At 35.8% G+C, this 72,089-nt stretch overlaps 1 protein-coding gene across 1 annotated transcript; it reads right to left on the bottom strand.

Moving 5' to 3' along the window:
* Positions 1-47,070: 47,070 nt before the first annotated feature.
* On the bottom strand, positions 47,071-48,864 carry LOC149163923 (heavy metal-associated isoprenylated plant protein 20-like). The gene is made up of 3 exons (XM_089430839.1): positions 48,629-48,864; positions 48,453-48,528; positions 47,071-47,523 (listed from the first exon to the last, which is right to left on the bottom strand). Exons 1-3 carry the CDS (start codon positions 48,698-48,700, stop codon positions 47,231-47,233), a joined length of 441 nt encoding a protein of 146 aa, XP_089286965.1. The 5' UTR covers positions 48,701-48,864; the 3' UTR covers positions 47,071-47,230.
* Between the last annotated feature and the right edge of the window lie 23,225 nt (positions 48,865-72,089).

Genomic DNA, 72,089 nt, shown 5'->3' with positions numbered 1-72,089 from the left:
TTGACAGACTTACCAAGTATGCACACTTTTGTGCATTATCACATCCATTTAAAGCCAGTACAGTTTCTACTGCATTTATGGAAACAGTTCAAAAGCTACATGGAAACCCAAAGATTATTGTAAGTGACAGAGATCCCATTTTCACTGGAAATTTTTGGACAGAATTATTTTCTTGTCTGGGTACTCAGTTAGCTCATAGCTCATCTTATCATCCTCAATCTGATGGGCAAACTGAGATAGTAAACAAATGTTTGGAAGGATATCTTCGTTGCTTTGTATCTGATAAACAGACACAATGGGTCAAATGGTTGCCTCTGGCTGAATGGTGGTATAACACTTCCTTCCATACAGCAACAAAAATGACCCCATTTATGGCACTTTATGGGTACCAACCACCATCAATCACATCATATTTAAGAGAAAATTCTAAGGTTCAAGCAGTGGAACATCACATCGAACATCAACAACAAGTCCTCCAACTCTTAAAGGATAACCTCGTGTTGGCACAAAATAGAATGAAACAACAGGCAGATCAACATCGCAGTGAAAGAAGTTTTGATGTAGGTGATTGGGTATTCCTACGGCTACAACCATATAAGAAAATGTCCCTAAAGCAAGCTAAGAAGGATAATAAATTATCACCAAAGTATTATGGTCCGTACAAGGTGTTGGAAAAGATTGGTACTATGGCATACAAATTGGAGCTTCCTGCAGCTTCTCGATTGCACCCAGTTTTCCATGTTTCATGTTTAAAGAAGGTTATAGGCGACAAGCTCCCAGTTCAAACAATATTGCCAGAACTTGACGAGGAAGGAAAAATTATATTGGAACCGGAAGCAGTCACAGAAACAAGAACTCGACAGCTACGAAATCGATCAATTTCAGAGTATCTTATCAAGTGGAAGAACTTATCCGCTGAAGATTCCACATGGGAGGATGAGAATTTTATGCAGAAGTATCCAGAACTACTCAAGCGTTGAGGACAACACTTTTTGAAGGAGAGGGGCATGTTGGGTCCCTATAATACTAGTGATTACCCCATTACTATTGTAGTTATACCCCTTATTTATATTGTTGTGCCCCTATTACCCCCATATTATTATTTTTGTGCCCCATAGAATCCCTCTATTGTTATTTTTGTGGCTTTATATTATTATTGTTAGGTCGGCTGGATTATATTGTGACTCCTTAGACTCCTATATATAGAAAGGAGGTTTTGTCATTTGTATCATCCAAGAATTGTTCATTTATGTAATGTAAAGGAGGTTGCCCCCTCGAAGAGGCTGAATTCTAAGGCGTTGATCTATCTTTTCTATCTTTTCTTGAGCTGGTTTCATAACAGGCCAACTGCAGAGGCATTGTCAACCCTGTAATGGAATATTTAAGCAGAGGCATTGTCAACCTTGTAATGGGCATCTAAGTAAGTATTCTTGCCAAAGAAGGGACATTTCCAACTCTGTAATGGGCATCTAAGTAGGGTTATTCTTATTTTGGATTATGTTTTGAAGAATTTGTTACTAAAAGCAAAAAGTTGTCTTGAACTTTACTATTCCAGAGGATATCATCAATTGTACTAAATTGCTTAATTAAATTGGGAATATGAGAGTCAACATTAGCTTTTCTAAATCACTTCAGTGAGTCAACATTAGCTTTGCTAAATCACTTAAGCCCTTAAGCCCTTGGGTCACAATTAAAAAAGAAATTTATTTATCAAATTGTTCCATAGGATGTCATCAATGGTTGAATCAAATTGGGAATCTATGAGTCAACATCAGCTTTGATAAATCTCTTAAACCCCTTGAGTCACAATTAAATGGAATTTATTTATTTGTCAACATTAGATTTGTTGTGAAGCAGAGGCTACAACATCCAAATATTCATCTAGTTCACATCTCGGTTGCAACTTTTCCCAGTTGATGGCTTCCAAGAGGGCACTACCAATCAGCATTAATGTATAAATTGACTTCCAAAACCATTTAGGCTCTTGAATCTATTACGAGTGTTATTTTATCTTTCTTGACTTTTAATTTGCCATTGCTTGTTCTAATTTTAATTCGGCATGGCTTGTTCGATTACCAATCGACATTAATGTATAAATTGACTTCCAAACCCATTTAGGCTCTTGGATCTATTACCAGTATTATTTTATCTTTCTTGACTTTTAATTTTCCATGGCTTGTTCTACTTTTAAGTTTTATGATAATTAGACATTAGAAAATGATGTAGTGACTTACCACACTAAGGCAGACAACCATGCCATCCATATGTTGGACGTTAGGGAATTAGTTAGAGAGTTACAACATTAAGATAGATAGTCATTTCATCACTATGATTTGGATTATCCATTGGCATTGTGACTTAGATTCAAAAATAAATATATTTTTGCCACTCATAGTGCACATTTTTTCCCACCAGTGGACATTATTGTTATATAAATTAGATTAAGTTGAAAAATCCAAACAAATTCTTTACATTAAATCTATTAATGTAGTTTTTTTTTCCAGTCCTATCACCTATTTTTGCTTACCAATGTAGATTAGAGTTTAGTGCGTAAACTAAATTGACTTCCAAACCCATTTAGGCTCTTAGATATTTTACTAGTCCTCTTTTGTCTTTCTCGAGTTTTAATTCTTCTTGGCTAGTTCTACTGTTATGATAATTGGAAGTTAGGGAACAAGTTAAAAAGTTACAGAATTATGACAGATAGCCATCCCATCCATATGGATTGCACATTAGGCAATGGCTTAGCAAGTTACAGTGATAATATGGATTTCCACTGATGATGAATCTTGTTTATGAAGTCCTAGAAGGCAGGTTTAGCAGAGGGGAGTTTTCCTTCATCATCAAATCTGTGGCAATTTTCTCTATAACAATAGTGTCAATTCTTATCCCTTCATTTGCAGATTTTTTGTCGCTGATTGGGAGCAGTATTGGTTGTATTTTAGGGTTTGTATTTCCTACTCTGTTTCATTTGCATGCTTGTTGGCATGATTTATCTCTGATATGGATCCTTGTTGATGCCTTGCTCATTGTATTCAACATTTTCTTTGGCATTGGTGGGTCATTTTCATCTATTACTCAAATCTGTACCAAATAAACATTCTTGTAAGTGGCCAGGGCAGACATTCCAAGGCATGTCAAGAACATGAAAGCCTAATAAGCATGGAGTTATATTTGAGCCTTGAGCTTCACAGGCTCAAAACCAAAATTAATGTAAAGATGTAATATTATCAACTGCCAAAATCAAAAGTGCAGTGCTTGTATTTATCAAATGGCTTGTGTTGCTATCAATGTAATTACAGCATTCAACATGGATTTATGGTTTTTAATATGGATTGTAAGTGTTTTTATTGGATATCATTCAGTGCTATCATTTTATGATACTGATCTTATTGAAGTTGCAGGTAGAAGCACATAGTTTGTTGGCTAAGGCTTCAATAAACAGGAAAGATACTTTTAATGATAAAAGAACAGTTGCAGTCTCTTCAAATATTATGATCATAGCAAGGGCAGGACTAGTAATTTATTTATTTGGTTTCTTTCTGTATATGTATTCCTTAACCAATGATCATCTCTTCTTATATTTGCTACTGCCTAAGGAATTATAAAAATATAGGGACTCAAATTTTGTAATCCAATAGATAGACATGAGTGACACTAGCTTCAAACAATAAAGAACTGATAAATAAACCATATGCTGTAAGTTGTATCCAGGAAGCAATGGTATGATGTCTATCAATGAACTTCAACAATGGTCCATGCCTATGATGGGAGAGAGCAGACTTATTAGAGGAGTGTCAATATGCAAAAAAGGCAAATGAATAAGGGTACCTCAAGTCCTTTGTTTGAGTTAATTGTTTAACCATCTTAACTAGAGGCATGCTTAATGGATTTCTCTATGAAGACAACTAGATTTAAAAGTTCATTTCTCTAACAATATTTGAATAAGAATTGTATTTGTTCAATCTAAGATTTATAGCCATTACAATAGAAGTTATGGTCACCTAGCCTACAAATTTTTCTAAGTATCACTGCTAAGAATATTTTGAGATGCCATGGATCTTCAAGAAAATTTGTGGAAGTTGATGGTTGTTCATAGGGATTGTAGAATACAAGTTTCAATTGGAACTACCCAACCAAAAGTACTAAAGTTAACCCTTCCCACCAATTTCCAACGATGACTACCATCATTAATATCATTAGTGTGGGCTTGGGTGAGATTACACTTTTTCCTGCTAGTCTTTAAAGTCATTTCAGTGGTAGATGATGAGTCCAAATATCTAGGATAGATATATGTACATATGCATGTACCTTTTTTCTTACAGTCTCTAAGTAGAGTTTTAGATCCATAGATCTTGATACAAAGTAAATAGCTAGTTCCTTCACCTCATAGAATAAACATACATATCCTTATTACAAGTGACGATGCTAAGAATTCCAAACAGAATATCAGTTGGACTTTTAGTACCTCAGAATGTGTCCAGCAAAGTATCATAAATGGCAACATCAAGAAGAGAAGATCTGGGGGCAAGTGGATATTTGAGCAGTGGTCACTCTCCCAAACTGGGTATATTATACATAGCCAAGACAAGAAAGAGGAGTAGATCAGGAACGAAAAATGGGTCTCCTGGTTAGGTTTTTGGAAACATAGCCAGCATTTGTAAAGGAGAGAGTGGGGAACACATGAAGCTTGTGACCAATATTTTCATCACATAGATGAGTTTATTAGCAAGTTCCCGGTCATGTGACCCTACCGGTGACACCAACAACCAATGCCTACAAACATGGGCCTGCACTGGATTGGAGGCCTAGATTCCCAAATAATTATAATCCTCTATCAGTCCACAAGTGTAAGGTTTGTCTGTAACCTCAATCCCCTTGTGCCATCAATCATTTGTTTGAAGAACTAAATTTTTGCAAGGTTGAAAAACAAATCTATTAAGGGAAATTGTGTTTTGGATTTGCAAATGGTTAGCAGAGGCATTGTCAACCCTGTACTGGGCATCTAAGTAGATATCGTAACAGTGAAGGTATTGCCAAAGCAGAGGCATTGTCAACCCTGTAATGGGAATCTAAGTTGGTATGGTAATAGTGAAGGCCTTGCCAAAGCAGAGACATTGTCAACATTGTAATGGACAATTGTAGAGGCATTGTCAACCCTGTAATGGACAACTGCAGAGGCATTGTAAACCCTGTAATGGGAAGGTTTAAGCAGAGGCATTGTCAACCTTATAATGGGCATATAAGTAAGTATTCTTGCCAAAGTAGGGACATTTCCAACTCTGTAATGGGAATATAAATAGGGTTATTCTTATTTTGGATTATGTTTTGAAGAGTTTGCTGCTGAAACCAAAAAGTTGTCTTGAACTTTACTATTCCAGAGGATATCATCAATTGTACTAAATTGTTGAATTAAATTGGGAATATGAGAGTCAACATTAGCTTTTCTAAATCACTTCAGCGAGTCAACATTAGCTTTGCTAATTCACTTAAGCCCTTAAGCCCTTGGGTCACAATTAAAAAAGAAAATTATTTATAAAACCGTGCTAGAGGATATCATCAATGGTGGACTCAAATCAAAAATCTATGAGTCAACATCAGCTTTGATAAATCTCTTAAACCCCTTGAGTCATAATTAAATGGAATTTATTTATTTGTCAACATTAGCTTTGTTGCGAAGCAGAGGTTGTAACATCCAAATATTCATCTAGTTCACATCTCGGCTGCAACTTTTCCCATTTGACGGCTTCCAAGAGGGCACTACCAATCGGAATTAATGTATAAATTGACTTCCAAACCCATTTAGGCTCTTGGATCTATTACCAGTGTTATTTTATCTTTCTTGACTTTTAATTCACCATGGCTTGTTCTACTTTTAAGTTTTATGATAATTAGACGTTAGGAAATGATGTAGTGACTTACAACACTAAGACAAACAACCATGCCATCCATATGTTGGACGTTAGGGAATTAGTTAGAGAGTTACAACATTAAGACAAATAGTCATTTCATCACTATGGTTTGGATTATCCATTGGCATTGTGACTCAGATTCAAAAATAAATATATTTTTGCCACTCACACTGCCCATTTTTTCCCACCAGTGGACATTATTGTTATATAAATTAGATTAAGTTGAAAAATCCAAACAAATTTCTTTACATTAAATCTATTCATGTAGTGTTTTTTTCCATTCCTATCACCTATTTTTGCTTACCGGTGTAGATTAGAGTTTAGTGCATACACTAAATTGACTTCCAAACCCAATTAGGCTCTTAGATATTTTACTATTCCTCTTTTGTCTTTCTCGAGTTTTAATTCTTCTTCGCTAGTTCTACTGTTATGATAATTGGAAGTTAGGGAACAAGTTAAAAAGTTACAACATTATGACAGATAGCCATCCCATCCATATGGATTGTACATTAGGAAATGGGTTAGTGAGTTACAGTGTTAATATGGATTTCCACTGATGATGAATCTTGTTTATGAAGTCCTAGAAGGCAGGTTTAGTAGAGGGGAGTTTTCCTTCATCATCAGATCTGTGGCGATTTTCTCTATAAAAATAGTGTCAATTCTTATCCCTTCATTTACAGATTTTTTGTTGTTGATTGGGGGAAGTATTGGTTTTATTTTAGGGTTTGTCTTTCTTGCTCTATTTCATTTGCATGTTTGTTGGCATGATTCATCTCTGATATGGATCCTTGTTGATGCCTTGCTCATTGTATTTGGCATTGTCTTTAGCATTGGTGGGTCATTTTCCTCTATTACTCAAATATGTACCAAATAAACATTCTTGTAAGTGGTCAGGGCAGACATTCCAAGGCATGTCAAGAACATGAAAGCCTAATAAGTATGGAGTTATATTTGAGCCTTGAGCTTCACAAGCTCAAAACCAAAATTAATGTAAATATGTAATATTATCAACTACCAAAATCAAAGGTGCATTTATTGTATTTATCAAATGGCTTGTGTTGCTATGAATGTAATTACAAAATTCAACATGGATTTATGGTTTTTAATATGGAATGTAAGCGTTTTTATTGGATATCATTCATTCCTATCATTTTATGATATTGATCTTATTGAAGTTGCAGATAGAAGCACATAGTTTTTTGGCTAAAGCTTCAGTAAATGGGAAAGATACTTTTAATGATAAAAGAACAGTTGCAGTATCTTCAAATATTATGATCATAGCAAGGGCAAGACTTGTAATTTATTTATTTGGTTTCTTTGTGTATATGTATTCCTTAACCAATGATCATCTCTTCTTATATCTTCTACTGCCTAAGGAATTATAAAAATATAGGGACTCAGATTGTGTAGTCCAATAGATAGACATGAGTGACACTAGCTTCAGACAATAAAGAACTGATAAATAAACCATATGCTGTCAGTTGTAGCTAGGAAGCAATGGTATGATGTCTATCAATGAACTTCAACAATGGTCCATGCCTATGATGGGAGAGAGTAGACTTATTAGAGGAGTGTCATTCTGCAAAAAAGGCAAATGAATCAGGGTACCTCAAGTCCTTTGTTTGAGTTAATTGTTTAACCATCTTAACTAGAGGCATGCTTAATGGATTTCTCTATGAAGACAACTGGATTTAAAATTTCATTTCTCTAACAGTATTTGAATAAGAAGTGTATTTGTTCAATCTAAGATTTATAGCCATTGCAACAGAATTTATGGTCACTTAGCCTGTAGATTTTTCTGAGTATCACTGCTAAGAATATTTTGAGATGCCATGGACCTTCAAGAAAAGTTGTGGAAGTTGATGGTTGTTCATAGGGATTGTAGAATGCAAGTTTCAATTGGAACTACCCAACCGAAACTACTAAAGCTATCCCTTCCCACCAATTGCCAATGATGACTACCATCATTAATATCATTAGTGTGGGCTTGGGTGAGATTACACTTTTTCCTACTGGTCTTTAAAGTCATTTTAGTGGTAGATGATGAGTCCAAATATCTAGGATAGATATATGTACATATGCATGTACCTTTTTTCTTACAGTCTCTAAGTAGAGTTTCAGATCCATAGATCTTGATACAAAGTAAATAGCTAGTTCCTTCACCTCATAGAATAAACATGCATATCCTTATTACAAGCGGTGATGCTAAGAATTTTGAGTAGAATATAAAATGGACTTTTAGTACCTCAGAATGTGTCCAACAAAGTATCATGAATGGCAACATCAAGCAGAGAAGATCTAGGGGCAAGTGGATATTTGAGCAGTGGCCACTCTCCGAAACTGGTTATATTATACATAGCCAAGATAAGAAAGAGGAGTAGATCAGGAATGGAAAATGGATCTCCTAGTTAGGTTTTTGGCAACATATCCAGCATTTGTAAAGGAGAGAGTGGGGAACACACGAAGCTTGTGACTAATCTTTTCATCACATAAATGAGTTTATTAGCAAGTTCCCAGTCATGTGACCCTATCGGTGACACCAATGAACAATGCATGCAAACATGGGCCTAATGATTATCTTATTAATACATTCATGCTTGTTCTTAGCTCTGGAAACAGATCATAGCCTCTAGATGCCACATTGATACTTGTAGGCCTGAAAGCATTATCAATAGAGACCTATACAATTAGTAAAGTGAGAGGAGTTTCACAGGTCTCAGGAACTTCAGCCAATATGTTTTGATTAGGTTCCATTCCCACCTGTTGTTAGATGACCTTGAGGTAGCCATCTGATTACTTAGAGATAGGGGTTAAACTTATGGCACTAGGAGATCATTACCCATGTGCACAAATTTGAGCTCAAATCCACTCTCCATTGAAATGTGATTCCTTGGTAAACTAGTAAGAGTTTGTCTTAACTACCCCAAGTTCTATTTTCAGCTTTTTGGTGCCTGCAACAATCTCATCTACCTATTTTGGTGCAACTCCATTGAAATGTGATTCCATGGTAATCTGGTAAGAGTTTGTCTTAACTACCCCAAGTTCTAATTTTAGCCTTTTGGTGCCTGCAACAATCTCATCTACCTAGTTTGGTGCTTGCACCTCTTTCAAATACCAGAGGTACGCCCTAGGAGTTTTGATGAGTTTTGATCTAGATGTGGTGAAATTATATTTTATATCGTGTACCCACATATCACCACAACTCATTCAACATTAAAAAATTACTCTCGAGCCCAACTGTAGGTAGAGAAATTCTATCTTATATCATGCACCCACATATCACAACAACTCATTCAATATGAAATAGGCCACCCACCAAGGATCTGCTCTTAAAGAACTCTGTTTCAATCAAAACATTAACCAAATCATTTACTTGATTAAAGTATAGAGACACCTGGTTTTCCTGAATTCCAAGCTCTAGATATTAATTATTTTCACATTCTCCCAATTTCTCGCCAGAATTCACCCCAAGCAAATTCTCCACAATGGGAAATCGCCCAAATTCCATTCGCGATGCTTCCTCAAACTTTCTAAGCCTCAAATTCGATAATCTTGGGCAGTTCTGAGTCATTTGACTGTAGAAAAAACCCATTTTACAAGGCTCCAAGCTATTTCAGAAAAACCTAGATGGCTGATGGAAAGACTTGAATGGCTGAAGAGACTCGCTTGTTTCACGCTGAAAGGACTCTCTGCAGAAGGGAATCACCACGATTGGAGAAACCAAAAATCCAATATCTTGAATGAATTAAACTTGCGATCACATGGTTGTGCCCTCCCTTCTCCTCCTCTTCTCCTCCTTACCAGATAAATCTTGAAACTTGAGGGAAATAAATGAGGGAAAAAACAATTTTGATATTTGAAAGATAGAAATCCCATGAAACATTAAATGAAATGCATGTGTTTTTCACGTGGAATTAAATTTAAATGAAATGTGTAAATTTTTTTTTTTTGGTTAATAGGGCTTTATTAATCGTTAAAAATCCATTGGTTCTTCATGTCACCAAATACGAGGGGATTTCCGTTCGGTATTTATGTCATCAAATACGAGGGGATTTCGATTGATTGATATTAAAAATGTGAATTAGGGTGAAATCAAAATAAGATTTGTGTAGTTAAAATGTGTATTAATGTAGCAATGTTAGGGTAATAATTAATTTTAATGAAATGTTTGGTTTAGCATAGATAAATAATTTTGAGAGATTTTCTATGATGTAGGGAGTTAATTTGGGAAAGGCGATAGATTGAATTTCACATGATTTAGAATATTGATATCTTTTTTCCATAAACATTAGGGGTTGAAAAATAACATAGGTTCTATAACTATGTTTGTTCCAACTTAGCTATATTTTGAACCAAAAAATTGTTGTTGACCTCATGGATATGATAGAAATTTGGTGGCTTGTAGGGTAGTCTTGTCATGAAATAAATAGAGGTACTAGGTAGGTAGGAAGAATCATTTTGGTGGAACTTGGCCATAAAAGGGACATCTATCTTTGAATAGTTTTAAGAGAAAATACATGGTGGATTATGATTGTAAGGACATCACATTAGAATCTAGGCTAGTGTGTACACACTAACCAAAGGGTGATTAGTCAAACCCACAAAATTATTTTAGGTGCCTCTAGAGAAGTAGCTCTCACTGGCTAGGTATGGGCAATGAAGATAGAGTAAGATAAGAATTTAGCCACTACTATTTCCTATAATTTTGATCCTTTTTTCTAGCATCACCCTTCTTAAGGTAGTTGTACATTTAGATTAATTGAGAAGAAAAATGTGAAATTAAGATATCGTTTGATGGATCCTTTTAGTTAATAATTACTATTGGAAGGAGATACCAAACATATTTTTTGAAGAGTATCTAGTATTGTGGCTAATCTGAGGGTTATGAGTGCCTTAAATTTGTATACTACTACTCATGTATAGTATTTCCTCATGGTTATTCTAGTTATTATCATTTGAAATTGCAATACAAAACCAAGGGAATATTAGAGGTCTACCTAGGTATGCTAGTATTACCATAATAAAGTTACATATATAAAGCCTACATAAAGAAAGTTATCTACTTGGAATCATCATAACCCAATATCTAGACAAGGGGAGATATCATAGATAACAAGCCATACTTAGTAGGTGCAAGTTTGATATGTGCCACCTATAATTGGGTTAACTTGGCAATCCTTAAAAATGGGAAATCTAATTTATTAATTATGATCTCCTTGAATTAAGGATGGTACTATGTTATGTCATTAATGAAGAGTCACTCACAAGTAACAACTAAGCGTAGAACTTATAGCCAAAGCATCAAGAGTTAGAATAGAATGCTTAAGTGATCACAGTAAAAATAATACACATCAAAGATATCATATACACATGGATCATACATATCAAGCTAAATGTGGTAGCTAAAGCAACCTCTTCCTACACCTAGTGTCCTAGATGGACAAGGAAAGTTGTCATCAAACCAATGATACATCCATGAATTACATATAGATCCATATATCTTAGTTGGGAAATGATCGATGTGACAAGAATCACAGGGTTTCTTGTCTTGATAGTATGATCTAATTATTGCTTTGTGCAAGATGTTTTTTCACTACCATTATTAAAATTTTGATGTTTATGAACAATATATAGATACAATGGATGCTTCGAATAATAAAAGAGGCAATTATTTTACCATTAATAGTGTTTAGTATTTGCATATGGTGTAAATTCAATAGTTCTACTGGTGGTTACTTAGGGTCAACCTAAATAGTTCTTTCACATGCATAAAAATAAGTAAAAAGTGATAATAGGAAGGACTCGTGCAAACTTTTCTAATCGTACATGTTGAATCTGTAAGTGTTGTTGTTGTGCTCAATTTCTTATTGGAGTACCTATCAACTGACAAAGTTTGTACAAATGTTTGAAATGATACTAAATAAGGTGGACTTGAGGGACTGAAGAATGAAAGCACAATAAAATACTTGACTGAGATCTATAGGTGGCTAGAACAGAATCACCTTGAACTCTAATAAATGTTTGATTCTTACAAAGGCAACATCCGACATATTATTGGTTAGCATTTTCAACATTGAAACCTGTACTGCACCTTTTTTCAACTTGGCAATAGGATTGGTTCAATGAAATTAATGCATGATCCTACTTTCAGGTAAACCAGTGTCATCCACAATGCATGTGCATAACATGAGTACATGCTTAAATCGACCTGTCTTGGCTGATATTGGTAATCATCTTCACTAACTAGTGGGTAGATAAAGGATCTTGGTCATTGTATCAACACTCACCCCAAGGGGATATCATGTGATTTTGGCTCAACACTCTCCCCATAAGGCTATTATGGTGTCAACTTCACTAACTAAATCAAGGCTTTGCACTCTTCCAACATGGATATTGTGTTTTCTCCCTCCATTAATGCACCATTCTAGAACAACAATGGCATCCCATGGCATGTATTGAACTATTGCAAAAACGTTAATGCACCCAAAACTATTACATGAAGAATGAAAAATAATGATTAGCACAATTCATATATCCCTATCTCAAAAAGTAAAAGATCTCCATATCTAAAAAGGATTTTCTATAAATAAGATTTTAGGTAGTTAGGGTCTCTTTCTATGGTAAACCCTCCACTAGTTGACATCACTAACCCCATGGATAAAATCCATAAAGTTAAATTTCAATTAAATAAGTCAATTTTCCAAAGTAAATCCACCGAAGGTTCTCACTTATATGGAATCTTGGGTATAAATAAGTTTGGATAGCAATGCTTGAGCATGTGTTTCCTTTTCCGAATATGGATATGCACAACAACGATATCACTTGGGTTTCTCTTGACACTTGATTACTATTAGTTTGGGTACTAAGAATATATTACTCAATTAATGTATATATGTAATTTAGTATACATGGATCTCATTATTAGCATCCACATAAATAAAATTCCTAATATAAAAATTTGTGTTACTCTTATTCATCTAACTAGTATTAGTGTAGGTCCTAAATGTTTGAATTTGAAATGATACTAAATAAGGTGGACCAGAGGGACTGAAGAACAAAAGAACAAGACAATACTTGACTGAGATCTATAGGTGGCTGGAACATAATCACCTTGAACTCCCATCAATGTTTGATTCTTACAAAGGCAGCATCCCACGTATTATTGATTACCATTTTCAACATTGAAACTTGTACTGCACCGTGGGTAATCACAATGCTACTTCCCCATCAATAGAGGCACAACTCTTAGATTTGTCAGAAAGTTGATTTGTTTGTTGCAAAAGAAGGGAACTGAGTGGAGGCCCAGATGGGGAATTTGTGTTTGGAGTTTAGAAATAAATACAAGGAAAGTTCCAAATCAATCATTATCCTCTTTTGACAACACTAACTATAAATCTATTCATGGAGATGAAGAAACTTATAATTCTGATAAACACGATTCTAAACACTAAGTTTCCATTGCATTTTTCCTTTATGACTGAATCTGACCACCATGAATTGAATTACTGATTGAATGATAAAGACATAAATGGAAATTTCGCATTCTCATATTCATTTCTTTATATTCAATGCCATTCATGCTTGTATATTCAGTTGCTGAAATATAATACATGAATCGTAACAGGCATTTTCACATAACATGTCCTTATATTCAATGACATTCATGTATTCATATTCAATTCAATTCAGGGTGGTCAGATTCCATTGAAAACCAATAAAGTGTATTAAATCAGATTCCATAGGAGAACAATAAAATGTATTAAATAAACACTGGACAGAAAAGGTTAACACAAGAAACTAAGCCTGATGAGAAACCTAAACCCTTTGAAGTTCATATGAAATTAAGAGACCAAAAACACCATATTGCCAGGACATCGTTAGTTCTAGTGTGGTAGGCTAGGATTTTGGCTTCTGTCTAATGGATTTTGGTGGGACCAAGTTTTAATGAGATGGGAGATGTGGGCAGGCTTGTATACAACCACCCCGCCATGAATACTTTCATTGAACTCCATTCCTACGAAATAGTTTTTTAGCTGGCTGGGAGAGATCCATATTCTACATCCTACTCGGTTAATCAAATTATTAGCACAAACTCTCATGTAACCGCACCTATTCAGGGTAACTACTCCGCTATCATAGGTTATTTACAAGCCTAGTTTCCTATGTTAAAATGTAGATATGCTAGTGAGAGGTTGTGAAAGGTTGTGAAAGAATAGATACCCCTCAAACCCATTAAAGTCATAAATCTAAAGAATCAAAGCTATATTATTAAAATATGGAAATATCAAGTAAGAAGGAAGGTTGCAAAAAAAAAAATGAAAGTGGGAGATGGAAGCAGTTTAAAATTTTGCAACCAACAAAAGTTGTTTTAGTTCTACGTATGTGCTTGAGGCAAATTTGAATCTATAGAATGAACACTGTAGAATGAACCTAGGGAAATGTAGTAAAAATGCATGAACATAGAAAAATATAAACCTATAAACCCAACTAACCTATGATTCCAGCTCTAAAATTGCAGGCTTCAATTATAAATTAGTTGTTGCCCGCCTCTTCAAAAGCCTCCAAGTTCTCTCCAATGCTCTTCTATCCATGACAGGAGCTATAATTATATAGAAAAATTTGCAAGCCCTAAAAATATTTAACCACATAACCAATTTCTCTCAAATCTCTCAAAATATACCAAACCCTCCTGCCAACTGCAAAAATTTGGCACCAAGGAACCATGTTCATGGATTGAACATCCAGTTTTCATGGAGAGTTTAGAAACCGAGTAAACCTAGAGTGGACCTCTTCATAGTAAGAATAACCGGTTTGCATAGAAACATGGTTCTTAACAAGTTTTTGTAGGGTAAGAATAGCCAATTTTCACGGGTAATAATCTTTGATTTTCATTCTTGGGCTTTCATACCCAACTTTCCACTTTCATAGCCAGTTTTCATACCCAGCGTTCGGTTTTCATGGCCTGTTTCCCATTTTCACAAAATGTGCACAAAATGAGCATTACATTATGTATGAAAAATTAAAAACAATTACATCATGTATCAATTATTAAAAACATTGTCCATTATTAAAAACAATTAAACTATTATAAATTGATTTTATTGAAATGAGTTTTATTTGATCATTAGTTTATCTATCCACTATTAAAATTATTTATCATCAATAAAGGTCTATATATCATTAAAAAAATAAATAAAGTTTATATCTAAATAATTAACAAAAGTTCATAATACCTGCATTAAAAATTAAAGAAGGTTCATATCAAACAACTAATAAAACTTTATACACCATTAAAAAATTAATTAAGGTTCACATCTAAATTAACAAAGGTTCATACACCATTAAAAAATTAAATTTCATACTTCAATTAATAAAGGTTCATAATATGTACTTTAGGTTTATTTATTTAGTATTTATCAAATGTAAATATGACGATTTTAATACTATATTTAAATGATCTCGCACTTTTAACATAAGCAATGTTATGTTTATCTATTTATTAAATGTAAATATGAATATTTAACCTTAGATTTAAAACCACTCACACTTTTAACATAAATCAATGAAATTTAAAAATTAAACTTTATGGCCAAATAAATATAAATTTGATTATCTAAATATTACCTTTACTAAAATTATAATGAAGATAGTAGTGTAAAGTAGATAGATGATACATGCAATTATGTTAATTGTAGATGCATCCATCTGCAGTGTTAAACTTTAGAGACAAAAGGGTATTTGGAATTTTAACATTGTAAATGGATTCAGAGACCCCTTTGTCTCTAAATTTTAACACTGTAGATGGATTCAAAGACCCCTGTAGTGAAATGTAACACTTCGGTATCAAAATTGCAATTTTCCATTTCTAGAGTAGTACATAATTAAAAATTACTAACATAAATGGTTAATTCATATACTTGTTGTACTTTTTATTTGGTCATATTTTTATTCTTGGACTATAATAGTCATTTATGTTAAGCATTATTAATTTTGTCACTTATTATCTAGTCATATATTTTAATCCTAGACTAAATTAGTCATTTAAGTTAGTCACTTTTAGTTTAGTCACTTATTATCTAGTTGTATATTTTATCCCTAGACTAAATTAGTCATTTAAGTTATTCATTTTTAGTTCGGACACTTAAAATTGCTCAAATTTAGTAGTAATTCACTTGAAATAATTGTGGTGACTAACGTTTTTAGTCACCTAGTCATTAATTTCATCATTTTCTACTAGTGCAACCAAGATCGGTTTGGTTTTGTGATCTCAAGATCGGTTTAGGTGAGGTCACTTTAGTGTGTGGTTGGAGGTGGTTTAACCTCTGGATTCCCTTGGTTGTTTATGCATTGGTTTATCCCATGAGATCCCACATTCATGCTTGGAATATGGCATAGGGGTGATTGGCTGAAAGAGAGATTTGGTTCATCCCAATCTATGGTCGGGTGGTACATGGAAGTCCCTAACTTGGTTGGATTTTGCATATGTTAATAAGAGATAATTTCCTCTTGTATTTTATGAGTAAATGTACTTGTTATTATGTGGTTTTGATGATTATTCTATCATTGTTATTAATCTGGTTATATGTTGGTTATAAGCATGGTTTTATGATAGATTCCAGTTATGGGTCTTAACATGAATTGATTGGTAAACGAATTATTATTGAATGCATGACCTAATATATATTGTTGCAGCTATTGTGAGAGGGCATTAGACCTTCTTGATGATTCTCATATAATTTTCAGATCTTTATGTTCATATATGCATTCGTGACTAGTAGATTTCATGCTCGCCATGTGTTTGACGAAATGACTCTCATGGTTAAGCCTGGTTCGATCAAGTTCTTGTCTAAGTGTTGTATTATTGGCTTTGTCTTGGTGTCATTCATTTTTCTAGAAAGTTTTATCAAGTTCTAGGCACAGGTCTAGTTACTAGCCCTGAAAAAGTGGCTAGGATTTTGCGGTTGCAAGCTCGGAACTAGCAAATTAGGATTGCAATCGCTACCTTGTAAGCTTATGTGTTGGGTGTAGAGCTTGATTATCTTCTGTATTCAAAGGTATCACTACATTGGACCCCAGTTCGTAATGGGGTGGCAACACTGCCCGTAAAATATTCGCTGCAGGGGTGATCTAGGGGGGGGACGGCTGCGACCTTTGGGAGCCCCCCCTGGTAGGGGGATCGGGGGCAGCGCCCACGAAGCTAAAAATAGATGTAAAATTTCCTTGTAAAATGTTGTAATTTCGTAGTCAATCTGGGCCATTCATTAGGCGGAGATCTGACGGTAGAAGTTATGTTTAATTTATGGTTTTTTGCCCTAGAAGGCAACCCCTCGCTATATATGAGGGAATTGTATTGCGTCTATGTTGATCTGTATTCTGAGTGAGGACGAGAGAGGAGATTGAGAGTGAAGAGGGAATTATAGCAGATCTACTGTAGGTTGTATCTCTTCAGTTTGCTGGATAATATAAAAAGAAGGATCGGTCGTTTCTCCATGGACGTAGCCCAAACTGGGTGAATCACGTATATCCGTGTCTCTCTTGTTTTATGTGTTTTCTATGTTTATATTTCTGCAATATTTTATGTGTTCCATTGCTCTGTAATATATAATTTTCAAACATTATGCATGTGAGTGGAGGTCTAGAGTTGCATGGATGTAGGATTGTGCATGTAACTGGTAGTCTAGGTCACTAAAAAATCAAGTTAACTCAGGGTTTATGCAGTTGGAGTGGTTGGTTAGCTCCTGTGGGTCCTGTAGCTCCTGAGGAATTTTAGTAAAGTTTTGGTTTGTCGATTCCACTTCCCTAACTATACTTAGGAGGTTGATTCATGTCGTAGTAGCCCTCAACTCATGTTTACCTCTGCTGGCTGGTGAAAGTGGGTAAATGTGGGAGGGGTGGTTATAGATTGGCATCAGAGCATGGTGCAAACACTTGGAATGGATAGGCTAGATGCATGTTGTTATGCATGCATTATTGTGGATATCGTTGTTATGTATATATCTTGTGTCATATTTTATGTTATCATGTATGATGTTGATATGTTGGCTGAGAAGGGTTGGACATGTAGATTATTAAAGTGAGGTTGCAGCACTGGACCTCGGGGTAAGAGCAGATCGTCATACAAGTTTTTATTTTGGGAATAAAATTATGTTGGTTAATGGTTACTATATGCACTATGGTTATTTACATGCATGCCATTCTATTATTGTTGAGGTTACATGCATGATAGATGCTAGTTAATCAATGCGGTCATATGCACTTGTGTTAGCTAGTCATGCATGGTAGTTGATTTGTTGTTATATGCATTGTGGTCGTACACATGATGACTATGGTCATTGCATTTAAGATCTTGATGTTATATGTATCGTGCTAATCTAGATTGACCTGTGCAGATGGTTATGGTTATGACATTCAAGTATGAGTTGATATATTTATTATATTGTATCATACTAATATGCATTGATTTGTGCAGATGTGATAGCCTCCCCCGAGATACATTTAGGTATGAGTTTAATAATGTCATATATATATCTATATATATATATATATATATATATATATATATATATATATATATATATAACTTGATATGTTTACAAGTTGTTTGAATGTTTGATTAAGGGCATGATATGAGCATGTGTCTATAATATTACATGAAGTAATGATCTTGTTTTAAGACGATTGTACTCACGATATGTTTCGAGACAACTGATATGTACTTGAGTGAAAGTGGGTGCTAGTTTCAGTATTATGACTATGATTATGAGTTGATTCCAGATTATGACATGGTTGTTAGTCTTGTTGAAGGTTGATTTCAAATTAATAGACATTATGTCTTGATCTTTCGAACGTGTCACTGACATGTGTGAGTAGTTGCAAGGAAACATGCTTGGTAATAACATGACAAGGTAGTAGTTGATTTGTTTACATAACTAACAACTAGGAGATATGATAACACCTAATAAGATGCAATTGTAGCAAGTTAAAAGGTAGAAGAAATGAATTTGATGAGAATTCCTCTGGCTATGTTTGCAAAAGGAAGTTCCAAATGAAGGAGTGCTTTGCATGAATACAAGAAGTATTCTTAACCCTAATCTTGTCTGACATTATGTGGATATGTGCTATATTCATGAAGGAGTACTTGATAGGTATAACAATTGGCTTCTAGTTATGGTTGGATTCGTCAAGGAATTGGAGTCCCTTGAGAGATGATATATGTATGTGTTCAGTTACAAGGAAACATTCTAGGTAACTAGTATATTGTTATGTTTATTTATGCATTGACAGTTATGTGTTTATGGTAGTATGATGCATGGAAAAGCATGGCAAAAGAGACTGTCATGAAATATTGAAGAAAGCTCGGGTTGAGATTTCCCTTTGAATCATTGGGAACCCATGGGATTGAGTCATGGTGTTTATTGCTAATTTTGTGCTTTCGGTATTTTGTGATTTGTTTGCGCTCAATTTGTGGTTTTGCTTGTCGCTGGTGCATGCCCATGGCACTTTGTTTGTGGTGTCATATTGCTATTGGTTCTTCATGGTTTCCTTCTTGTTTATTTATTCTTATTTCCTTTTATGTTTTGAGGGTCTTGGGAATTGGTTGGGAAAGAGGAAAGTTAATGGAGCTTGGGGAGAGTTGTGTGGTATCCAACAAGTAATGTAAGATCGGAATGAAGCTTGGTGCATGACTAAAGGGAAACTGAAGGCAAGAGTGTGATAGTTGGTTGAGTTGGTTGGGTCCATTGGGGTAAATGGATGGGGGCAGGACAATCATGATAAAGGTAACAAGAAAGATAAAGTAAATGGATTTGAGGCATCAGATGCATTGGTTATGTTGGGAACTATTGTTCTTAATTTTTTGCATGTTGTGCATAGATAAAGAGAGTTCTCTTAACCTAGACCTTATGATATCTGGTAATTAAGTTGTGATCATGATTATGTTGATGAATATATATATATATATATATATATATATATATATATATATATATATATATCACTGTTTGATAGGGTCGTCAGGGATCATGATTGCTTTATGTTAATGTTTATATGTATATATGTATGTATGTATGTTGTTGTCTGACAAGGTTGTTAGGGATCATTCTTGTGGAGGAATGTTTTCTTTGGCAGGTGAATGACATGAAGAGGTTCTTGGTTTATGAAGAATAAAGTGGGAAGAGTAGCCCTGATAGATCTATGAGGTTTGTATCATGTGGATATGAATTGATATTATGTGCTTATACTATGCCTATGTTTATGTTATGGACAGGTAATGTTGAGGGATACATCAGTGGTATGGAAGTAGTGTGATCTGCGACATGCTGGAAAAACTTGGATAGTGGAGAGACATTAGAAGCAAGGTTGCTTGTTAGAGACCGTTTGGTCTCTGGATGTGCAGTATGGTGCTATGTACATGTTGTATATGTGGTGTTATGTACATATGGTGTTGTGTACATGTTGTACACGTGGCGCTATGTGCAGGTGGTATTGTGTACACATTGTGCAGGTGGTGATGTCTACATGCGGCACTGTGTACATCGGGTGTTGGTGTATATGTTGTGTTGTACATCAGGTTTAGGTGTATGTATTGTGTTGTACACCGAGTGTAGGCATATGTTTTGTGGTGTACACCGAGTGTAGGTGTATGTATTATGTTGTACACCAGGTGTAGGTGTATGTGTTATGTTGTACACCAGGTGTAGGTGTATGTGTTGTGTTGTACACCAGGTGTAGGTGTATGTGTTGTGTTGTACATTAAGTGCAGGTGTATGTGTTGTGTTGTACACGGGTGCAGGTGTATGTGTTGTGTTGTCCAACGAATATAGCTGTATGTGTTGTGTTGTAAACCAGATGTAGGTGTATGTGTTGTGTTATACATTGGGTGTAGGTGTATGGGTTGGATTGTACAATGGGTGTAGGTGTATGTGTTGTGGTGTACATTGTTTATGTGTATGTGTTGTACAGTATGATGGGATAGGCAGGTACAAAGTTGTCTGGACCCTTGTTTTTGATATTGAGGCAGCTTAGTCTCGAGATATCCTTGTTTCTATTGATGGTTGAGGTGGTTCAATCTCTGGATGCCATTATTGATATTGAGGGTTGAGGTGGTTTAGTCTAGGGATACCCTTGTTGCTATTAAGGGTTGAGGTGGTTCAGTCTCTAGATGCCCTTATTGATATTGAGGGTTGAGGCAATTTAGTATCGGGATACCCTTGTTTCTATTAATGGCTGATGCAATTCAATCTCTGGATGCCCTTTTTGATATTGAGGGTTGAGGTGGCTTAGTCTCAAGATACCCGCTATTTAGGGTTGAGGTGGTTTAGTCTTTGGATGCCCTTGTTATTGATATTGAGGGTTGAGGTGCTTTAGTCTCAGGATATCCTTGTTGCTGATAATGAGGGAGGAGGCAGTTTGGTCTCTAGATTCCCTTTTTTCTTAAAGAGAAGAGAAGGCACTAGGTTCTTGCTGGTTTGGCAACTGATTAAGTGTGTGTACAAAAAGGATAAAGAATAAAGGTAGAAGAAAAGAACCATTTTAAAGATAAGTATTTTAGCTTAGTTTAATTATGAATGTGATCTATGATTTTTTTTTATGATGGTTACATGTGATTTTTTATTTTGATTTATGATGGTTTCATTTTGAACTAATAGGATGTGATATGTTTATACATGATGATTTGATTAAAGAGTTAGTTTGACTTGTTGTGATAGGAATTAAATAGAATTGCAAGTATACCTTATTGACAGACCACTAATGAGATATGATTTGAATTTATTTCAATTCCTTTTATAGTCTAATGACAATCATGTGCTTGGTACAGGAAAGTAGGGAGATGCACGGTTTGGGGTGATTGAAATTGATTGCAAGAATTAGAAGTGACAAAAGGAATTGGAACAAGAAGCAGTATGTTGGTAAGGCATTCAAGAGTAGGGCCAATATGGGACAATGGTAACCAATATATTCCATTAATTTCCATGAGCATAATATGACCGGTGCGATGGTTTTGAGGCAGGGATATGCCTTGGTTTTTGGACCTTCTGATGCGAGGAAACCTTGCCAAGGGATGGATTGCACAGGAAAGGGGATGTCGAGTGACGGGGAGCTTGGAAGGTGAGTGATTGAACAAAAGGGGGTGACTGTTTTGCCTCAGGGACTATGTAATAGAGAAGGGAAGACCAGGATGGATTTTCTTTGTTCATTAGCATTGCCAAATGGAATCATATGCACATTGGGAGTGTGCCCTGGAATAATGATTTAGTAACTGTTCATTGAGGGAACAAGTAGCGCAAGGATAATAACACTAGACATTGGATGAAAGTTTGACTTTAGTAGTGGATTCTAGACTTCCTGGGAAGGAGGTGAATCCTGACATTACTTTGAGGGTGGACATGTGAGTCTGTGGATTCCCTTGTTGTGGATTCAAACATACTATGCTTTTATTTGTTAGTTAAAGAAAATGTGCATATGTATATATGTGTATATTATTATAAATATTGTATCGAGATGGATTTATGAAGCTCCATAAACAATATTGTTATTTGCTGGATGAAGAATATGTGTATAAGTATATGTGGTTGTCATTGTAAATATTGTAATGACTTGCGTTATAAAGCTCTAGTACATTGTATGATTGTCATGTTTTAAGCAGTGGTCATTGTAAATACTGCATCGAGATAAGTTATAAAGATCCATGGGTTTTCAGTGGTCTTGCTGGCTATAGGTGTCATAGAACACTGAGGACATTGTTCCCCTAAGGGGCAGGGGTCTGTAACAACCCCGGGCTAAAAGTTCATGTAATAAAGTGAATAAAGGAAAAATAATACCAAGGTCATGGGACATGTATTCCAAGTTGAATTTTGGGCAAAAAAATCCTAGTGGGAATCACTTCTTGTTTATTATGGCTAAGGAAATTGGCAAAGGCTTTGGAAAGGAAAAGTGGCAATCATTGACATTTATTTATGAAAATAAAGGAAAATAGGAGAAAAGGGAGATTAAAGGTCACAGGTTTCATGTGAGGAGGAAATTGAAGGAAAATAGAGGAAAAATGAAGAAATTAGAGGCATCTGAGTATCATTTTGGGGCCTTTTGTTAGTTGAGTTTTTGAGTTGGCTTCAAAGAGGAGAAGAGCACCAAGAGGAGAAAGCAAGCAAGCAATAAAAGGAAGGACAAGAAAGAAAAGGAAATCAAGGATCAAGCAAGGAAGAGTTGGATCAAGCAGCTTGAACAGGAATATTAGCAGATAACAAGTTGCATGTATGATTTCCTAGCTGGTTTGTGCATGCATGGTACATGAGTGTGTGTATCTGGCTATCTTGTTGTCATTGGCATCACTTTTTCTAGGTGTGATAGTGGTTTAAGCCTTTCCTTTCCATTTATGGATAGCCATGGTGTGATGGGATTCATTCTTGGTTGAGCTTTGGATTGCTAGAAGGTTTTGGATTCAAGTGAGGTGTTCTCAGGGAAATCCCAAGGGTTGGGGTGGAGATGGTTTTATCCGAGAAGCCCTCAACAGGTGGGTGGAGATAGATAAATTCCTCAAGGGACGGTGAAGGAATTTTGAGGCATCCAAGCTCAGTTTGGTTTTGTGATCTCGGGACCAGTTTAGATGAGATCACGGTAGTGTGAAGGTGGAGGTGGTTTAACCTCTGGATTCCCTTGGTTTTTTATGTAATAGTTTATCGCATGAGATCCTCCATTCATGCTTGGAATATGGCATAAGGATGATTGGATGAAAGAGAGATTTGGTTCAACCCAATATATGGTTGGGTTGGTACGTTGAAGTCCCTAACTTGGTTGGATTTTTCATATATTCATAAGAGGTAATTTACTTTTGTATTTTATGAGTAAATGTACTTTTTATGATGTGGCTTTGATGGCTATTATATCATTGTTATTAATCTAGTTATATGTTGGTTATAAGCATGGTTTTATGACAGATTCTAGTTATGGCTCTTAACATGAATTAATTTGTAAATGAATTTTTATTGAATGCATGACCTAATAGATGTTATTGTAGCTATAGTTAGAGGGAATTATACCTTCTTGATGATTCTCAGATAAGTTTCAGATCTCTATGTTCAGATATGCATTCATGACCTGTATATTTCATGCTCTCCATGTGTTTGATGAAATGAAAATCATGGTTAGGCCTGGTTAGATAAAGTTCTTATCTAATTTTTGTATTAACGGATTTGTCCTAGTGTCATTCATTGTTTTGGAAAGTTTTATCAAGTTCTAGGTAGAGGTATGGTTACTAGCCCTGAAAAAGTGGCTCAAATTTCATGGTTGGAGGCTCAGAATTGAGAAATTGGGACTGCAGTAGCTACCTTGCAGGATTATGCATGTGTCTGGAGGTCTAAATTTGCATGGATGTAGGATTTGTCATGCGATTAGGAGTCCAAGTCACTAAAAAATCAAGTTAGCTTAGGGTTTGGGCACCTGGAGTTATTGGTTAGCTATTATGGGTCTTGTAGCTCTCGAGGAAGGTTAGTAAAGTTTTGGTTTGTCAATTCCACTTCCTTAACTATGCTTAGGAGGTTGAGTCATGTCATGGTAGCCCTTAGCTCATGTTTACCCCAGTAGTCCATTTAAAGTTGGTAAATGTAGAAGGGGTGGTTACAGTAAAACTTACAAAGTGATGTTCAATTTAAATTATCAACCCTAAAGTCGATAAGATGTGTTGATACAAACTGATAATATTTTTATCATCTTCTTAATATTGAAATTAATATATGATTTACTTAATTTAATTACGTCGAAGGAATTCTTTAAAAGGAGATTCCCCTTCCAGTTTATTTTGTCGATTTCCACTCACACTTAAACATGTGCCTCTTTTAATGAAGACCACTCACACATGTGGTCGTTTTGGAAATATTGATATATTTTCTCTCGGTTTCTGGATCCAGATAGCTAAAATCATAAGAGTATTGGCGTAGGGAAAAATCTTCATAAGCTATCTTCTCATGACCTAAATTTTGCACTAAGGTAATTTATAGGGAAGCAAACGCAAGACAACGGTTTGGGTTTACCTTTGGTTCCGAATAACTAAAGTGTTTCACGTGAATTACTCTAAGTCATAATTGGAAGGTGGAGTCAAAGTTCTACATAAAGGAGTTGGAAATTTGATTAAATAAGGGGAAGACACTCTGAGGAAGGAGGATTTGAATAAGAGTGGAGGTTCTAGTTTATTGGCCAAAGTTAAATTGATGGGAGAAGTTGGAATTCGGCCCCATATTTCCATTTCCACAAGACCCATGAGCAAGTTCCCGACCCCGAATCTGTATTGTCGTCTTGTAAATAGTGGGGGGGTCAAAGTTATATTGGCATAAACATCTAACAAGCGAAGAAAATAATCTCAACCTTAGATGATTCTGACACATAGTTAGCATTGGTGCGTGTTGGCAGATATGGGAGGTTCCAACTCCCCACTAGTCTCAAATTTATGTGAATCTGGATGTTGCACGTGGATTGTCCTTAGTGCATTTGACTATTAAGTTTTTATAAAGGAAACCAAAGGGAAGGGCGATAAGGGAGTTTTCTCCACACGACTATCAAAGATAAAGAACCTTGAGAAGTAAATTTTATTTGAGAGGGGATTGAAATGATCAATGAAGTGTTAAAAAATGTAACGAGAAATTCTCAATTTGATTTTTCCTTGATTAAATTGAGAAAATTCAAATTTCCACATCAACAGACAACTTGGATGTAGTTAACTTGTGTGACATGGCTTGTGTCACCCAGTTTACTCGGTAAATTCGAGTTGGAGTTAGAGTTCAGTTAAGCATGTATGATTGCTAAATTGTAGCAATCAAGGTTAGTTATTTCAAATCGTTTTCAGTTAAATTAGTTTCAACTAGTGGAAGGTCATTTGTGTACTGAGACTTCAGTCTAATGCAATGATCATCGAGTTAACTGATCAATCAACCCAAAATATCTAGTGTATGCAGAGAATTCGAGTTCCCCAGCTATGGAGATTCCAAGGTAGTGTAACATTAGTTGTAGACTAGTCTTGAGTGTACATGTGTTGTATGTAGTCAAATGATCAACCTTTGGAATTATGCAATCAATTTGAGGAATTTCGTAAATAATATGGGCCTAATTTCTCAAGGAATTGTGCAAGGAAATAGGAGCTCAAGCAGAGACAAAAATTGACTAAGTTTGGGCCAAAGCTTCTTAGTGAGCAGAGAGAGAGGTTATTAACTTGTAGATTGTGCTCAGATGAGCAAAGAAATTTTCATACATCTATTCATTAGATTAATGCAAGCAGGAAAAGGGTTTTTTAGCAGAGTACTTTCCCCTAGAAAATATTATGTACATGTGTGTTATGTATCATTGCATGTTTATGAGCATGTTCTAAATTGTGAATTGAATTCCAAACAAAAGTATAGTAGGTTTGTGTCTTGTGATTTTGAATAAAATTTCACGAGAATTTGCAAATATACACCATAATTTCTACATGGTATCAAAACAAGATTTATATTAGAGCAGGAGTTTTGAAGTTATTTCTTAGGAGGTTCAAATTTGCAGTTTAGTGTAGCAGAATCTCTTTAGAGTTCGGATAATGAACTTCAATGGGATGAGACTAGAGTATGCCTTGGAAGGCAACCCGAATTTCATTGCATGGAAGGATCGCATGGAGGCGCTGTTAGAAGGATCAATGGAGGCGCTGTTAGATGACAATGTATTTCTAGAATACATCAAGAGAGATGTTGCAAAACCAATAGAATTTGATGTCCAGAACCTAGCCAAATGGAATAAAGATGTAGCCAAGGTGAGGAGAATAATATTAGAGGGAGTTGGAGACCACATTGTCACAAATATCCATGGGAAGAAACTCCTTATGCAATGTGGAAGGAACTGATAGATCTGTTCCAGAATAGCAATAACCATAGGAAACTACCGCTCAAGGATAAACTTCGAAATATCAAGACGCAGAAGAATGACACTATTTAGTAGTAACTAAGATAGTTCACACAAGTTTGTGATGATCTTGCACAAGTTAGTGTTACTGTTTAAGATGATGACTAGGTAAGCCTAGCCCTTCTAGGCCTTCTTAAGAGCTGGAATAACTACCAAGATTCAGTGAATAGGAGGGAGAAAATACCAAATTGGGGACACTTATGGTGTGATTTGGTACAGGAGGGAATAAAGTGGAATACCAAAGATGGAAATTCATCCAAGGGCGACGATGAAGAAAAAATTGCATTGGTTAGAAAGGGAAAGAGGGGAAAAGGGAAGAAATCTCAAACCAAACTAGGATCTAGCCAAGGGTGAAAGAAGACATATTTGTTGAAAATTAAATGATTCAATTGTCATGAATTTGGGCACTATGCCATGAAGTCTCCACACAAAAAGTCGAGAAAGAAGAACTCAAGAGGAGTAGCATGTGAATCTTTGGCTTCCCAATTCATGCTTGACTTCACCTTTATCGCATGCATGGCCAGCACAATGATGGGGAGTGCCTCGTTCCAAATGTCAGGGTGTGGAGACATTTTTAGTAACCTAGAGGAGAAACATCTCCAAATTCACATTGAGTTGGGGGATGATGGAAGGTGTTGTAGCTAAATCTTGCACCTACAACACAAGTGTAGTAGAAGACAAGGAAGCTCCCTAGAGACAGCCTACGGGTTGATTGTAGACCAGTTCTTAGGAAATCCTAAATAGAGGAGTGTTTGTGATGTTATATGTGAGGGGGTTACAACACTCCAATTGTCACGTAAAAAGGTATGAGTGGCTTGGTTCAATAAGCTTTCAAGGAGGGATATTCAGGCCAACCCATGGATCCAAATGCTGGGGGGTATTTGGGAAATATCAAAGAGAAACGATTTCTCCTTCTAGTGGCTGACATGTGAAAATGAGACAACATAAAATGAAGTTGTATTGATGGTGGAGAGGAGGAAAGTAGGGAGAGAAATAGATGCATAGGGCTGTAACGAACAGAATCCTAGGCAGTAATGTTCCAACAGAAAGGTGAATTCAATGGATAGGGTTGTAAGCAAGACAAAATCTTAAACCATGGTTTTCCAATAAGATGATAGAAATAGAGGAGAGAAGAAGGTTTCAGACCAAACATAACATGGGTATCGTTCTCTGCCAGAGAAGCTAAGATAAATCCATAGATTGAAGAGGAACCAACTGTGTTCATTACACTATTTCAAAGAAAGACAAACACAAGTAGAATGGGATTACCAAGAGGAACTTGTTGCACATTAATCATGTTTGGAATCAACAAGGAAACACCATTTATCCCAAAGGGCCCAATAACCAGTCCATACACTCAGCCATGATATCATAAGTTGTAACATAAGTTGTAGACTAGTCCTGAGTGTACATGTGTTGCATGTACTCATATGATCAACCTCAGGAATCACACAATCAATTTGAGGAATTTCCTAAATAACAGGGGCCTAATTTCTCAAGAAATTGCGTAAGGATATAGGCTCAAATAGAGGCATAAATTTTCTAAGTCTGGGTCAGAGCTTCTCAATGAGTAGAGAGATAGGTTATTCACTTGCAAGTTGTACTCAGTTGAACAAAGAAATTGTAATATGTATTTATTCACCAGATTAATGCAAGCAGGCGAAGGGGTTTTTAGAATATTACTTTCCCCCAGAAAATAATGTGTGCATGTGTGTTATTTCTCATTGCATGTTTGTGATTGATGTTCTAAATTGTGAATTGAATTCCGTAGAGCAGTACAGTAGTTCTTTTTCTTGTGATTTTGATTAAAATTTTATGAGCATTTTCAAATCTACACCATAATTTCTACATGAAGGCATGCAATGCAATATGAGGAAAACAAAAGATTCTTGTAGAATTGCATTTTGAAGAGAACAGACGGCTAAAAGCAGGGAGGAATAAATTGGGTTTTCGTGTTATTTTTTTTCAAGGAAGAATAAAGGAAGAGACCATACTCGACTGCATTAGATGACTTCCTCGATGAGAACTGTAGAAAATATGATATCCTTCTCCAATAATTTCTTGGCAGTTGTCTGGGCAATACCATTGCATACACAATTGCCAAAATATGTTAGAGGCAATGGTGATTTTACTTGACCTCTGAAGTCAATAGGAACTCTAAAATAAGTAGGATTATTCTTAGGTTCTTGTCAAGATTTCACTGCACATCTCCAAAACTATGCGACAACTTCTAAAAAATAGGTTGATGTGCCCAATTGGTCCTTCAAAGATTGAATTGCTTTTTTGTTGAAATGAAAAGTTGAAATTTCTAGATTTGTTTCTTCTTCCAAAAACTTCAGGGTAATATTGTTGTTAGTATTTTCTAGTGAACCATAACTAGTGATTGCATTGATTTCTAAATATTTTATGGGCACTAAATTATCTTGAACAAACCTGAAAATTTGCGCCTCCTCAATCAAATTGGTGACAACTTCTTCAGCCCTAAAAAGAATGTTGGGTATTGCGCGATCTCCATTGTCCCGCTAAAAGGTTGTTCTCATGTGGTGAGGACTCTTGGAAATATGGATTTCTTTGTTACACTCTTCCAAACTACTCATGAAATGCGAAAAGGAATTCATGTATGCAATAACGAGATGAAAATTGGTTCCCATGCAAAATTTTCCTCCCTGGAAACTAGTGACCTGCCATAGCCATCATTACTTTTGAAATCTCCATAGGAAAATGAAAAGAGAGTGAATTTTTCATACCTATATTTAGATAAGTGTGTCATCATATTTTCCATGGTGGGTCTAGACAATTCCCTGAAGAAGTTTTTGTGTTGAAAGTTATCTATTTCTACATCCTCAAATGCCATGTTAGTGCTTGCTTTAACGAACTCTACTCCCTCATTATTGCAATCGATTTCGAGCCGACTCAACTATCCTCCCTTAATATCCAACCAACCTACAAATGGATAGAAATCCACTAGTACTAACAACGTGCTTGTCTTTAGCTTCTCTACCATAGAAGGAAAATCCTTCGCAACAACAAGGTTTGGTATTTTATAGAAAATAAGTATTCCCATGTTATTAGAGGGTATGCTACTAATATCCATGCTAGATAGGAACATGTTATGCTTAGTAGTAGGCATGGATGGTGCAACATTGGAAATACTCGATACCTTTACTTTCATTTGGACTCCTGCCATGGTCGCAGGATACAAACCACCAAAATTTAAAATAAGTGAATAAGTGTAGGCTGGTGAAATTATTGATTGAATATCTCTTATAGATTGGGCCTAATTCAAATATTTACAATAGTTATACTTTAATATATGAATAAATATCATATTCTATAATTAGTGATATTTAAAAATAGATATAATTTATTATGTACTAAATACTTAAGCATACTTATAATTTAATATATATAAAGAGGTGAGATTTCATAAATGATATCTTGTGGGATTTTATGCTAGAAGACAACTGGGTCATAGGTCTTTATCTCTTAATAGATGCAAGAAAAAGTTCCCTTTCAACTCTTTAAATACCTCAACATACTTGCTTTTCTCAACAAGGGAAAGAGTCTTGGATAGCGTGAAAAATTGGGGCTCTTGTTCAGTGGATAAATTAATTAGAATGAAAGGATAATTATATAAGACTAGAAATTTCCCCTAAAGGTGCAAAGGTATATCGAAGGAATAGAATATTGGAATGTCATCTCTCCACAAAAAAGGCTACTACTAAATGCATGCATGCCCATAAGGTCTGCCAAACTCTCCAATCCAAACGAAGGAGTGTATCACACCAAACCATTAGAGGTGTCTACATGTGGGAAGTAAAATCATCAAAGGTTTCCTTATAACATATGATGTCATCAACAAGGATGTTATAATGCATTTTCTCTTAAGCCTTTTGGATGAGCCATAGGTGTCAATGCACCCTCCACTTCCCAACCCTATTCCTTCAAGGATGCAATGAAGACTAGGTCGTTAACATTTCATTAGGATTTGGAAATTTGTGTTAGCACTTTGTGGGTGGTTGAATCAACCAAGACTCCTAACTATGAGATCCTCCTCTACTCCAAGGGTTTTTTTATTTGCAAATTTTAAAACTATGAAGGATCTTCCAAAAGCGTTTGTTGAAGGACCTTAGTTTTTGGGTGAGAGCAAGCCTCTCCTTTCAACCATGGCTCCTAAAATTTGACCAACCTCCATCGTTGTCACAACAACTCTAGTATGTATAAGACTTCCAAATCTTCCTCTTCACTTGTGGTATTTGACATTTAATTGAAGTTAGATTTAATATTTTTAAGACATCCAAACTTGCTATCTTCCTTACAGTTTTAGTGGCCCACCTTTGAGAATCGTTATAGTAAGAAGTAAAGTTAATCATCACACTTGAAAATCGAGGTATTGTTGGGTGATTTATTTCATCTTATGCAACACCATTGACGATATTTCCTCAGGTTCAAAGGTTTCCTTTTTCCCTTTGAAGGAAACTTGGATGAGAGGCTTCTCGTTAGTTTCGTGTGCAATAGAAAATGGCCAGACACAGTTATCACTTTGCACACAAAAAGTTGAAAAACATATCCCAATCAACCATTTGGTATCAAAGGTTATGTTTGTGAGGTTAGTAGCGACTCTATTCTTGGAAGGTTGTCCGATGAGGTGTTCATTGTTTGTGAAGGAAACCATGGGGGGAGTAGTCCAATTCCCCCATTCATTGGCAATGATATCAACTCTATCTTGATGACCATGTTAAATACCCACACAACTGTAAGTGTTTCCTAGATCGATGTAAGTTGTCTTAGCACTGTCAGTATGAGAAGAAGCCATGGATAGAAACAATCGACTAAGTAGGAGAGGAATCAACGAGAACATTTGAAGATTGTTTGAATGACAATGATAATTCCACATTTCAAATTTTAATTCGATGGGGGAAGACAAAAATAAGGCTCTGCGATTAGTTGGGATGAACAATTTCTACCCAACCCAACCCCACAGAGAGTGAAGTTTTGTGGTTTAATATCCCAATAATAAAATGGACTTATAACAATCTTTTTTAATTAAATCTATGAAATTTTTTCCATTTATACATTTAAAAATGTCAAATAATAATATTGTAATTTTTTTTAATATGTTAAAGGTTAATATTATAATAGACTTATAACATTTTTTTTAATTAAATCTATAATTTTGTTTTTCATTTATACATTTAAAAATGTTAAATATTAATATTATAAAATTTATTTTTAATATATTAAATGTTAATATTATAAAATCTAATTAAAGTAGGTATGTGAGGTCACTCAATAAAATGAAAATAATATTTAATTAACCTAAATTAATTAACTTTCCTCTAAAAAATAATCTTTGAAAAGTTAATAAATAATCAATGCAAATATCTAAATAATTATGAATTAAATTTACATTAATGAAATGTCATAAAAAATCTATATAAACTTAAAAGCTAAGTACTATTTAATAATGAGAGAATGGTGTTTAAGGCCTGAGCTTTCTCCACTTAAAATCAAATTGGTGGTTACATGGCTACAAGTTTGCCTCACTTAAATTCAAAAGGAGGAGACTTGGTCATAGGTGACTAAGATAAGCCCCCGTGTTACCGATCACTAACATAGCCAGGGTGAACCAACGTTAGATTGAAAAAGAGAAAACTTAGGGGTAGGCATGCGTGGGTTGCATGCATCCCACATGCCTCCTTTATTAATACCTTAGTTGAGAGTTGTTGCTTGTCATTTACTTTCATTGCGATTCTGATTATTGAGTTGTTCTTGTTTCTTGTTTATTAATTGTGAATGCAAATGCTATGTAGTTCTTGTTTCTTATTTTTTAGTTATGAATACAAATGCTAGGCAGTTCTTGTTTGTTAATTGTGAATGTAAATGTCACGGAGTTAAGGGAGGAGTGGGGAAGAAATGAGTAACGTGAAGGAGGCTCTAGTTGCATACAGAGCCCTCTAAGAGCCTAGAAGAAATCATTTGTTGGCGCTTTTCCAATGTTAACTCAATTTTCAAAAAAATCTTATCTAAGTTTGAAGAAAACCAAGCAGTCTCTTCGACCTCAGAGATCCAAAAAAATCCAACAAAATGCATGGGAAGCAATAAACTTCCTCACTAACATGTGGTACAACCCAAGCTCATTGGTACAACCCAAGCTCATTGACAGAGGTAGCTACAAAATAAGGCTTGATAAAGAACATGGGAAATTGTGCCAATGACATTGAATTACTGTTGAAATTTATTCAAGCTTATGTTTTGAGAAGAAAAATATGTTGTGATGTTGTTAGTGTAATTTTATTATAAGTTTATTTAGATATTTTTAAGTAGTGTTTTTTTCTCATATATATATATATATATATATATTTTCTCTATTCTTGTCATTCCCTTTTTTCTTTCCACTTCGTTCTTTTTCCTCATAATTCAATATTAATAATATTTGAACTAATTTTAGTTTTCCCATTGTATTCAATATTAATTAAATTTATTAACAATAATTATATTAATAATATAACTCTAACCTCTTTTCAAACATTCTTTATTCTATTTCAATTATTTTATTACATTATAATATTAATAAATAAATAAATTTTTTTTTCTCTGTAAAGCTAATTCTATTAAAAGGAAACAAAAATAAAATTACAATGAGGCTGCAGCCTCAGCCGAGAACAGCAGAGTTCCTTCTGAGTATCATAACTGCCCCAAATTTGGGGAAACCAGTTTAACATTACAAAAAACCATGCAGAAGACTGGGAAAACATCGACAAAACCAGAGTGAAGACTTGAGACATTACCATCTGAAGCAGTTGAAAACAAGACAGAATTGCCTACCATGTAAACGAAAGACACAACAACAAAAGACTGGACCAGTCAGCATCAGAACCCTGAGCTGGCGCGCGGGTGTCCACGAGGCATCACATTGGGACATCCTGGTCAGGAGCCTCCTCGATAATGGGGCACGCGTTCCCATACCAGATCTCACCTTCCTTCGCCACGTCGCTTTCCACCCTGCCCCCTGGAGGTTCCCTTGCCTGAAGGGTGCCGCTCGAGCTGCTAGCAATTGCCATCGAAATTGTGGCCCCATGAGAGCTGCCACCTGGTTGCCGAGTGTCGCCTGCATTATCACCTTCCGCATGCTAACCACCACACCTAGCTTCCCTTCTTCCGTCGGGAGCTGCTTAGAGCCACGACTAACATCCATTCTGCGAATGTCCTGAGGTTGCTCTGCAGAGTTTCGCATAGGAGCACTGTGCTGATCTTCTTCTTCTGAGAAAATGATGGTGACATTAGCAGTGATGATGGGCCGGTTCAGGTTGCTCTGGAACCTGAAGTGAGTCGAGTGGGAGGCCAGATTAGGATGCCGAGGGAAGGTCGCAGTGTGAAGCCGGAAATCTCTGTGCTCAGCCATAGATGCCTGCTCACAACCTCTGCCACTGCTAGTGTGAGGAGAATTGGCCTGAGGAGGAGGTGGAGAGGCAGGTGGTGGTGGCGGATCAGAGCTTTGCGCTGTCTGAGAGCGAGCGCTACCACCTCGGTTACCTCCTCTGCGGCTCCTCATGCAGTGACGAACCATAGCAATGTGGTGAGAGAGAAGTTCAGGAGAATTGGGGGCCTGGAAGGAAAGCAAAGAATGCACAGAGGGCTCCTGGATAGGGTTCAAAGGGCAGTGCCTGGAATGGGAGTAATGATACCCATTTCCAAAGTCAATACAACAAAGAAGCCAACATCGTCTTCCTGTAACAGTTCTACTACAGGGGTTTTCGGCTTGGAGTGGGCAAATGCTGAAGGAGGGAGGGCAGACAGAGGGATTGATGGGTGCCATGTGAAATCGCATAGCTTTCGTATCTCGGCCTGAGCGACCATTAAAGGCTTCCTCCAGGCGGACCTGCTCTCACCTTAAGTGAGTCTATTGAGGCCATAACTGAACTTGGGATGGTGCGCTGGCCATCATCTGGCTGGGCCGAACGCCGTCATTCGGTTGGCTCGCCATTAATGTTCTTGAATTCCACTCGCATCTGAGTGCTCTTCTCTTCCCTATTTCATTTCATTCTTCACAATATTCCGGTATTCCATTAATTGGTTTTTAGTGGCCAACGTAGAAAAAGAACCTATATGTAGATCCCTCCCACTTTCCACTCCTATATTAGCCAATAAATTAGCCACTTTATTTCCTTCCCGACATATGTGCTTGAGAATGATTGCTCTGTGAGAAGAGAGCCAGATTTCAATAAGTTCAAGCTGACTTGCCATTCTCTAACTGTTGCTCACTTTACTTGAAGGTGTTCCCTGCATAATTTTGTTGACCATATTTATGAGGATCTGAGAGTCGCCTTCTATAATAAGCGGAAAAAAAGCCATTTTTTTGAGCTAGAAAGAGTCCCTGCCATAGTCCTTCTAATTCAGTCGAGTTATTGGTGTCCTAACCATTTGAACCTAATAAGGTTAGAAGGGGAGCTCCCTTATGATCTCTGAATATTCCTCCAAATCCTGCTTTGCCTGGATTTCCTTTCGAGTCTCCATCAAAGTTTAGTTGGAACATATGACTGAGAGGAGGGAGCCACTTTTCAGGTGTCTTGCTCTTTGCTAGAGTTTTTCCTTGGATTATCAATTCTTGATTCCACTGAAGGTTCCAGTTTGCCCATATATTTTGTTCCTGAGGGAGTGAGGGAAAGTCCTCCTCATGCCAGGTTTGGAGAAGTAAGGTTTCCTTGATATTTTGAAAAATCATGTTCCATAGAGTTTCCAAGGGCGAGGAGTGATCCTTGAAGATTCGTCGATTTCTCTCCTTCCATATTGTCCACATGAGAAAGCCTGGAATAAGCTTCCATAAGAAATTTAAAATCTTGCTTTTAAATGGATTCCAAGCCCAATTGTGAATAGTGGCTATAATGTCTCCTTGGATTCATCCTTCCTTTTGGCATCGAAAACTGACTTTTTCCCAAAGCTTGCATGCAAGCTGACAAGAGTGCATAAGATGCTTAGTGGATTCCTCTTCTTGCTTGCAGTTGGGACACAGGGAGGGCCCATGGTAGTTTCTCTTCCTAAGATTGTCCCATGTGAGGATTTTGTTTTGACATAAAAGCCATAGAAAGGTTGAAACTTTCGGCCAATTAGTTGGGTCCCAGACTTTGTTCCAGAGAGGATCTTTGACAATATGTTCTTTAATAATGATGTTATAAGCCTCCCGAGTAGTGAAGGTACCTTTTTCTTCATAGCCCCATCTAAGAATATCCCTTTCCTCTGAATGTTGTATTTTCCTCTTCGTTAATTCTGTACCAAGAATCTGTCGAGCTTGTTCTGTTCCATGTCTTAAGATGTGATCCACGCTAAGCCATTGCCTATTCCCCTGTGTTGTAGAAGGGTTCCAGAAAAGCTTGACTTTGTCATATGTCTGCATATCCTGCTCCGGAAATTGAAGAGGTAAGATTAGGTCCTTTAACTTGGGTTGCTGCTGCCAAGAATCTTCCCAGAACCGAGCTGTGTTGCCATCCTTAACCTCCTAGAAACTATGCTGCTGAATTAGGATTCTGTGTTGCTTGGCCGCATTCCAGATTAGAGAGCCTGGGCTAACTTCTAATATTCGGATTAGTTCTTCTGTAGGGCGATTATTGGCATATTTTGCAGTCCAGAGGGTGGCCTAGGGGGTGAATGGCGCAGTAAGCCATTTCCACCAAATGCGAGCACCCATGACCTCATTTCTATGATAAGGATCCCGCAATTCAGTTCCACCAACACATTTTGGAAGGCAAACTGTGTCCCATTTGACCAGAGCCCATTTGTGGAGTTGACCTGAATTGCCCCACAAGAAAGAGCGTTGGATATGTTTGATTTCTTTGAGAACCCATTTGGGAGCAGCCAGGATCGAGAAGAGATACAACGGCATTGATTGGAGGACAACTTTAATTAAGACTAGATGACTTGCCATATTGAGGGCTCTGTGAGTCCAGGAGGAGAGGTGAGCCTCCAGTTTTTCTAAATGAATCCTCCAAGATGAGTGCTTCATGGCAGAGTCAGTCATGAGAGCTCCTAGATATTTGGAAGGCAGGACAACAATAAAGAATCCAAGAATGTGGGCTATGGAAGCTTGGGTAATAGCAGGGGTATGAAAAAAGAAAATTTGGGATTTGGCTTTATTTATTCTTGCGCCAGAGGCTTCTGAGAAATCCGTCAGTAACGATTTGAATTGACATGCTTCCTGGACTGAAGGATGACCAAAAAGCATGTTGTCATCCACAAATTGCTGGTGGGTGAAAGCAGGGGTGTTATGAAAGGACAATCCTCTTAGATGCTGGGATTGCTGAGCCTTTTTAATACTGTGGCCAAGACCTTCTACCATAATAACGAAGAGGAAGGGGGAGAGAGGGTCTCCCTGTCTGATTCCTCAGGAGGGATGGAAAGGGGAGGAGGGGAAACCATTGATTAGAACAGAGAAGAAGGAGGAAGATATGAGACTCATTACCCATCTTACCCAGGGGAGAGCGAAACCAAAAGCAATTAGAGTTTTTTGAATATACAACCAGCTTAAGCTATCAAATGCTTTTGAAAGATCTATTTTAAGGAGCATACCTGAATTTTTGGAGTGCTTCAGGGAGTGGATGATTTCATGAGTAAGGATGATGCCATCCGTAATATGCCTGCCTTCCACATATCCAGATTGCTCAGGCGAAATGAGAAGTGGGAGCAACGATTTGAGTCTAGAAGCAATGATTTTGGAGACAATCTTGTAGATTATGTTGCACAAGGCGATAGGCCGATATTTGTCAGGGGTACTGGGTTGAGCTTCCTTAGGAATAAGCGCGATGAATGTGGCATTCATGGCTGGAAGCATCTATCTCAAAGTTCTCGATTCCTCAACTACCTGCCAAACTTCCATTTTATCAGCTCCCAGAAATTGTGGAAAAAATTTGAAGTGAAACCGTCAAGGCCGGGCGCCTTCCCCTCTTTCAATTAACGAACAATGGTTTCCACCTCCTGTAAGTCGATCGGCCTGAGAAGGAGTTGGTTGTGCTCCTCCTTAATGACTTTTGGAATGTTCCTAGTAATTGTTTCTATGGCTTGCAATCTGTCAATTTGTGGCTCTTGATGATCCTGCTTGAAGTAGTTGAGAAGTTTGTGTTCGATTTCTTCATGTGTTTCCACCTTTACCCCCTGCTCATTTTGAATATGAGTGATGTTGTTATTCATTCTTCGTTGGATAGTAGTTCGGTGAAAAAATTTGTGTTTTTTTATCCGTCCTTAAGCCATCTTATTCTCGATTTTTGCCTCCAGAGCATTTCTTCCTGTTTTGCCCTCTTTGATATCTGAGACTCAAGATACTTTTCTTGTTTTAACAAGTCATCTGATTTGCCTTCTGTAATGATCCTTTGCTGCAGTCGTTTCATATCTTGATCGAGGGCAATTTGAGCCTAGAAAATGTTGCCAAAAGAATAATGGTTCCATTGTTTGATCTTACTCTTGAGGTGTTTAAGCTTCTGCTAAAATTGAAACATTTTTGTACCATTTGGAGGAGAGAAGTTATTCCATTCTGAGTTTATTAGGTTGATTAATAAATAAATATTATTTTATTATATTAGTAATATTTCTTAATAACATTAAAATGAAAATAAATAATAAATTAGTAAATAAATTAATATTATATCTCATTAACTAATTCCTAATTCATAACAACCTTCACATAATGGCTAATTCTGTGCCAAGATGCATCTCTTCTATTTAAACAATTGGGAAGATTGATTTTTTCACCTTCTTCCTGAGGATGAACCATATTAGTTGGTTCGAACCGTCGACCAAAACGTAATGATTTGATTAATCTTAAAGACAATCTCTTTATATTTCAAACTTATTATCATGTTATATTTAAATGCCAGCTAGTTGAGGAGTACTTCATGGGATTTTTTGTAGGTGGTCTAATAATGCCGCACACCTGCCTTCAAATTGTTGAGAATTGTAGCTTGGGATGTACTCTAAACCCTAGGCTTGAGGGTTGTGGAGGAGTTGACACACAAGTGTGGCTTATGGCTTCAAACCCAAGCTTGGGGTTTTGTACCCATCGATGTTGGGACCAAAACCATGAGGAGACTTCCACATGTGATGGATGGAGATGATAGAGGACGTCTAAATGAACTGAACATAACAAAAATCATTGAAATCTGAGTTGTCTACGTGGAGATATTAATTTTTGAAGTTAATATGTGGGTTTGGTCAAGGTCAGCTAGGTGTTTAGAGACCTTGTGACAAGTTGTCAAGCCCACACATTTGACTTGATGGAGCCCTTGTATTTTGTATAAATATAAGGTGGAGGAGAGTCATTTAACACATTAGTGAAGCATATTTCATAGTATACACATCAAGAAAGCGAACTCGAGTGCGGGCAATGCGAGTACAAGAACGTGTGAGTGCAGGGACGTGTGAGTGTAGGAACATGAAAGTGTAGGAATGTGCGAGTGCAGGAACACGAGTATAAGAATGTGCAAGTGCAGGAACACATAAGTGTATGAACGCACAAGTGCAGGAACACAAGTATAGGCAGTGCAGGTGCAGGAAATGCGAGTGAGTGTTGAGCATGTAGCAAACTAAACTAGGGTGACGTAGAAGTTGAGCAGTGCTAGGTATGTATTGTATTGATGTGTTAAGGTTAATGCGAGTGAGGGTTGAGCATGTAGCAAACTAAACTAGGGTGACGGAGAAGCTGAGCAGTGCTAGGTATGTATTGTATTAATGTGTTAAGGTTGAATTGATGCTAGTGGATGATTTCCTAGGAGAGGACAGTTTAGAAGTCTGTTAGAAACCATGTGGAAGGGTTTCCTAGGTGTTGGCTGCCCTAACTAGGAGCAGATGCTACAACAAGTATTCGTTACTCATGAACTGTTGGAGGGCAACGTGAGAGTGGACCAAGTGTGAATGTGGATTGGACATTTATGGTTTGCTAGAGGATAGCGTGGTATTGTCCAAGTTGGAGCCCGATGTGCACCATCCACATGGACTTAGGTGGTTTCTATAGTAGCAGTTGTTGAGCTCATGGGTCTGATTAACCAAAAGCAGATTGTGCAACCCTAGACTTGTGTGTGGATAAGGACTTCTACATTAGATGATGGGAAATCCTCCTATCACATGTTCATTGTGGGAGATGGACATCTTGCAGTGATAGGTGGCAGCCCTCCGTGCCCTATGTTGGTCTTCATCGAAGCAATGCAGGAAGACCATAGTGGGTTGAATTTCCTGAGTAACTGAAAATCAGTAGTGGGCAGATTGAGAGTTGTTCACGAGTGGAGTTGTGAACAACTCGACAAGAGTTTCATGGGTTGTGCCCTTCATGGACTAAAGAAAAACTAGAGAGAAGATTGACAACTGAGGTTCAGTGGTGAGATGGACTTGGAGCATTGATAGAGGTAGGAGCTGCAGATCAGGAGTTGAACGACCAGGAAGGTACATGGTACGATCGAGAGGAGCTGAGAGAGTCGACTACATTAGCCAGATGCTCAGAGTATCTTGTTGAGGGTAGATTAGTTGTCGACGGACTGACACCAAGCCCCAATTTTGTATCTTGTACTAGTGGATGTATGAGGGTCATTATCCTTGGTACGAGAGCCCTAGAATGTTGTATTATATGTTGATTAATATAACGAAGTTGGGTTGAAAATTGTAAAAAGTTGTCTATATTTTGTGCACTAGTAGATTTATTTTTATTTATATTTTGGTGTGAAATGTAGATTCGTTGTGATTCTTGGTTTGGTAGCATCAAAGATGTAGCATCAAAGATTTAAGATTCTATCCCAGACACCAGGGTCGTGGAAAAACAACACAAATGTTGCCAGAAAGTTGTTCAACTTGCTATTCAACTTCAATTGCATGGTAAGCTAGATCTGGTGTAGGAAGCTGAGTAACACTACTATACTAATCCCCTTATCAAAGGTGAATTGCTTTCTGACGAGTCTAGTAGGTGGAGACCTGCCACTACTGCATATTCCTGCTAGTGTATTTCTATTTCTGTTGTTGGTTGTGATCCCACATGGTTGCCTAGCTTCATTGTTAAGCCCACAAATGCGATGTGAGCAAAGAAAGGAATAATTTGTGGTTGGCAGAGAGACTCGAACCCTGTACCAGGAAGGATGACAATGCTCGAGGAGTAAGGTGGAAACATAGCTTGTGCAACATTCTTTCCATGTGTCAAATTTTCACTAGACGGAGGAGGATGAAATTGGAGCACAAGGATTAGCTAGGGTGAAGAGTATTTGCCGAGCTAACTCTATAGAGAGAACACCTTCGGTTGTAATAAGAGTTACGTGATTAATTATTTATATTTTAAGTTTTTATTTCATATATATAAATGATTTAATAAATATAAAAACATTTTATTAATATAATTTTAATTAATTAAATATAATAGACCAATGAAAATATTTATATATTTACCTATCTTAGAATAAGATACACTAATACATTAAATAAAGTAAAAAAAATTTAAACCTTTTTTCTTTTCTTGAATGTGGATTACATCACTCCTTACATCAAAGCTTTTTAAAGGAAGAGTTATTGCCATCGTTATGGAGAATTAAGCTCCATAGTCGGCATCTAGAAAAGTTAGGGCATGAAATAGAAAACACAAAATGAGGATCTGACCTCCGACCTCAAAGTCGAACCCGATTTAATTTTTTTTTGCATAATTTCTTTTTGAAGAGCATAGACAACCGAGAGTGGGGAGCAGGCCTGGAATTTGACGTCCTGTAGAACGTATTTTGCGTTGCAGGACGTATTTGATGGCCGCTGCAAATTCTTCCACGTTAGGTTTGACGTGTCTTGTACCCCTATAACCCGTCATTTTGACGTTTAGTTTGAAATGTAAATCGTATAAAATTACAAGGGCCTTGAAACTATCAGTGGACGTGACGGTGGAATGGTACACAAAAGAGTTCAACTTCGATCTTAAATTGATTTAAATGCTCTGAGTCCTGAACTCCCTGCCATTCCTTCCTTCCTTCCTGCAGTTGGGAGTAACTTCTTCTTATCGAAAGCGACCATCCATGATCTGCCCATTATCCATACGAATGATGATATTGATGACCAGATTTAATTGGGAGCTACCATGGTCCATCGCGATTCGTGAGTATCTACCCTTCAAATTACAATGCGTAACATCGGGTCACTGTTTTGGTTTTTTCAAAGAAATAAGACTTTCAAAAATCAGCCAGATCTAGTTGTTGTTTTGTTTTCAATCAATGATTGGTGTAATATATCAAGATATTAGACATCAAGTGAGTAAAAGTGCAGCTGATAGATTCATTGAAATTATAAGATCATAGGGTGAGTAGGACGAAAATACTGAGGTTGAGCGCATAATCCCAATATTTGCAACACATCTTCAATCCTCCTTTATAATTGTGTATCCAATTGCAAACCCCTCCACATCCATCTCCCGTGGCACTAATAACAACGACCAGTATTTTTTTGATGTATTCATCAATCGCCAAGGTCCCAATGTCAAGAGAACATTGGCCACCGCTATCTACCATCGCTTTACAGAGCATGACTTGGGAGTATTTCTAGACCAACCCCTCCACATCCATTTCCCATGGCACTAATAACGACGACCAGTATTTGTTTGATGTATTCATCAAACGCCAAGGTCTGGATGTCAAGAGAATGTTGGCCACCGCTCCCTACCATCACTTTATAGAGCATGACTTGGGAGTATTTCTAGACTAGAATAGGAAGAGAAGAAAACTCCACAGCTTGAAAGCGCGATTCAAACAACTTCTGTTCATATAGAAATTTTCTCTCCTGGTTATGCGGATTCGCGATGGTGTCTCATTGAACTAGTAATGATGCTGGAGTCCATGTCGAAGTCTAAGTCCGCCATTATCCCCGTATTCTACGGCGTCAAGCCTTCATAGCTTCACCGGACGCAGGGTAAAAATGGAGTGTATGCTCAATATCTCTGCATGCTTGAAGAGAAGAAAACATATGTTGGTCAACCCCAATAAGACTCCAGCATTATAGAAAATGGGGGAATGCTCTCTCGGACGCTGCATAAATAAAAGGTTTTGACGGAGAGACTTATAACCGGTGAGAAACCTACCCTTACTCGTAAATTTATTGGATTGAATATATACGACATTTCTGCTTAGTGAAAGAGGCTAACCTATCACCATTTATGATTGGTTGTAAGTTTATTTTAAATGGAGTGAAAGTGGTGAAGATGAAATTCATATACGTGGTAGAGTTTTTGAAATGTCATCAATAAAACCTCTTTTCTCTGCGAAAAATATTCGACAATAAACAAATATTCTAGAACAATGGAAATTAGCATATAGTGATAACAAGTGAAATTAATAGATTTGTCACAGTTAAAAACAACGGGTGATAGACTAACGAAAGTAAAGTTGGATACTCACAACTTGAAAAATAAAAATGCATAATTGTTGGCTTCAATCTAGTGAATGTCTTTGTTTTGTTTATTGGTGTTTTACTTCTTAAATTTTTTTTCTTTCTTTTAACGTTGGATCTTGAATCTAGGATGTTTTAGGAAAAGAAAAATTCTTATCCTTATAATCGTTGCATTGAAATGGTTATCTCTATAAATGTAGAGCGAAAAACTTGTTTAATACAAATATAACAGAGACACATAGTTGTCTGAATAATGGTTAGAGAAATGGTCATTGTTGGATCTTGAATCTAGGAATTTTTAAGAAAACAAAAATTATTACCCTTATGTTAATAAATGGTTACCTCTATGAATGTAGAGTGCAAAACTTGTATAATACAAATATACCGGAGACACATATTTTCTTGAATAATGTTGAGATAAATGGTCATTTAAATAATGGTTAAGTTAAATTGGTTGTGTATATGCATTTATATTTCTTATAAAATGTGGCAAATAAAATAAATTCTAGCCTTTTATTAATGGAGTTGTCTACGGAGGTGGAGGAATTACCTGGACAACCAAAAGTGGACGGAATCTGGGCAAAACAAATTCAGAAAATCTTGTAGAGGTAGTGTTTCAATCATGTTTTTGATGGTGGAAATAGATTTAGCACCATCAAAAACTTCTAGGACAACTAAAATCATGAAATTTCACAACTTTTACTTGGATTTACAAAATTCCCTGCTAGATTTTTTCAAAATATGACAAGAATTTCCAAAATTTTCATGACAAAAAAGCATAATCGTTAGACTACGACTTTATTAATGCCCCACATCGGTATGTACTAGATTTATGTTAATGTTATTTGTTAGTTATTTAGCCTGATGTGATTTTAAAAAAAGGGTTAATGTTGGTTTTTTTCTATTATGATTTACCAGTATGCTAAATTTCCAAGTTTTTTTTTTTTTTTCCTAGCCATCTTTTTTGGTTAATTTTGGCTTAAATTGGGCAGGGATATCTTGAAATTGTAATTTTCAACTGTAAAATCTAAAAAATATTGAGTGCCTTGGGATTCTTTAGATAATTTTCAACTATAAAAAATATTGAATGTCGTTGGATGCTTTAGAAGACAAATTTCAAATTAAAATACTTGGTCTTAATTTTAAATTTAAAAAGCTGATCTTAATTTTATTTAAAAGGGCACATATTCATCAAACCCTTAAAAATTAATAGTTATAAAAAAAATGTACTTCTATTAACAATGTAAATTAAATAAACACTTCATTAAAAAATGCCAAAACAAAACTGATAAAAGAGTTCGACACTCACAAATTTTTCAAAAACGTAAAACAAAAAACATAAAAACACAGAAACTTCATCAAAATTTTATTTCACAAGCAGAAGGGATTTGAAATTTGCCTCGTGGACTCACAATGTCACGATGATTTTTTCATTTATGAAAGTGCAAATATCTGTCATATTCCTAGAGTACAACAGTACACTGCATTAGTGTAAACGACAATGAAAACGTCATTGCTAAATACGACTCAAAGCTCGTTAACCCATCAGAATCGAAAAAATATGGATTAAAATAATTAAAAAATAATAATTTTATTTTTTAATCTTAAAATTACAAATTCTTGTTTGGTTTTTTTCTAACTAAAAAGTATTTGAAGGTCAATCCATTATCCAATGGATTATATCCTACCAACCAATAGCATGGATTATAAAACATAAATTAGGCTGCATAGCTAGCATTTCCCTGCAGCTTAGTTCAATTATTGAATTTTGAAATGTATGAACTAACTATAGTATTTGAACAAGGGCTATTTTGTAGATATTCTTGCTTCTTTTAAGTATCTTTAAATTAGATGTCCGTGTCACAAATGTTATCAAATGTATTATTATAATAAACATAAATAAACACATGTTATAAACGTTGACTAGGGCCAACCTAATTTTAAATATTAAATTAGTTTGTTTATACGTAAGGCCCTAATAATGTGAAAGTGTTTATGAATACATGGTTTACGATAATATGTACTTTGGTTGATTTGTACATAAACACAATAATATCATTAGATAGTGATAATATTATTATACTCTATTATGCCTGTAGGTATTATGCATTAGGTTTTTGTTTGACCATCTAATTTGGTAAAAAATGTTAAATAACTTTTAATTTTACAAAGTAAAACTTTAACAATTACTTTTTTATTTATTGCAATATTTTTAATCAGCATTTATTTGTTGTAATTTTAAAAATCTTATTATTCCATAATTGTTACTTAATTCGTGATTGCACAATAATAAATAATAACTTATAAGTAAACAGTTAATAACATTTACGATTATTTGTACCTGAACATTAATGGTTTCATTGAAACACTGATTTCAAAAAATTCGATAAGGTTTTTGTATATTTTCAGTAGCTGTTACATCACATTTATTAGGATATCTGTCCTCCTAAATATAAAGGAAACTTGTGGGCTAGGAAACGTGGGCGCATTGTAATTTATTGAACTTCGCCATCGCTTTTCTTGGAGTACATGTCGGCATTAATGCTTATTAGACTCTATGACCAGATGTTGAGAATGGGTATTTATTGAACTTCGCCATCGCTTTTCTTGGAGTATTATTAGACTCTATGACCAGATGTTCAGAATGGGTGCGATAACCTTTATTGAACTTGGCCATCGCTTTTCTTGGAGTACATGTCCGCATTAATGCTTATTAGGCTCTGTGACCTAATGTTCAGAATCCATGTGATAACCTTTTACCTTTTCAAGGATCTAATGTTACACTTGGTTATGATATGTGAGGTCTTACTATAGAAACAAGGTGGGGACTAGTACAATATAAATTATATTAGTGATGGATTACATCTTTCATTTTATAGTGGAAGTTGTACATTAAATTATACAATATTAATTAATAGTGAAGTACATCTTCTATTATAAATTCATTATCCTAAATTGAAAAAATTATCTAACTTATAATTTTATCAAATAATATAATGATTAGCATCATTCTTAAAATATTTAAAATATTAATAAAGTGAAGAGCCATGACGTAAATGATATCAAACAAAACGTCATGTACACGAGCATCATTCACAAGTTCATCATGCTATACTCAAAAGATTATGTAATTTTATAATTTTTACCATTTTGTTAAATATTAATAAAGTTAGGAGTTGGGCCATAAATTATATCAAACAAAGCATCACTTATAGAAGCATCATTCACCAAGAAAATTTTAAAATAATAATTTGTAAATATATTTTTATTCCTGACATTAAATTGTACAATATTAGTAGAGTTCAGGCTTCTGTGATCCATATCAAGTTTACAAAAGATTTTTGGGCAAAGATCACATGAGACATCATTTGATCCACACGATGAACCACACTGGTTGGTTCAAAACCCGTGGACAAATGATGTCTTATGTGATCTTCGCTGAAAAATCTTTTGTAAACTTGGACAATATTAATTAATGGTGAAGTACATATGTCATCATTACATAATAAGAAGTGAAAGAATTAAACCAATAGTATTTTAGATAAATGAATTTAAATATGATTTAAGAATAATAAATTTTAATTTACAATAGTAAATTTTGAAAAATTTTCATAAATTTTTGGACAACTTAAATTTAATGTGAATATCAATTTTTTTTAAATAAGTTATTAGCTTGGTACACCAGGGAATAATAAAAATCATAATAGAAAAGTTTACAACGAATGAGTACCATTGATTGTAATATATAAACAAAAATCATAATAAAAAGGTTTCCCAGGAATGAGTAACATGTGTACGGATACTCTGCATAATTTCTAACAATTTTAGACAAATAATACATGAAAATCATAATAAAGAGGTTTAGGAATAACATGGAGGGGATACTGTCTACATAACTTCTAATAATTTTACATAGACTTACTTAAGTTCAAGCTTTCTTTTAAGGCAAAATTTCTGATCGCTATCTTAGTCAAGGATGTTGCCACTAATTTACATAATAATTTACGTAAGCCTAAACTGATTCACATTATGCCACAAGAGTTTGGATCTTCGTCACTGAACATGGTAAATAAATCATCCTCCTGCTTGGTGTTGGAAAGTGTATTGAAGCTCTGTTTCTTCACAAATCCGGATGGGGCTCTCTTGTCATACGTCTGTGCAGAGAAAGGTTGGGTAATTGAGTTGTACCGAACGTATGGCCACACTTCTGCACGTTTCCCAGTGCTTTTCACCTTATTCAGCACCTTCTTCTCCTCCACGTATCCTGATACAGTAACTTTGTGCATTTTTCTGTCTATATCCACCGTTCTAACTCCTGCTCATCATTTTCATAGTAACAAAAACAAAAGTTTATTATAGCCATAAAAAAACATAGATTAAATTTATATTTTAGCATAATTTTATTGTAGATTTTGGAATATTTTGAAACACAATGGACACTTGTCTTTTAAATTTTTGCAATAACCAGAAATCAGCAATAAAAATAAGAATGACCAACTCGAATGCAAATTTTGAGAATTACCAGCTAAAATTATAAATTTTATTACAACAGTGTTGTAAAATTTAGCATGTTAAAAGGATATTTAGAGTGATAATTTAAAGGGAGTAGATTTTAAGTGAAAAAAATTGTGAGTTTGAATGGGCAAGTGAGACTTATTGGAGTTTCAGATAAAAAAATGTGAGTTAAAATATGGATTCAGGGTTTTCAAAAACTTCCTGACGCTTCCATTATGAAGAGTCCACCCATAAAATTTGTGATTTTAATGAATCTCTGTCAAATTCTAAACAAATTAAATTCGAAAATAAACAGAAAAAATTTCCAAAATGTCACCCTTAAAGACTACTCAAATTTAAAGTAATAAAATACAATCAATATGAAAACAAGTCCATCACCAACTTCGACCTCTGAAATTTTGGTATTTGGATTTTATTCGCAAGAATCTCATCTAAGTTATGTGTACGATAATCCAAATTCAAATCGTATAATGGCAGGTCAACAATATGTTCAAGTTTAGATCTCATCTCGTTCTTGTATGCGCTCTACTGGAAAATTTCTTTCTGAAAAGCTTGGATCCCAATCCCATTAAAAAATCGAGTGATTTCTGTTGAAAAATAGCTCAGGCTAACAGGAATAAGTGTTGTTCTTATTTCTTTTTGAAAAGCTTGGATCCCAATCACATTAAAAAATTGAGTGGTTTCTGTTGAAAAAATAACTGGGCTAATAGGAATAAGTGTTGTTTTTACCTGACATAGAGGAAAGAGCCTTGTTGATTTTGCGTTCACAGCCATCACAGTCTATCTTCACTTTTATTTCCACAGTCTGTACTCATAACCAGCCAGAACTATCACTGTCAAGCTTAAATTTACATACACCACAAATTAACAAAGAAGGGCATAACTGAGAATAATGAATCCAATACCTGAAGTTGCTTCTTCTTTTTTGTTTTTGCAACTCCTTCAAACAGATCTGAAAAATAATCCAAGGCACCCATTGCACTTCCCAAGATTCTAACTAAAAAAAATGTTGTCTAAAGCTAGTGGCTGACTCTGAATGAAGGCAGAAGCAAAGGATATTCTGGACCTCTCTGTGACTTCAAATTATAATAAGAGCCTTGCTGTGACTTCACTGTAAAACCACTCTAGACAGGTTGGAGGACTTTGTAGAGTACAAAGTTTACAATAATATTGAGACAACTCCCAATACTATTTATAAGGAAATCTGCAATAGGGCGGTGAAGTTAGTGAGTCCTGACAAAAAATAAAATGGGTCCCCTGTGGATGTTGTGTAGAAGTTTCCTGCTATTAGCTTAGGGTTTATTTATGTTTATAATTGTTTGCCTGTGCCTTTTTTTCAGGGAGTTTTTTTTTTTTAATTTTTCCTGTCTTCCTGTGTGGGCAAGTCTTTTTCTTACAAGTTTTAAAGTCTAATAGGTGAAGGCCACGACTCCAAACAAAATGAATAGGGGTCCATTGCGGAAATTGAGTGCAAGTTTGCTGCAATTGGCTTGGGATTGGGGCTTTGCACATTTATTATAAATTTGTGTTTGGTTCTTTACAGAATCACCATGATTTTATACTTATAAATTTGGGTTCGGTTCACCAGACACTTATCATGAGTCTAGAATTGCGCTCTCTCGGGACCAGATTCGATTCACCTAGTTGTGACTAGATTTTTTAAGTTATGTGATTACGTACCATAATCTTAAAATATTATGGTAGACAAAATATTAGTTGTAGCAAATTCACAGGTCTTTCAAAAATAATAAAGATAATTTTGAAATGATCATATTAAAAATAAATAATATAAATAGATTGCTTTAATATAGTATGACTTCAAGTCAACATCATCGAAATGTTGACTGGAAATGCATTACATTATTATGAAATTAAGGTGTAAATTGAGCCTAATGCATACATATATAAAACAAAAGTTTATATATATATATATATATATATTTTTTTTTGTATTAGCTTGTCCAACAAGGCACTTAGCCCCCACGGGTTCAAGATTTGAAATGACCACCTAGGGCCTTCAGATATTTAAAAAACCAAATGAATGTATATATAATTTTGTTCGTTCTTTGAAGAAGGCACTTGGACTTACAGATAAAAAGATGAAGTGTATTGAGGCTGCCAGCGAATGCTAAGCTATGACAAGTGGAATAAAGTAGTTAATTGTATGAAGGAACAAGCAAAGGCTGTTAAATATGACAAAAACATATAGATTCTATACCTATGACCAATGACATTATTATTTTTTTTTGACATATATGTGTTTTTTAATGGGCAGATATATAATTATTGATATGATAATGGTATTTATTAGTGAAATAAACTTTTAAAATATACTATTTTAAATTAAGAAATGATATAATGGGTGGAGAGTCATATTTTACAATGTGGAGTTAACACATGTTTTTCTTAAAATAAAGATAAAAATAAAATAAAATAGAAAAACAATATCAATTATACAAAAAAATGAATATGTATGTTTATTTAATTTTAATTAAAAACATTATAACACATAACAATCTTAATCTCGCCCACGGGGCTTTGGATTGACGGTGAATGGGTGCGCTGTTAAGGCACTCCTTGCGATAGGTCACTGGTTCAATTCCCCGTGGGTACTTAGTTTAGTCTTAACCTAGAAAAAAAAACAATCTTAATCTCACTATAGTCACTTAGTTCATAATACATATTGGTTTAAGATGCAAGAACAAGTAGCTAGGTTCATATGAGGATGCATGATTTGTCGTACCAACAAACATAGTAACAGGAAACAAGGTCTATATCATCCCTTACCTATACCCACTCGCCCTTGGGAAAGAAATTTGTTATGAAACCAGCTCACAAAAAGATAGAAAAGCTAGATCAATGACTTCAAAATCAGCGTCTTCAAGGGGGTAACCTCCTTTACATTACACAAATGAACAATTCTTGGATGATACAAATGACTAAACCTCTTTTCTATATATAGGGGTCTAAGGGCTCACAATATAATCAAAGCCGACATAACAATAATAAGATAAGGGCACAACAATAACAATAGTGGGCTTCTATGGGGCACAATAATAACAATATGGGGACAATAGGGCACAACAATAACAATAAGGGCTACAATGACAATAGTAATGGGGGAATCACTAGTATTATAGGGACCTAACAAAATTCCATGGACTTTGTGGGAGGTTTACCGACAACAAAGAATGAATATAACTAATTTTTCATGGTAGTTGAGAGGTTCAACAAGATGTGTGTTCTGGTGCTGTACAAAAAGACCACCAATAAGAAATAAGCAACAACTTTGTTCTTTAGATAAGTCTAGGTGCACTTTGGAATACCCAGGAGCATCATTTCAAACAGGAGCATGAGATCTCTTAGTGCATTTTGAATTACATTATGGGAAAATAAGGGCACAAAGTTGAAGAAGTCTACAACATTCCATCCTTAGATGGATGGGCAAACAAAAGTAGTCAATAGGATTTTGGTGAAACTTTTTAGGTGTTACAATAAGAAGCATTCAAAGACTTGGGATGAAACTATGGTATATATACAACACTCTTATAATAAAGTAGTCCACACTTCTACTGGTAACTCCCCATTTGAAACTTGTTTTGGATATTTGTCACTTTCACCTTTAGATATTGCATATGGGCAACACAAAGGAATAAAGGAGAATCTTACAAGAGATGCCTTGAAGGCTGAAAAAAATTATAAAAAAGATCAAGAAGATCCATTTACATGTATAGGAGACACTGTAGAAGTCATAGGAAAAATATAAGCCCACATATGATCAACATAAAACAAAGAAGTGGTTCAAGGTGGGAGACAAAATATGGTTACAATTGAACATGGAGAGGCTCTAAGGTTCTAGTAAGAAAATCAAGGCTCTACGGTATGGTCCCTTTGAGATATTGGAAAAGGTGGGAGATAATTCCTATAGATTCATTCTACCCCCATACATGCACATTTACTTAGTAATGAATGTAGAGAATATGAAACTCTATGGGTCTTTCATGGTAAATTAGGAAGATGAACAGGTCCTACCTTCTGTACAGGGTTTGGCACCAGATGCTTAGGTAGAGTTGATAGAAGATATAGTTTTGCAAATGAGGTCTAGAACTATAAGACAGGGGCAACATGACCTCTAGTAGATTTGGTTGAAATGGCAACTTTAAGGCAAAGCTAAAATGGCACACCAGAGAGAAGGTTTAGGAAAAAGTTTCCTCACCTCATTTAGTAGATGCTTTTGGGGATCAAAAGCCTCCCAAAATGGGGAGGTGTGATCTAGATTTGATCATTATATTGTTTTTCATCCATCTTGATGCCTATAAAGTGGAAAAAGTGGAGGAATCAACTCACAAGACCATTTTTATTGGCGAGACCTAGTTTGGCAAATTGGTGTTTGAAACCTTTCAGGCATTTTATGGCATCAAATGTTGTTTGTTGGGGGTAAATCTTTGATGCCTTAGTGTAACACCTATTTTTCATAATATACAAATAAATATCTTTCAACGACACAAGAATCACCTCAATCAGAGTTCGTATGAAAACATTATGCCACTCGGAAGTCGACCCTCTTGTTTTGGCCACTATAATTCAAGACGATGCCATGTGAGCCTCCATTATTCATCGAAAATGGGCTAGCGATATGATTATGATGAATAATACTCTAGAAGAGTATATATTGTAACTTTGGTTAAGATTTGAGGTAGTTAAACCTAACTACTAGTAGGATATCAATTTGTGTTATAACTGGGCCACTAGGAGGAAAAGGGGTTCGATTCTTTTCGAGTGCATTTGTTCCATAAATGAGAAAAATAGTCAAGAGGGATAGGGGGAGAGAGCATAAAGATAGTATTTGTGCACTATAGTAGCCCATGGATCACACATCATACTTCTTTACACTTGCAACTATTTTCTCTTCAGAGAAAAAGAGTAAAATGGCCTCACCTTCTAGCTAGGTTTTCTCCCAAAAGAGTTTCCCATGTTATATCTTGCATAAAATTATGATTTTGTGAGTTTTGATTTTAGTATTTTCTATTTTCTGCAAAAAAAAATAAATTCATGCATACATAATAGACAATAATCTACATATCCATGAATATAAAGAGAAATAAAACCCTAATAATGTAGATTTCATATTTTTAAATATAGTTTTATCATATATGTTGTGACAAACTGTCTAGTGGAATATATCCATGGTAGTTTTCATGGAATGTTCTATTCATCGAGCATGTTTGACCTCTTCATATTCCTTTGCGTTATCCATTGACCTTGACATCAATGTTGGACTTCACCTCACCTTGACATCAATTTTGGACTTCACCTGACCTTGACATCAATGACAATTTGAATGTGCAACACCTCATATCTAGTCATCTCCTTTGCATACCCAATGTGATCTATATCCCCCAATTCTTTTCCAAATATAATTTAATGTTGATTTACCTCCTTTAACACATTATCCCAACTATAAACATGATAAATTCACTCTTAGTTACGTTCCCAAACCTATTCCCTCTATGGACATGCTTGATTTAAATGATTACATCATTCCTTTCCTTTCCCCTCAAAAACCACTCCCCTACCCTCTTCCTAACCATCAATGGTTATTAATTTACCTTTGGTAGTTTTAGACCCACCTTCTATCCATCTTCTATAAAAAGGATTCAAACTTCCCCTTTTTACCTAGAGTATTCCCTTTAAATACATTCAATGCTCCATTAAATATATTATCCATCTTCTTCCCACCCATAAATATGAAGAGACTTAGTAGGGGTGTGGTAGTATTCTTCATCTTGCCAAACTTCCTAAATCAAACCTTTGAAAAGTAAACATTTGTCCCTTGATAACATTAGCATTATTTTAAAATCCAAATAATTTATTATGAATATAATTCATAACAAAATAAAATAAATACAAATAATGTAAATGATAAATAATCAAATATTTATTATGTTAATTAGTCATCAAGTTAAGTGAAAAGGCATGTCTAAAAGACATGCCCAATCGTGAAGGGACACCTACCTAGTATATATGCGGGTCCTCGTTGTAACATTCTACATCACTTGTTCAAGTTAAGTGAAAAGGCATGTCTAAAAGACATGCCCAATTGTGAAGGGACACCTGCCTAGTATATATGCAGGTTCTCATTGTAACACTCTACAACACTTGTACATTTATATATATATGATAAATTATTATTACAAATATCTTTTGTGTATTTATATATTCAAGTCAACAAGCTATAAGTTTTTTTGCTTCAATTATCAGAGCCATGCTGCACAATATAACCATGTGAGTCCTTGAACGTTGTTCACCACACAATATGTCATTAAGTTTTCACCCTGAATTCATTGAGAAGTTTCATAAAATTCAAGAAAAACTTTAGCAATGAGAAGAATAATATGCAGAAGTTAAAGCACGTATAAAGGAAATTGATAATAAGGAAGATGGTAGGGACAGTGAAGAAGCAAAACAAGAGGAAGCAAGAGAAAAAGTCTTTTCTCAGATATTGGGTTCTGACATCATAGAGGTTATTAGAGAGAGTTCATTTTGATTATGTGGATGTGTCGCAAAAGGAATGCGAGGATATCCTTAACTCAATGGAGGATGTTGGAAAATTACAATGTACACAGCAAGGAAAGCATGTTAATCATTCAAGTGGACAAGTTGTCTTTGAGTTTTCTGATAATGTTTTTTCACATGAAGATATGATTCCCCAATTGGATGGTACCGGGGATGACCTGACAAGAAATCTTGAATTTACATCCATGGCAAAGGAAAAGAAAGGAAGGAAGGATATAAAGGCCTTTTTAAATGCTTCTGACAATATTTCAGAAGGAGTCTCCTCATCATCTTCTGGAGTTGAGTTGGCTAGAACATGAGCATTATGGGGTTCATTGCCCATAGCTACTAGTAGCAGAATTCAAAAGGAGTCAAAAGTTTTAGGGGAGAAAAATCATTCCCTGAAGTTGGAAAATCCAACTAAAGTAAAGGAGCAGTCTTTAAGGGACTTAAGGAGAAAAAAATGTAGTAGGAGGCTTGAAATATCTGAATCAAAATGTCCTATATCTCCAAAGAAGATGGCTATGGATAGGCAGATCCAGGATGATTTGTTTAATTCAATGTGTGCCATTTGTGATAATGGTGGAGAACTTCTAGGTTGTGAGGGACCTTGCATGAGGGTTTTCCATCCAAGTAGAGAATCTGGCGCTGATTCCAATTGTAAATCACTAGGTTTAACAAAGGCACAAGTGAGGGATATACAAAACTTCTATTGCCTGAACTGTAAGTATAAGCGGCATCAATGCTTTATTGGTGGAAAGTTGGGCTCCTCTAACAAGTCACCAGGAGCAGAGGTATTCAAATGCATTTTTGCAACATGTGGATGCTTCTACCATCCCTAGTGCGTAACAAAGATTATTTCTTCAGAAGATGAGACATAAGACCTTGGGAAAAAAATTGCTAATGGAAAACAATTTACGTGCCCTATTCATTAATGTTTTGTTTGCAAGCATACAAAAAGCAAGGAAGATGAAAATATGCAATTTGCCATTTGTCGACACTGTCCAAGAGCATATCATAAAAATGTTTGCCAAAATCCATTTTCTTTGATGAGACTGATGATGAACCACAACGGGATTGGGATGATCTCATCCCGAATAGGATTTCAATATATTGCAACACAGTTGGTTGCCTAGATCCCAATTGAGAAATTCTCTCGATAACAACTCTTGAGGCTATCAGTCATCTATTAACGTCTTTGGACTAAAATATGTTAAATGTCGAGATTAAGATAGTTGACTCACAAGCGTCTTATAAAAATAGAGTACTAACTTGTGTAACTAAATCAAAAGTAGATCGGGATAACAATAACGTTAACATTGGTGGCATCCATGAAACTTAAACTAGATTCCATGATGCTCGTCCACGCTACAGGTCCTCTTGACGAAGTTTCCATCCTGACACCCCATTGACCATCAACATCTGCAGCATAAATTCTTGACCAATCGATGTATCGATCTGCCGTGTCTTTTTTATCTGGTGTATCAATCCATTGTCGATTCATATTCATTGGGTTCATTTAGTGACATATATTTTTAATTCTAACTTTGTTATCAATTGTGGAGGCCCAAAAAGGACTTCTGCTACAAGAGTTGTTTATGAGCAGGAGAGCAGAACACTCAATGCAACCCCATTTAATGTCAATGATGCAAAAAAATGAGGAGTCAGCAACACTGTATATATTTTGGACTTTGACAATCGAGATTATATAGCAACAACCTCCATGTTGTTGACCCACACAACAGACTCTCCATCGTCCCTTTTTAAATCCCTGCGACTGTGGAAACCTTGTCCGTGTGCTCTTTCATCTTTTTTCGCTTTCGTTGTTCCCCTGGAGCCTTCATGTCTCCTATGGTTTATCCTTCTTGCTCTGGACTCTTTCCAGTCCTTCTCCTTTTTATTTTGTGTCGCTCCTTTTTCCCCGATTGATATTGGTATTTATAACCATAGCGAATATTTATTTACTTATTTTATTATTATTATTATTTATTTATTTATCTATTTTATATTATATATCTATATATATATATATATATATTTATTTATTTATCTATTAACGAATATATATTATTATTATTTATTTATTTGCTTTTTTTTATTATTTATTTTATTTAACTATCATCTTACATTTACCTTATTTATATAAAAGTGAGGTCTCCAATTTAACTAATTCCCATTTAAGTAAAAAAATTTAATTATTAAATTATTCATTTTTTACTAATTAATAATGTAAAACCCCTTCTAATATTATTTCATTTATTATATATTTATATATAGGTATGGTCATTAACTATCTTTCCTTTAAATATTCAATTTGACTTTTTGACTGTCCCTAAGTCATAGCTAGCCGTTGATCTAGATAGCTGTTGGAGGATTCGCTCAGACTATTTATCATGCAAAGCTGGATCTGTTTCTTCAACTTGTCCTGATGATGAGCCACAGTTGCTGGTTCGAAACGCGTCGACAAAGATCTTTCAATATGTGATTTACGCCGAAGCTCTTCTTACAACTGTTATGGATCACAAAAGTTTCAATTCAACAATTAATTAAATTATTTAAAAAAAATGAGGCGAGAGGAAAATGGATTAAGCTCAACGGTACTGCTTACACATGCTCAAAAGAGTAGGAAACATAGAAGAGATTGTCGTCAATTAAGTTTTGAGGACAAATCTTTTCGAAGAGGAAGGCAATGTTATGAATATAATTCATAACAAAATAAAATAAATATAAATAATGTAAATGATAAGTAATCAAATAATGATTATGTTAATTAGTCATCAAGTTAAGTGAAAAGGCATGTTTGAAAGGCATGCCCAATCGTGAAGGGACACCTGCCTAGTATATATGCGGATCCTCATTGTAACATTCTACATCACTTGTTCAAGTTAAGCGAAAATGCATGTCTAAAAGACATGCCCAATCATGAAGGGACACCTGCCTAGTATATATGTGGGTCCTCATTGTAACTTACTACTACATCACTTGTATATGTATATATATATATATATATATATATATATATATATATATATATATATATATATATATATATATATCGAGAGAGAGAGAGAGAGAGAGAGAGAGAGAGAGAGAGTAAATTATTATTACAAATACCTTTTGTGTATTTTTACGTTAAATGCAACAAGCTATAAGTTTTGTTGCTTCATAATCCCAATAAAATTATTTTAAAAGTCGATAAAGGAAACATTATGGTAGTCATAAATACTTTTGACTACAAATCTAAACTCCAGTACCTTCTTTCATCTTCTTTTTATAAAGCTCTTTTTGGGACCCTGATTAATGTCACAACTAGCTTAATCACTAAAGCCATCAAATATTCTTCTTTGGACCTTTTTCTTTGAAAAATGTTTTATTACTAATAACCCTTAAATCTTAAGAATCTATAGGAAACCCAAAATTCATAACAAGACATCTTTCATAGGCCTACACTGAGTTCTATAAGAACACTCAATTATTCTCTAAATCACTTTCTTTTTTATAAGCTCCAATAGTTTATTGGAAAATATCCCTTATTTATTAAAGACTCTTTTGATTTTACTCAAACAATTTGACGTCTTCACCTTGATGAACCTGACATCATGGTTAATTTCGATGTTGTCTCCTTATTCACAAAAAATCATATTCCCAAAACTCTTTACCTTATTCTTAAATTGCTCAAGACCCTAAAAACCTTTATCTTATTGAATTTTTCTTTACCTCCACTTTCTTCACCTTTAAAGGAATACACTATAAACAAATAGAAGGTACAAACATGGCTCATATTTATCCCCAATGGTTGCTAATATTTTTATCAAAAATTTTGATGCTTTAGTGTTAAACAACTCTCATTCAAAGCCAAAATGTTGGTTTCAATTTGTTGATGATATGTTGATTGTTTGGTCTTAGGTATTTCCCATGTTGAACTATTTCTTCAACCATCTTAATAGCATTCCTGCACCTCTCTACATCCAATATACTATGAAAATACAAAATGATAACTCTCTTCCCTTTCTGGATGTTCTCATCTCCCATCAACTTATGGAAATCCTTAGCCACCAAGTCCATAAAAAAAATACTCACTTTCACATATACCCTCATGTCCATTCTTATCATAATTGAACCCAAAAATCTAACATTCTTAAAATGATGGTAATGTGAGCCATTCAAATCTTTCCCCCGTCACTTTCACAAAGAGAATCACCCCTTGCTAAGGGGATTGTTGTTAATGGTTACTCAATCACTCAAACCAATAAATATTTTTGCTCAGTCCTCTGTTCTAAATACAAAAACTCTCCTCCTCCAACTCTTATTTCTATTCCCTATATTAAAGGTATTACTGATAATATTTCTAATATCCTAGCTAAATAGAATATAAAAACTCTTTTTAAACCCCATAAAACCCTTAAACAATTATTTAGAATTGCTAAGGATAAATTTGATACTATGCTTGGCTAAAGAGTTTTTCAAGTCCCATGTTTACGTGGAAAATCAGTATATTGGCTAAACTGAAATATATTTTAAAACCCATATCAAGGAGCATATAACTAACATATCAAGATAACAAGAGGACATGGGGGTGGGGGAATGTTGTATTAATGTGTTAGGTGAGATTTTGTAGTGAAGTCTTAGATCAAAATATATTAATAACCATTATATTAACACAATAGATGATATGTTGTAGTGAAGCCTTAGATCAAAAAATAATAACGACCAACGTAGTTCCATCTTAATCTTGAATATAGAAAGCACCAAGAGGGATCAAATCTGTTGAGGTGAAAACCTCTTTTAGAGTCCAAAACATGAACACATGTTTTTCACCTCGTGTGATTTTATCCCTCTCAATGCTTGATAGATATGGGTTTAAGATGGATCTACTTGATTCTTATATGCATGTGTACAATGAATGGAGCCCATGCTAAGCATAAAATAAAATGTTTCAACCATAAGAAATATATTTTCAATTGATTTATATAAAGTGCATAGTTGAAATTAAAATATTTTAGTTAACATGAACATTGAAATTTGCTATTTATGATCAACTTTAAAATATTTTCTCTACTTTTTCTCTATATAAAAATAAGTTGATATTGAATTATATTATTTAAGATGGATATTCAAAAGCTATGGCTGGGATGAAAATGACACAGATGTGTAATTGTTTGTTTCCATACTCAATAGGTTAAGCACAGAAGGAATTACTCATCACTCTCATCGTGAAGTGGGTATGACACATTCAATTGATAATGGCGTTAATTTAAACTATTAATAAATATTTATATTTATTTCTATTTTTTTACTATGGTTGATATTGCTTTTTTATTTAGAGAGTATTTTATTTTTATTTTAAAAAGGGATACTTGTGATCACATAAGAAAATACACTTCTCCCTTTGTACTGCTAAAAAAAGAATAATATCAAATCAATTGAAAAGGTAATAAGATGTAAAATGTAAACAATTTCTTTGGGAAAAAATTCATAATAATTACAAACAATTTCTTTAGTAAAAAATTCATAATAATTAGAAACAATTTCTCCAGGAAAAAATTCATAATATGCATATCATATTAAAAGAAAATTGAATAATGATTATTCATATTCACAACCATGATATTTCAGACCTTCATATTTAAATTTAATTAATAAACATATAACAAGTAAATACTTATAATAAACTCTTTATATATACAAAATTAATGATATGCATATCAAATTTAAAAATTAAATTAGGACTTTGTATAATATATGTCAAAGAAAAATGTCAAGAGCATATGTATATAATTTTATGTATTATCAAGGTTGTAATAAAATAAAAAATAAAAATATTTCTATATACAGATATGTGAAATTTATATACAATATAAATAGTATTATTAAAAATTAGCATATATACATCTTAACTGAGGAGTACTAAGGGGATTTAAATCTCTTGAGATATAAACTCTAACCTTTTCTTATATTTTGCACTCAAAATGAGGTTTTCATATGGTTGGTAATGAAAAAGATTGTTAAATAGACCTGTAAGGAAATTACTTTTAAATTTTTTAGACTATCATCCTTGTTGCTTTGAGCTTCCTAGGATGTGCTATAATAAACACGGGTAATTTATTTATTATTTGACATGAAAGTGAGATGTATCATTTCAAAAACAAAACAAAAAATCAATATTAATCATAAATAAATATTCACCTTAAGTAGAATAATTTAATGTCAATGTTATCTCTATATCTTTCCTTTATGCTAAAGAGGTGGAGTTTAATAGTTCTATATTTTTTTTAAAAATAGAAATGATAATATTTTATATAAAATTTGCACCTAGTTGTGAAAAGTAGCTAGGAGGTAAGTTACATGAACACCTCTCATAGCTCAATTTCCTGAAAATTTGAGATTGAGCATATTGATTCAATCTAAATCCTCAATCATGAACTGCACAATACAAAAAAATGTTCCGCTTCTAACTAAAAGTTTCCAAAATACCCCTAAGATCCAAATATATTTGCATCCCATTCTAATCTAACTGTCACTTCAATTTTGAATGGATTCTAATTTTTCTTGGTGAGAGATATTTCACCTTCTTTCAAAATTGTGTCAATCCCAAGTTATCTAATGAATCTAGATGGTCACCCATCTAAAGATGATCTCTACTAGCATCATCATCCTTTTATCCCCTTAATGACTCCTCCTCATCTGCTTGATATTCCCAGGAAGTGATCCGGATTTAAACAGGAACGCAACAAATTATAGATATAAGCATAAATACAAATATGGAGTAGAAATAACACTTCATTTCATTAATATCAAATACTGAAATATGCTTACAAACAGAATGGAAATAAGACTAGCTCGGGCGATGATAGTTTATCTCCAAGAAGAGATGTGGTGGCTACATGCCTCTAAAATACGTTATAATGAGGCTCAAGGGCCTTTTTATTATTGAACAATAAGAGAAAACCCTAAACAACCAAAACCCTAACCCGAGGAGATGTAACACCAAGAGTTTATGGGCCCCGTTGGGGTGAGTTAGATAGCCAACTTCCCGGGGTCGCGACTTGGTAATATTATCTCCGTTTGACATGCATGATAACCCGTTGGAAATATCTCTTTGAGGAATACGACGGAAATGACAATTTTAGAGAAAAAATCGCTGGTGGTAGATTGCCAAAAAAATGTCGTTTAGGGCGTCAAAATGGCTCCAGAAGTTTAGGACCCGAAAAACTGTTAAAAATAGTAAACTGTGCTACAATTAAGGAAATTGAAAAACTAAAAGAAACAATGGTGGGGGTCCAAGTGGAATTGGCAGGTGGCCACCAATATCCACCTGGATCATTCCTCCCACCTTAGGAAGCAATGGTCCCCATTGCATTGAGTTCCTCCACGAGATGAGGAAACTTCTGCTGAACTTGGTCCTTGGTGAGCAACTTGCCCTGGTGAAGAAGTTGGCCTACTTTGACAACTCAATACGGCTGGATCTTCTGCTGGCAAGTGTTCTTGATCCGCATTTCCATGATCCGATCAGTTGTGACTTGCTCCATGCAATCTGGATTTAACTCTGTAGGTGTGAGTTGTTCTGCAATGTCTGATGTGTCCAGCAAAGGTGGGAAGTATGGTTGAAGGCGGTCCACATTGAACACTAGGTGTAGGCCAAGGAATGGGGGAATGCTGAGCTCAAATGCATTGTTTCCCATATCCTTGGTGATGGTGTAAGGTCCATATCGGAGTGGTCTGAGTTTATTATAGGCTCCGATAAGGCGTTCCTTCTGCAAATGAAACCATACTTTGTCGCCCACCCGAAACTTGTGTGGCACGTGACGTTGGTCATGCCATTGATTGTACTTTGCATTTGATTTCTCCAGAATGTCATGGACCTGCTGGGGGATATGTTGGAGGTGCTCAATGAAGCAGTTTTCCTTATCGGCTTCCAACTAGACATGAGTCGAATCTGCTTGAGTAGCTGCAAATGGTATGGCCACATCAATGGGGCATAGTGGCTAGAATCCCAAGCCCACCTAAAAAGGGCTATGCCCAGTTGAATTGTGGAGAGACTAGTTATAGCTGTGCTGGACATAGGGAAGGCTCTCATCCCATGTGCGTGGATGCTTTGAGTTGTACATGTGCAGAATGTGTATGATCATCCTGTTGACGACCTCTATCTGGCCATCAGTCTAAGGATGGAAAGTTGTGGACTTAGTGAGCTTGGTGTCCAACATCGACTAGAGACTGGACCAAAATGTATTGAGGAACCTGCTATCTTGATCTGAGATGATAGACTATGAGATCCCAAAGTGTACCCACACTCATTCAAAGAAGAGTTTAGTGGTGGTTTCTGCTATTATATTCTTCTTGCAGGCCGCCAGAATGACCATCTTTGAGAATTTGTCGATGACCACAAAAACACAGTCATTGCCATGCTTAGTAGAAGGAAGGTCCGACATGTAATCCATGGGGATTGATCCCCAAGGTCGACTAGGGGTAGGTAGCGAAGTATAGAGGACTTGTTTCTTGATGGTTGGTTTGGAAATGGTGCAAGCAGTGTAGGATTTGATGTACTTACCAACATCCTGTCAAAGATTCAGCCAGTAGAAATACTTCTGCATTACTGACATTGTTTTCTCGAACCCAAAATGCCTAGCGGCCCAACTGTAGTGCGCTTCCCAAATCATCTTGGCTCGCTCGCTTGAAGGAACACAAAGGTGTCCCAGGTGGCATGGTAGGGCATCCTGGAGGTGAAAATCTGCAACTTGTTAACCCTCCAAGGGCCTCTAGTATGTGTGGCCGAACTCTGGGTCGCTTTTGTAGAGAAGTGGCCAATTAGAAGTCTCATGCCCACAAGAGTTTAGCACGGTGGTTAATTCCATGATCGGTGGTCAGCTGAGGTAGTTTGCAACATTATTGGTGTTACCCTTCTTATACTTAATATTCAAATGGAACTGCTACAGGTATGTGGACCACTTTTGATGGCGATCGTTCTGCAACTTCCCTTGCGTCTGTATGAACTGGAGGGGTCAGTGGTTTGTGTGGATGATCGTTTCCTTCCCCAAAATGTAATGCTTCCATTGTTGGAAAGCCTGCATAATGGAATACATCTCTTTTTCTTAAGTGGGATACTTTCAGACTGTGTCTGAAAGTGTCTCACTGTGATATGCCACTGGATGCTCCTGTTGAGTAAGGACTACCCCAATAGCATAGTCAGAGGAATCTGCCTTGATCTCAAATGGTTGTTGCAAGTCTAGTAAAGTGAGCACTAGTGCAGAGCAGAGGTGATGTTTCAACTCTGTGAATGCCTTCTATTGAGATTCAGACCAAAAGAATTTTAATTTTTCTCCTCCCTTGGTGACTTGACTCAAGGGCCAAGTGATATGAGAGAATCCCAACACAAACCTACATTCGAAATTGGCAAGACCTAGAAAGCTACGGAGCTTTGTCAGAGTGGTTGGGGCTGGTCAATCCCGAATGACTTGGATCTTGGCTGGATCCACATGCACCCCTCATTCATCAATAATGTATCCCAAATATTGAACCTGGGTCATGCCAAAAGTGCATTTCTCCAAATTGGCACACAACTTGTGTTGTCGCAGTGTTTGGAGAACCTGTCCGAGTTGGTGGACGTGCTCTTCCCAACTCTGGCTGAATATTAGGATGTCATCCAAGTATACCACTACAAATGAGTTGGTGAATGGCCACAATATGTCATCCATCAGCCTCATGAAGGTTGTAGGAGCATTCGTCAACCCAAAAGTCATAACCTACCATTAAAAAGGACCTCCTTGGCTTTGAAGGCAGTCTTCCACAAATCAAAGGGTTTGATTAGTACCTGGTGATAGCTAGACTTTAAGTCGATCTTGCTGAAATATTTTCCCCCCTTTAGTTGGTCCAGAAGGTCATCAATCCATGGGATCGGGTACCTATTTTAGACAGTGATCTTGTTCAGCGCCCGATAGTTAATACAAAGTCTCCAAGTCCCATCCTTCTTCTGTATCAACACGATCAGGCTCCCACAGGTGATGAACTCGGATGGATGTGACCTTTCTGCAACAACTCCTGAATCTACCTCTTGATCTCATCACTCTCCAGAACGTAGCATCGATAGATTGGTCCATTGGGCAGTGGTGCACTTGGGGTTAGATCGATGGAGTGCTTGACCTAACAATGCATAGGCAACCCTGTGGGGGAGGCGAAGATGTCATCGTACTCCTCACGACCTTGTCCATCTGTTGTTGACATGAGGAGGGGCCTCGTCTGGAGGTCGTGGCCACCGTCTTCTTCTTTCCCTGAGGGCGTATCATCAGGAAAACAAATTTCCCAGTTTTGGAAATGAGCTTACTGCATTGTTTTGCAGTGACCAAAAAGATGGTGATAGGCGATGCTACCTTCGGTATCTTGTACAACTTATTTCCCAAAGTAATAATAACAACACGAGGTCTTGAATCATACACAGCATTTCGCTTCCATAAGTATGGTTGGCCTAATAATACATCACAAACATCAAGGGGAGCATTGTTGGCTCATGCGAAGATCTCGTCCTTGGTGAAGCCACCAGATGGTGTACAATTGTGGATGTGCTATGGTCGGTAAGCCCAGCCACTTCACGACCTATGCCAAAATGAGGTTCTTTTGGCTCCCGCTGTCGAAAATTAACTGTAGCGGGGAACCCTTTACCCACATCTAGGAGTGGAAGAGGCACTCCTCCTCCTCTGGATCTTCGGGTTCCTCCTTCTAGATATTCATGGTGGCATCGGTGGCATTGGGCTTTTCATCGATAATATGCTTCCCTTTTTCATTCCCCTTTTCAGGTTCTGACTCAAAATCATAACATGCATCTAATTTCGAAGCCTTTAGCTCGGCCACCAGTGACTACTTGGCTCGACGCTCACTTGTGTTGTGAGTGGAGCTCTTATGGAACTCACACCACTTTCCCGTGTCCTTCTTTGGCTTTGTGGCATTGTTCTTTTCTTGCGGCTTTGGTGGGTTGTGCTAGGCCGTCCCGCCTTGACTTTGTCCTTTTTTCTACGGTTTGAGGGCACCTTTCCCTTGCTTCGAATTCGCAGATCCAAATTCACGCTTCTTCTGTTTAAACTTTTGCTCGATCTTGACCGCATATCAGTATGTCGTGCCGAGCAAGGAGATGTCCAAGAATTCCATCTCATGCTGGATGTACCTGTGCAGGCAGTCGAGGTACTTGAGAACCAAATGCTTCTCAGAATCCTTGATACCCAACTTCATGCGAAGGGTATGAAAAACATTGGTAAACTTTGACACATCTTTCTCCCTTCCATGTCGCAGAATTGTCCACTTTATGTATTTATCCTCATAGCTCCTGATAGGGTAATACTTCTCCTTGATGGCATCCTATAATTAGTTCCAAATGGGTGCGGCTGAAAACAGTGAGTTCATACTTTCATCCTTCTACTCACAGTAGGTTTCCCACCATTCCTTGACGTGGGGGGCTACTTAGAGAAGTGCAAAGGTGATTTTTTCCCGACTGGAAAAATGATGAATGGAAAAATATCCTTCTAGTAGATTTAACCATTTATCTACAGCGTCTGCATCTATCTGACCCTCAAATATGGGAATGTCAAAGTTAACTTGTACCTTAAATGGTGTGGCACTTCCAGAGTAGCTGCCAGAAGTAGATGCGTCAACCCTGGGTAGTCACTGAAGGATCTGGGAAAAGTTGTCCATCATTGCGTTCCTTTGTCGCTCGAGGGCTTCCTCGAACAAGATTTTGATAGGATCTCCTGCCCCCTCGTCTTTATTTTCATCCACCATGGGAGGTCGTTGGGATTTGCAAGGCTCGACTTGCAAAGGTTCGACCAGTTCAAGCCCTAATTCCTTATATCCCGACCTCGTTGGGGACATGCAAAGAAAAACATAGAAAGAGAAGACCCCTCTGATACCACTGATCTAGATTTAAACAGGAATGCAACAAATTATAGATATAACCATAAATACAAAGACGTAGTATAAATAACACTTCATTTCATTAATATCAAATACTGAAATATGCTTACAAACATAATGTAAATAAGACTAGCTCGGGCAATGGTAGCTTATCTTTGAGAAGAGATGTGGCAGCTACATGCCTCCGAATTGCGTTACAATGAGGCTCAAGGGCCTTTTTATTATGGAACAATAAGAGCAAACCCTAAACAACCAAAACCATAACTCGAGGAGATGTAAGACCAAGAGTTTATGGGCCCCGTTGGGGTGAACTAGACAACCATCTTCCCGGGGTCGCGACTTGGTCATATTATATCCATTTGACGCGCATAATAACCCATTGGAAAGATCTCTCTGAGGACTACGACAAAAAAGAATATGTAAGACAAGAAATCGCTAGTAGTAGATTGCCAAAAAAACGTCGTTTAGGGCCTCAAAATGGCTCCGGAAGTTTAGGACCCAAAAAACTACTAAAAATAGTAAATTGTGCTACAATTAAGGAAACTAAAAAACTGAAAGAAATAATGGTGGGGGTCCAAGTGGAATTGGTGGGTGGCCACCAATATCCACATGGACCAAAAAGTTACTTGTACAATCTTATTTTCTGAAGAAATATAGGAGGAGGAATTGTTCTTAAGGCTCTGTTGAGAAGGTTTGTCTATTGAAGTTGGGTTCAGTGTATTATTTATGACTCCTGCCGAGTCAGATTCTTTATAACGTTCTTTAATTTTAGTCTGCGTTCTTGTTGTCTGTCATGTTGGGACTGATGTTGATCCATTTTTTTCTAATCCTATTATATTGGATATTGTGAAGATAATTTATTTGCTCCATATTACTATTGATTTTTGTCTTCTTGATTGTGCTTTGTCGCTTTTTATTGGGCTCTCCAACTGCTACATCAGTTACTTTTATTACTATTTTTTTAACTACTTTTTGTAATAACTTTCTAAATTCTACTTTAAGAAAGAAAACTATTAATTTTACAAATTTTGGTCGGTTAGCCCACCACAGGGTGGTTTTCAAGCTAACCCTTGTTCTTTGCTCCTCAGACATGTTTCACCAGGAGCACACCATTTCTCTTAGGAGGCATACTTTTTGAGTCAATCATTGTTGACAAGTGACTTGAACAGATGCCCTTCTAACGTCTTCAACTGAACTACTCCTGAAGGTTGTATGTATTCCATCATGAAGGGTCTTAGCTATGTAATTTCTAATTTTCTAGGTTTTCCTTTCACTCGGTTGTCATATAGCAGAAATAAATCACCGACTTTAAAATTCATTGTTTGCAAATTTCTATCATGCCAAATGTTTTGCTAATATTTGCTAATTTGATGGTGTTAGAGTGCATGTAGTCGATCTTCTTCAAGTTGTTGTAATTGTTGGAGTCGTTCCTTCTGCAAATTTTTTATTATACTTAAGTATGGTCGAGACACTTACTGAATTTGATGGAATGGAATGACTGCTTCCTGTCCATAGATTTTTTTGAAGGGTGTCGATCTCGTCGATTGTTTATATGCTGTGAGGTAAGCCAATAGGATGACTAGTATTTTATCATCCCAGTCATCTCTATTGAGGTTGCAAAATTTTATTAAGCCCTTTTGCAATGTTTTATGAAAATATTCAACAACTCCATTTACTTTTGGGTGATATGTGTTTGGCATTGGATAATCCAACACTCAACATGTGTTTCATGACATGGCATAACCACCTCTCGTGGATCTGTTAAATATGGTGATGTGTCAGTTTACGAACACCTGCGGGTTTTGGTGTAATAGAAATCATGATTCCAACAAGTGGTATTGGAGCCAAAGGTCTCGAGTTCGAATCCCAACTGGCTCGCACTGGGGGGGATATTTTTGGCCATTGGATATTCCAATGCTCCCCATGTGTTTTGAGACATGTCTTAACCGTCTCTCGTGGATTTTTTAACTCTTGAAATGTGTCCATTTACTAACACCTGTGGATCTCAGTGTAATGGAAGTCGTGATTCCAACAAGAGAAACAATCCTCAAACAATATACTATGTGTAGCATATTATGTACATTTGAGAGGCAAGCACTATAGGAACCATCAATTTGTAAGATAAAACAATGTAGCTTTAATACCATTAACCTATCATCAAGTATGAAACATAAGATTTTCCATAGAGATCTGCTATCCACTCATCCTCTTGACCTCATCAAGGTCAACTTGTTCTTTCCCTTAGTAAGAAGAGCCTCAATCCATGTTCATCAAGGGCATAATTAACATGTGTGAGAACCAATCATATCATCATAAAGTAGAATAATTCCTTATCATCATCAATAAGGTTTCCATCAAAGGACAACTCATCAAGTATGTTTCCATCAAGGACAAAACATTAGTCATGATGCCAACAATCTCCCCATTTGGACTTGATGGCAACCACTTTAGTGTTTGGTCACCACTACCTGTAGATACCTATAAGACACATCAATCTAATCACCTATATTTTCAAACACAAAGTTACTCTGCCCCTTTGACATCAGGGGAAAAGGGTTGACCAATGCTTGAATGAAGGCTTCTATCCCTTTTTTGATATGAATGTTGTAAGTCTAATCTGAATTGACCATTCTTCCCCTGAGCACATGCTGAATTTTCTGAAGATATACAAAGAAGTACATGACTCTGTGACCATTCCTATCACCAAGGACTCAAACATACATTAGTCACCCAATCACAACGGGGTTACAAATTACATCATATGCCCAAAAAGACATGACCACAATAATCCATACATGATTGCATCATAGGTCTTTAGATGAACTTTACGTCAAATGACATATATGACATGTATAACCAAGACCAAAGACCTCTATAGTGAGATAAAAAGACGAAGATAGTCTTGAAGACGAAGATACTACGTAGGATCTACATCATAAGCATTTGTTAGCATCAACCTGCACATTTTCATGTTCTTCAAATTCTTGAAGTAGTTCTTCATTTCGCTTATCTGATTTTTCAAGATCTGCTCTTAGACAGATGATATCAGCTTCAATACCTTCAAAATATTGTTTAGATTCCACAGTAGCATATATAGATTAAATATGATCCTTGTTATCTATGCCTGTAACTTATCTTTAAGATTATCAATCTTTTTCAGAGCAAGATCAAGTTTTGTTCTAAGATCAAAAATCTCTTCTAACCTGTCTTCTTCTGAATCAACAACTCCATTTGACATAACAAAGGTTGACACATTATTAAGGATAGGATTACCTGGTAGTTCCCTTGATGAGGAATCTTCCTTTGGGACTTCTTCATGGATTGCTTGTAGCTTATCCCACACTTTCTTTATAGTCGTATAATGCATAACCTTAATTAATGTTGAATCAGGTATGCTACAAAATATGTCACTCAAAGCCTTATTGTTCTTTTGTACTTCCTTGTCTAATATAATGAACCTTGAGGTTTAGCATCTAGTCTGAAATGGCTACATTGCTTTATCGCTTGATGTCCTTCAGAAGAAGCTTGATTTCTTGAAGTCCTTCAGAAGAAGCTTGATTGCTTGAAGGAAGATTCATCAAAATGAGTAGTCAAGAAGGAGTATTTTCTATCAGGCCACTATTATTTAATGGAACTAACTTTGTCTTTTCGAAAGTTAGGATGAGAGCATACTTGCAGGCACTGGGAGCTAATGTATGGGAAATCGTTGAATGTGGATATCAATATCCAACTTCCATTCCACAGATACTCTAGGAAAGAAATAATATGAAAGCAATGCAAAGGTTGTAAATTCCATCTTGGGAAGTCTAGTCGAGTCCGAGTTTTTGAAGGTAATGCAGTTGAACACAACAAAGGGAATGTGGGATAAGATTATCCAAAGTTATGAAGGAGAAACCAAGGAAAAAAGTGCTAAACTCCAAACATTCAGAATATAAGATGAGACACTGCAAATGCATGATGATGAAAGCATTGCGACATTTTTTCTTAGAGTGGATGAGATTGTTAATTCCATGAAAAATCTTGGTGTAGAAATAAAAGATGCTATTGTTGTTAAAAATATTTTGAGATCATTAACTCCAAAGTTCGATTCCAAAGTCTCCTCTATTGAAGAAATGTAGGATCTGAAAAGTCTCACACTTGATCAACTCCATGGAATATTGACAACATTTGAGATGAGGAAAGGTGGTCCTTCAGACATGAGAGAAGAAACCTTCAAAGCTACTGCAAAAGGAAAAGAAAATGAAGAATCAGGTTATGTATTAGAAGAAGAAGAGACAAACTTTGTAAAGAAACTCCAAGTGGGTATTGGAAGATTCAAAGGTAAGATTACCTTCAAATGTTTTGCTTGTGGTAGAGTTGGTCATTATGTTGCTAAGTGTCCCTATAGAGAAAATCATGAGAAAGGGAAAGAATTTGCAAAAATAAATAGGAGAAGGTTTGAAAACAAGAGAAGTTTTTATACACATGAAGATAGTGATGGTCTTTCAAATGGTGAAGAAGGTGAGTCTGATCAAGAATGTCAATTACTTATGGAATTTGAAGATAGAAGTAGTAATGAGTTTAATGGCCTAGAAGAAAAGGATATTTTTATTGAAAACTTTGACAGGGATATATCAGATGCAGTGACAGTTACAGATGTCAGCAAATATTCAAGTTTGGGAGCAACCCGCTTTCTATTAATCAAGAATGAAGAAGACGGTAACAAAGAATTATCAAGTATGGGCTTTTTTTCTAACTGTAGTCCATTTCCTTGTCTATGAAAAAATGATAGTGATGATGACAGTGAAACAACTGAACTTGCACTCATGGGCTATTATTGATTTCTCTTATCTAAAACTAAGTATGCACCTGGGAATTTGATGATGGATCAGATCCAATAGATTTGAGATAAAAATGTTGATTATGGGTTGAGTTGATCAGTGACAATAATGTCTTGACATGTGATTATTCTGTGTATGCTGAGATCTAGGTATGTCTGAAGTTTTTTTGTGCAATGAAGGTTTGTGTTAATAATTGTAGATATGTACACGGGTTTAATAACCTGAAAGGCGCGTACACACATGGGTTTAATATTGGGAAGTTGAGTATCTATTCAAATCTATACGTGGGTTTGATTTTGAAAAGAGTGTATACATGAAAAATTGTTTTGAGGAAAGCACATATATAAGCTAGGGTTTTGCTGTAAAGGATGTCTGATTAGTTTAATCATTCTTGTTGTGTTTCTGTTGTCTGTCAATGAAGTATTACTTGATGATCTAGGATTAATAATGATGTTTTGATTGAGGATTGATTGATTGAAGAATGATGAAGCTACTAGCTACTTGTGATTGAAGATTAGTGATGTTTTTGTGATTATTCAGAATGATGTAGTGGATCTGTGTATGATTCAGTTTTTATTTAGAGTGGCAGTGGTTCAGTTTCAGGGTTCAATGTTTTGAGATCAGTACACAAGTATGCTTCAAGGAAGTCAGGTATACACGTGGGTTTGCTATAGTAAAGTAGCATATATATTGTGATAGTTTATTGGTCATGGCTTTCAGTTGATTCAGTAAGTTGGTGCAGTGTTGATGCAGTGATTGCAGTAAGTTGATGTAGTTGATTCATTATTGATGAAGTGTGTGATGAGCCTCGAAAATGGGTAACTATATGGGCTCATTTTTCCTATTATTCTCATTTAATCCACTATTCTCCATAGTTTTATGCATGCTTTTGGATATCTTTATGTTAATTGAGTGAATGGGAATAGTCATTTTACCACAAAGTCTAATACATGCTTATTGCAGATTTTTGGACATTTTTGGACCAAGATCAAGCATTTATGAGCAGATTGGCAGCCAAATTCGAAGAAACAAGGTTGAGGATTTATAAGAGGGGTGTCTCCTGCACTAAATGACCCCTTCCTCGAGTTCTCCACCA

Source organism: Pinus tabuliformis, chromosome 5_1 (assembly GCF_031772625.1).
Source record: "Pinus tabuliformis cultivar Carrire ecotype Pingquan chromosome 5_1, CPIR1, whole genome shotgun sequence".
In the NCBI taxonomy this organism is placed as follows: Eukaryota; Viridiplantae; Streptophyta; class Pinopsida; order Pinales; family Pinaceae; genus Pinus; species Pinus tabuliformis.
Note: the sequence above shows the minus strand (reverse complement) of the source record. Positions and strands in the feature narration are given on the sequence as shown.

Bases quoted from the DNA above. Each gene is read 5' to 3' on its own strand.
- LOC149163923 (XM_089430839.1), bottom strand. From the start codon at position 48,700: ATGGGTGCCTTGGATTATTTTTCAGATCTGTTTGAAGGAGTTGCAAAA. The intron at 48,529-48,628 runs GTATTGGATTCA...TTATGAGTACAG, and splicing joins AAAAGAAGAAGCAACTTCAG to ACTGTGGAAATAAAAGTGAA. The intron at 47,524-48,452 runs GTAAAAACAACA...AATGATGAGCAG, and splicing joins GGCTCTTTCCTCTATGTCAG to GAGTTAGAACGGTGGATATA.